The sequence below is a fragment of the Ruditapes philippinarum genome, unplaced genomic scaffold, assembly GCF_026571515.1.
Source record: "Ruditapes philippinarum isolate M1 unplaced genomic scaffold, ASM2657151v2 ctg5175_1_1_1_1, whole genome shotgun sequence".
NCBI classification, from domain to species: Eukaryota; Metazoa; Mollusca; class Bivalvia; order Venerida; family Veneridae; genus Ruditapes; species Ruditapes philippinarum.
Window position 1 is genome coordinate 22,234 of NW_026864264.1, and position 72,089 is coordinate 94,322.

At 31.9% G+C, this 72,089-nt stretch overlaps 1 protein-coding gene across 1 annotated transcript; it reads left to right on the forward strand.

Moving 5' to 3' along the window:
- The first annotated feature begins 14,272 nt into the window (after positions 1–14,272).
- On the forward strand, positions 14,273–49,695 carry LOC132725018 (uncharacterized). The gene is made up of 16 exons (XM_060710009.1): positions 14,273–14,626; positions 15,195–15,246; positions 24,577–24,705; positions 28,514–29,283; positions 29,703–29,859; positions 30,173–30,369; positions 30,574–30,628; positions 32,299–32,557; positions 35,274–35,497; positions 35,878–35,916; positions 36,919–37,032; positions 40,638–41,821; positions 43,347–43,464; positions 44,959–45,009; positions 47,070–47,260; positions 48,694–49,695. Exons 1-16 carry the CDS (start codon positions 14,612–14,614, stop codon positions 48,922–48,924), a joined length of 3,786 nt encoding a protein of 1,261 aa, XP_060565992.1. The 5' UTR covers positions 14,273–14,611; the 3' UTR covers positions 48,925–49,695.
- The last annotated feature ends 22,394 nt before the right edge of the window (positions 49,696–72,089 follow it).

The following is a 72,089-nucleotide window of genomic DNA, read 5'->3' on the forward strand; positions in this document are numbered from 1 at the left end:
ACAAATATTTGTAGAACGCTGGGACTTTAGAATAGCTCATATACTGTTAATATCCTCTCGCATGGCATTCCAAAATTTTATCCGCAAAGGCAAACTTAGAAAGCGGCCAATTGGCCACTAAGATCAAATTATTATTAATCAAAAGGCTGCAAGCTCTGTGGTATTTTCTGATCTTTGCAATCTAAACCGCACTGTATATCTGCAAATGTATTTTCCTGTATAAGTTTATCATTATGCACTATAGTTCATCTTGCAGGGCACCAGTTTGATACATACGGAATTTTACATAACTAGAGTTGCATCAAAAAATCATTTATGTTCATTTTTTATGACAGCCACACTTTATCCTTGCATATCGTTGCTACTTCCTTTACTACCTACTTACCCTTGCACCACGGAGAAGTTTTACTTGCAATGCCTGAATAAAATCATGTAATTCTAAATTAAGACTTTCCATTGCATTTCAGATATGTAATCCTTATTAATTTCGATGTATTTTGTTCACGATAAACATGTTGCTTAAAATTGATGAACGTAATTTAGCGAAAATCTTCTCGCCAAAGCAGTCCGACATGTAGCTTCCAGTAAAAGTCAAAAGAATTTGATATTGTTACCAAAAGTAAAAACGACTACATAAAAGATTTACAGGAAAGAATGAGGAAAACACAAGAAATAATTAAAACTCATGTAGACAGGGCAAAAACAAAACAGAAAGAACAATATGACAAGAAGGTTAAAGCTGTAAAAATATCAGTTGGTGATCGCGAGTTTTGGTCAGGACACTTGTATTTGAGGATAAACATAAAATAGCGGATCAATTTGACAGGGATGTCTCTTAAGTTATAGACCAACCAAGGTTACATATTTGAAAGATTGACCTTGACCTCAGTTTTTCTTCTATCATAATTTAGAACTGCTGGTGAGACATCTATGTATGAAGGAACTTTACTCAAATCAGATGGTTGTAAAATGGCTGTTGTACTCGGGAGTTTCAACTCCTTGTTGGTGTATCCTGTAATTTCTAGTGATTCGTTTGGCTTCAGAATAATCTTATCATGACTGGCACTCCTTACTACAGCGAGTCTGTTTTTATTCCGTGATCAAACAGTTCTTCTTCGATGCCGAATTGGACACACTAAAATTACCCACTCTTATCTCCTCACAAATGACAATGCCCCTTTCTGTGTAGGTTGTAATGAAAATTTTACTGTCAAGCATTTTCTTCTTGAATGTCATGATTTTTCACAGGCCCGTAATAGATTTTATTCTGTAAATTCACTCAAAGAACTTTTTAATACAATTCCATCAAAAAACATAATTGATTATTTAAAAGAGATAAACTTGTATTCTAGGATCTAATTGGCTCATTTCTATTGTCATTTACAATGTTTAACATAATATTTTAAGCCTATTATAGCATTCGGCAGATATGGCCAGTTATGTGTTGACGTGCCGTAAAAAATCCAAACAAACATATATTCCTTTTTAATTCTTTTTCTCGTACAATCATGGTTCTAAAGCTAAGATACCATCCAGTATGCAAATTGGCCTTCTGTAAAAACTGTTCACCAACGTTGTGTTGACATTCTTTTAGAAGTTCTTGTAAAATATTTGTACCTATAATAACTGGAACTTTACCCGAGAACCTTGTATCAGGGGTGACTAAAAATAAACATGTCAATGACTTTGAATTTGGAATACCATTAGGCACCTGAAGATTTACTTCAATATAACCTTTATATGGAAGATCTTTTCCATCAGCGCATTCTATGTTTAAGATTTGACCAACTGGTTGTATTTCAATACCTAATAAATATTTATTGTAAAATGATTCAGACAAGATGCTTACGCAGCTCCCAGTATCAAGTAATGCTGAAGTATCAATGTTATTCAATCTAATTTCAACTTCATTAATTTCTCCTACTAATTCTTTGGGATCTGAAATTCTAGTGCTGCTGTTTGATCCCGTAACAGAAGCACTTAAGCTTTTGGACAATCCTTCATCTTATGACCCTTCTCTTTACATAAATGGCATTCTGTCTGGCTTAATAAAATAGGACAATTTCTTTGCAAGTGGCCTTTCTGGTTACACGAGTAACATGTAGGAACTTGTTGATTCTGAAAATAACAGTCTTTTTGTAAATGTCCTTTCCTTCCACAATAATTACATGTTGGTATAAAATTACCTCGTGCCAATGGTCTCTGTGGTCTGTAAAAACCTCTTCCCTGTCCTCTACCATAACTTCTTTGAAAACCTCTACCTCTTCCTCTATAAGTGGTACTTTCTTGAAATTGTGATTCTTTCTGTTTTTCCAAATTAGTAATTCTGTCATTGATACTCCTTAATAATTCCTTCATTTCTCCTATTTCATTAGATTCCTTCTTTTCTATATTTATGGTTGCTTTACATGTTTGTTTCTCCTTAGAGGTGCTAGACGGTCCCCGCAGATCAACTTCAATTTTCCTAAGTTCACGTTTAAACTCATCATAATTCTTGATCTTGTCATAAAGATAGGCACTCATATGTCTAAGTTCTCTATTGAGGCCATCATACAAAACAGCTTGTAAAATGTCAGTTTCAGTACGCTTAAAAGCATCCAGCTTAACAGCTTGATCAAATAATTCCTCAATTCTTGATGCAAATTTCTCGACTGATTCATCGGGCATCTGTTGTGAAGAGTAAAATTTCTTCATTACACTCTGTTTTGATTCCACTGTACCATAATCACTTTCTAGTTTGCTAAAAATTTCTTCAATCGTCACAGAGGGCCCAAGTCTTCTTATCTTGTCTCCTGCGTTACCCTTCAGAGCTCTTCGAATACCTAGTAAAATTTGTTCCTTGGTGAAGACTTTTTCTGATAAAACAGATTCTACTTCATACTTAAAAGTATCCCAAGTGACTTCTCCCTTGCCTTCTTCACCATAAAACATAGAAAATTTTGGAAAATGAAAATTTCCATACTTAGGCGTTGGATCGGAAGGAATAGCTTCATCCTCATGCTTTATTTTATCAAAGGCTTTTTATAAGTTTCAGAGCTTCATCCGGTGAGCTTATACAGTAAACTTCACTTATAGCGAACACGGTTATAGCGAACTTCCGGTTATAAGGAACAATTTATTTTGGCCCGAATTCTGCCCTTCTTTATTTAATATAAAAATATACGGTTATAGCGAACACGGTTATAAGGAATTATCGCTTATAAGGAACTTATTTCTTAGTCCCGATTTAGTTAAAAGTGCAGAAAATTACACCTTTATAACGAACTCCAAATATCAGCTATTCGTGGATATATCCCGCATTTTCAACATTCGTTTTCATTGGCACGGATTAAAACTCGCGGAATATTGTTGTATATAATTCAATATATCTATGAAAATGAATTTGTATAGAAGTATGTAATAGTTTTCTATTTAGGATATTTTCAGCATGAGTTCTAGTCACAAAGATAAAACTGTTATTCCTTTTATTCTATTATTTCTTTTCTTTAATAGTTTTGCTCGAGTAAAATAATTATGATCATTTGTAATCAGATTTCAACATAATCACGCATGCTTGCAAACAAAATCAATAGAAAACTACATAGTATGCTTGATTGAAATAAAAAGAATTCTATATATTTTATAAGTAAAAGTCAATCTTAAAATATTATCGAAGATATTCAATATAAAAGGAAGAAAAAATGGAAAATCTTATTTATTTTTATTCATGGAAAGAAAACGAAAAGCACTGACTTAAGAAACAGAATATGATATTTTATGTTATGAGAAATTGAGACAGGGAGTAAAACTAAAACTAAAATAGCAAAGGATTTTTAAATTCCAAAATGTACGCTCTCGGGTATTGTGCCAAAAAAAAGAAATAAATGACAAATTATTTTTAATCAAATGCTCTTCAAAATGGCGGACGATGTTTAACAATCAGTTCGTTATATGTAAATCTGTTCGCTATAAAAACTGCTGATACAAGGAACTAATTCGCTATATGCTTACAAGGAACTCCGGATATAAGGAACAGATTTTGAATGTCCCAGTGAGTTCGTTATAAGCGGAGTTTACTGTAACTGGTTTTATTCCTAAGAGATGTAGCGCCCCTAAAAATCATTTTCTCATCCTCTGATATCTCGATATCTTCAACAACATCTTCTTCTTCAATTGGATCTAGGTCTGTCATATTTCAATATTGTGTTTAAAAAAATATAAAAATCACGCGATATTTCAATAAGTAAAACTCACGAGATATTTCAATAACTTGTTTAATAAAACAACAAACACCAAGTATATATACTTTATTAAAGATTTTTTTTTTAAATAAACGCGTTTTAACAAAAATCACGTGTTGCGCAAATGAAACAACAAACACTTTTTATTTTATTTTATTATTACCCTTATTTTTAAATAAACGCGTCCAAAATAAAATCACGCGTTGCACAGTATTAGAAAACAAATGTTCAATTAAATACTCAATTGAACTAAAATTTTCTAATAATTAAATTCAATACAGGTAAAATTCAATCTTTTGAATTAAACTGTATATATTTATTCTAAGTATACTAAGTCATGCTTAACTTTTAAATTTAAAAGTCAAGTTAACTTAAATAACATAGAATTTGTTGCTAGAATGAATTGACAAAATTAATTCAAATTAATTATCAATTCAGTTAAATACATTTAATTTTGCATATAAACAAAACTTTTACATAACAGTTATGTGTATTAATTCGAGTATTTTAATGACTTGGCTTATCCTTAGTCAAGTCAAGTCAAATTTAAATTGTTAAATCCTATGAATAATTTTCTTTTTTAATATTTAAATAAATTAATTTGAAAATAAAGTGCCAAATGTCAGTGTCAAGTGAGTCAAATGTCCAATCCAATCACAAGAGAATAAAATATTCCAATTACTATATCAAAAACCTGCTCTGGAATTTGAGCAAATCAAAATGTGTCGGAAAAATCAGAAATTCACACCAGCATAAACGATAGTTATGCACGAAATTGAATTTTCTATAAAACCAGCAATAGTAAATATCTCACCAAAAAATTTCCTATAAACAATTCCAACTAAAGTCTATAAAGTATTTTACCACACAAAAGACAAAAAGAGCAAGCAATTGACCTAGTGTTGTGAACTGTGCTTATAATATCAATATGTTATCTTTAAAGATTTTGGGTTTGTTTTTTTGTTTTTTTAATTAAAATGACGACATATTCACCAATTAAATTAATTTTTTTTTTTAACAAAGTTATTTGTTAAGCAGAAGGAAATGAAAATGTTTTGTTAATCAAGATATCAAAAAGATTAGAGAAATTTAGGTATGCTGTGATCCCTTTTTCACTTACATGACTGACACCCATTTTTTTAAATACAAAAATTTAAAAATGAAATAAATTAATCTTTAAAATGAAATACACCTAAAATTATAATGATTTGTCCGACAGCACAATTCACAGTCTTAAAACAGTTTTTTTTAAATATTGGAAGTCAATAATCACTCCATTGTTGCTCCTCGGGATAACGTACAAGTCTTGTGAAATACCTTTGAGATCCTCTGGATTCTTGAGTCTAAATAATGTTTATGTCTTACATCTACGTGTACAAGCTTGTTACCATGTCAGCTACCTCTTCAGATGAATTGTGCCCCCCCCCGTTGGGCGCCAATGTAAACTTGGACCTTGTTTTACATGTGACAAAGAAAAAACCAAGGTTGTGTAGGTTCAACTCCATTTAATCAAACTTTAAATAAATCAGTAGTAATGTAATGACAACTAATATATGGTATTGACTGTTTCCCTCACATTACAACAAACCTCCTTTCACACATGTGATATTAGTCTAGATTATATCATAGAGTTCCATGGAGATCCACAATACGAAGAAACAACCAGCTATACCATAACAATGATGCTCAGAACAATCGTGACCAAACTGAGGTATCTCAGAACTCCCGCTCAACAGTAAAAAACAATCATGTACAACAATACACAAAATGTTTTCAACCAATGAAAGCAAAGCTTCTGGGATAAACAACTGAACACAGTGAAACGTAATGAACAAACAAGAAACAATCCAAATAATGATTATTCTCAACTTCCTGTATAGAACTTCCGGTATAGCTAAAATCCGTCTAAAGTCGGTATGGTTACATATACGTGTTTCCTAGACGCCAAGCAAGCGTTCGACAGAACATGGACATCTCTCCTAGGAATCAAATACAATACCGGTTTTGACATTACAATATTCAACGCAATATCATCATTTTACACAGAATGCTTTAGCTGTGTTAAATCACAAGGCTATACATCGGACTTGTTCCCGATTCTACAAGGTACCAGACAAGGACAGTGCCTTAGTCCTTACCTATATATCGTATTCATTAATCAGCTGATGAATGAAATAGAAAATAATGAATATTGCTTCAAACTTCATGATATACGACGTGGTTGTCCAACTTCGGTGGATGATATGGTACTTATATCACATGTTAAACACGGTCTTGACAACCTTCTTGACATATGTTATACAAACGCTCAAAGCGATTGAATTTTGTACAATCCAGATAAGTGTTAAGTCGTTGTTTTCAATGATAAATCTAATGTTCCTCGTAAATGGAAATTTGGAAGCAAAGAAATCGAAGAAACGGACAGTTATTTGCACCTGTGCCTAATAATAAGTCTTTATCCTTATCACAAGATATATAGGAAAGTTGTACTAAACTCTGCAAAATATTTTATAGCTGTGCGGATTGTGGAATACAAAAACATGGGTTTAACTCGCTCAATTCTAAGAAAATATATGAATCATTAGTTTTACCGCGAGCGCTTTATGGGAGTGAACTGTGGAATTAAATTACAGACGCACGATTATTTCCCCTTGAACGAGCTCACCGTCAATGCATAAAACATATACAAAGCGTTCCGACAAATCCAAGAACAGACTTCGTGTTAAGCAGCCTAGGCACATATCCGATAGGCGTCATCATTGACAAAAGGAAACTCCTCTTCTTCGGTTTACTGTGTCGTTTTAATACAAAATTTAAAATTAAACAAGTATTTACAAATAAACTTACGTCGTACATGCTGGAACCGAGAAATTGTCTGAAATTATCCCAGATTTATACAAAATATTAGGTCTATATGGACTAACTTCGTTCTTACGAATTGACATGAACACTGGAACTATACAATCCTCATACGCATGGAGTCAGCCATTCACAAAACTGTTGAATTCGAATGACGCAATAGAATATTATGCGATGCCATGTGTATGTTATGGAGATTCAGTCGCCAGTATAAAACATATCAGATTCAATGTTTCTATGCATTCAGACTTCTTTCTAAATTTTTCTCAAGAAGCTTTGAAGTAACGTGTAATAAATGTGAATTACCCATTTACTATATTGTGTTACACCTTGTTTTCTTCTGTGACAAAATGGAAGTTATCAGATCTACATTATGGTCTAACCTGTCACATATGTTAGGCATACAACAATTCGAAATGTTGTGTACCCTTTCACTAGAATCACAACTTTTAGAAATGTTTAGTGGTTTTGATTCTTTTGACATGAACGATAGCCTGAGAGTATCATGTTTTAAGGTGTTCCTAGCAAGTGTCTATAACATGACTACCTTAACAATGTATAAACTGTGATATTAGCAGATAGCGAATAATTTTATAGCATTAAGTTATATCAAGTAATGAACGTGTACATAAAGATTTAATACTGAATATTATATATTTTCAATTATTTATGTTTGTTTTATGAATTTTCTATTATAAATGTACAATTTTGTGATATCATTACTCTTTGTTCACAACACAACTTATACACCTTAATGTTTCGTTTTCGGTTTAAGGTTAACATACAAGTGTTGTTTTTATTAAGAATTCCTTTTTTACACTTTTGCTTAATTTAAATCATCAACAATGTAGATTATAGATAGTCAATAATTGATAGTTTGCGTAAGTGCCCTTATTCATATATAAAATAACTGGCCTAGCTTAAACACATCTTAATCGCCTTGATAATTTCGTTTCGGTTAAGGCTAATTACTTAATGCGTTTTTGGCAATCATTTATATATCATAAAATCTATTTTAACCAAAATTATTCATCGTCTTTCCTCAAAATTGAAATTATTGTAACTTTAAATTACTTCAATGATTTGTATTTTACCTCTGCCTTCTCTTAAGCGATTTTGTTTCACTAAACAAGCTCATTTCTGATGCTCTTGATGTATACATATGAACCTGATACCTATACAACCAAGTAGCTTATTCCCTTTTTTCCTCTTATTATGCTATTTTCACTCAATTGACATTTGTTGATAGATATCATGGACTAATTGCATTAGTTATTTTTTTGTATGAGAAAATATATAGATGTGTGTACATATTATAAATATGCCTTTTCTTTACTAATTTATATTATACATAAATATCTTGTATTTATATTTACTGTTTATATTATGCTTTGTACACTGTAATATATATTATGTTACTGCTCTTCAATTATGGAGGAAATAAAGATAATAATATATCGTCCGCTTTTTTCCTCTTTGTCTATACCTTCAGCGTTTTCCCTATAATGTTTTAGACTGCGACGTATTAACTGATCAACAATCATTGTTCATTCACAATTCTAATAGTCTGTCTATTGAAATATATAACTTTCCTCTCAAGGACAGTGAAAAATAATGTCACATTTCCAACACATTATCACAAACTAAAATGTTTAGAACATAAATCAAAATTCATACCATATAGACACCTCAATAGCATTGACAGCTGCAGATCAGACTCAAGTCAAGTCAAGTTAATTTTATTTATAAGCCGGACTGGTGTACTGTTGGCGGCTTTAACAAATGCATTACAATATCAATTTTCTTCAAAATCACTTACAGGTGCATCTTCCTCACACTCAGAGTGCAGTAGACATACAAAATTTGTACTGTCAATGTTTTATTTTCCGATGTAGATCTAGATCGCGGAAATTGGTTACTCTCCCAACTTATGTCGATGAAGATGCGCTTTTCCTTGATAAACACAGTTACATTAATGACCATGTTTAGAACAATCAGGTGTATCCTAATTTTGTTCAATGGTTGTAGAGATGTCTGGCCGAATACGCTATTTCTTGTATTTTGTTTACAAAACTGGCGAGGAAATACCTGTCTATTTATAAATGTTGTAGACAGGTGATATGTTTCAACCAATAAAAATGCGTATAAAGATTTTTGGATGAATTGAAATTTGGTAGATTTTCGTTGGTCGTTCAAAGTTCACTGTAAAGGTAAATATCACAAATCGGCGCTGCTTACAGCAGCGGTCTGAAGTAACGTGAGTGTATTCAGTGAGCTGCGAAGGGAGCGTACGCTAAACATAGCATTTTCATTGATTTAAATCATATTCATCCGCGTAATTTGTGATTTTCATTTATTGACAATTCTATAAGCCAACGCTACTTTAAAACTTTGAATGCGTTGTAATTTGTTGGATACTTGTAGCAAAATAAAAATATTTCTTTCTTTTAAATCGCTAGCTTTAAGCTGTTTTGAGAACTACTTGTTGTTAAGTTTGTCGTTAACCCGCTGTGTCAGAATGCCAGCTTTTTATTTCCTGAACTTCGATCAGAAAATACCAAAACCACTGATTCAATCCCGGCAGTAGCTATAAAATACAGAGATTTTACTGTGTTTAAATTTTCTAAATGAATTGATTAAAAAAGTAAGACTGAAAATAAATATTTAATTAAATTTATTTTTGTCATACACACAAAGATATAAAACAGACATATTAAGTCATGACATAATAAAGATTGATATTAGAAGAATGTATAAACTGATGCACATAGATCAGAAGCTTGTTTTACATTCATATATATAACTGTATAAAGCTAGACAGGGCTTTTATTTTAATCAATCATATGTTGTTACAATTGTGTATAATTATCATACAGCAAATAGATATGCAACAGAAGTATATGACATTTCTTGTTTGTATTCTTTATAAGACACTTGGAGCTGGAATATGATATATAAAAGTGATGGTAGTTTGGTAAGGTTGATTTCATTTTCTCTGTGAGCAAACTAAATCAAACTGAATCATACTCGGCTATATCATGAAACATATTTACAGCCCTTCTTTTCATTTAAGAAATGTAGATACAGTAAAACCTCTCTATCGCGGCTGCTGAAGGGAATGATTAAGAGTTTTTAACATTGATTTGGTCTTGATAGTGAATGGACCGCTTTATATTCACTTTTAACGTTGCCTTTGTACATAAAACATAGGAACGCCTTATGTCAAGTATATGATACTAAACATGAAAGACGTTAAAATATTGACAAGGACTCATCTCGAAAATAACGAATTAGGCCATTTAAAGAGAAAGGTATAAAACTTAAATCAAAGCTAGAGATATAGGTGTATGAACACATTTAGTGCCGTTGAAATTCTTAAGTTATCTAAGGGCTAATTCACTATTAAGACCAATTAATCTAAGACTTCTGAATCAGTCCCATCAGTGAACTTAAAGGAATTTACTTTAGTAAATAGGAGGTCATGAATTATTTGCTTGCTTCATGAATACATGCATACAGGATGTGTTTTTAAGTACCTGCGTGTGATTAAAATGACTTAAATTTCAACAAAAGAATCCAAAACGAAGACCACAATAAGAATGTAAAAAGTTGCCCCTTAATTCATTCACTTCAGTATTGTTATATTTTTCTGGACCTTCGGGATCATTGGTTGAAAATTGAGTACCGTTCAAGCCGGTGCTAGAAGACGCAAGGGTTATTGCACGTTTTCATTATCCCTCGTGTACAGACACGAACAAACCGAATCTGCAATGTTCATGTTTTTTTAATGTGATTAATACTTCCGAGGGTTCAATAATTTTCCAGATTTTTAAATAGTAGAGGCATTTTATACTTAAACTCACAACAGTTTTGGCCGAAAGGAGAACATGGCCTTTTTTCCACCAGTTATATTTAAACACGTTTATTTGTATAATAACATACACTACATCTTACCCCTTATTGTGTTACTTCATAACCCATTCAGCAGGTTTTCTCTATCTTATTAGCGGCCACGTAAACGTTCTCCTTCACTACATACAGTAACCAACAATTTACTAAACAATAATACCGGTAAACGTATAGAAAAATAACGTTCTATTGAATGCACTTTCAATCGAAACTCTGAATAATTTAACAATAGAAGCCGTGTTGTTGGTGTTTCACTACTTTTGTTAAAGTGCTTTGCGTGAAAATCGTTTGTTCCGTTAATGATACATAACTCAGTATTTTATATGATCTACTTTTTTAAAACCATTGATTAAATGAAAGGAACTCCAATTAAGCCCTGGAACAATGTACGTTGCGGTCAAAAACACTTAGGGTCCCAATTCGTTACGTATTATGGGATTCAATTTAAACATATGTGACGCACTTTAGTTATATTATGCTATTTTTTTGCTGTCAAGTTGATGTGAATTAGATATATATTTCAAAAGATTTACTGTTTATGTTGACTTTTCAATTATAAAAATTAAAAATCGCGTTTAGGATAAAGGATGAAAAATGCTTAAAATCTAAAACATTGGTCCTGTCTTTTATCAACTGAGTGTTACCGATACGTTCTGAACTGTGCTACGTAGGTTATTATATGTTTATTTAAAAGTAGAAAAAAATGGCAACATTTAAACTTATTTTGACTTTTTCTTATACTCTCATTTTCACTTTGGTGGACATAATGTCGTTTTAAAGTAATATTTTGTTGTTAATAATAGCGATGATAAACGAAAATATAGGAATCAAGAAGACGAAATGTATTATGTCGGATTATGAAAAAAACACGTTTTTCGTTGAAAATTTATTATAAAATTGACACTCGATATTCCCTTTATTTTCGGCATTAATGGCAATTGTAGGAAATTTTCGTAACAGTTTTCTCAGCAGCTACTTATCACAGCCTATTGATATTTGGTATACAGCATTGACACGCGGTCCTTTACTTTAGGATTCGATTTCTAAAATGGTGTCATTAATTAAAAATTAGTAATTGCGGTAATTGCTAACATATTAATGTATATATATTAATGAATAATTTAAATTTGCTAATGGTAGCAGTTACTTCATGACATAACAGTGATTCCTAACAAACGTAAAAATCAATAGGATACCAAAACTGCAGCTCCCTACAAGATGGCAACGAAATATGAGCCGCGTCACGACAAAACCAACATAATGGGTTTGCGACCAGCATGGATCCAGACCAGTCTGCACATCCGCGCAGTCTGATCGGGATCCATGCTGTTCGCTTACCAACCCTTTTACCAGTCGAGAAACTGATAGCGAACAGCATGGATCCTGATCAGCCTGCGCGGAAGCGCAGGCTGGTCTGGATCCATGCTGGTCGCAAACCCATTATGTTGGTTTTGTCATGACGCGGCTCATTTACTGATTGATTGACCTAGGTCGTTCCATGAAGATGTCAATTTTTTTTAAAACTATATTTTCTTCTTTCATTTTCATGAGTTTAAACATAGCATTTGTGTTTTTCCTTAGCGATGTCATGTGGTCCTAATATTTAAGAAAATGTGAAAGTTGCTTTACACGAAGTCTCAAGCAACTTATCTTTTTATTGTAAGATATAGGATTTGAATAAAATCTTAAATCATTGCGATTCTAAGACCGATTTGTGAAACGCTTTTTTTAGCCTTCCTATTTCATATTTCAAAAACATATAAATACAATCATTCACATTTACATACAACATCTGTAACTTAATAAAAAACATATCCATCTCATTTAATAATACATTGATTCATTAACCAAACATTCTTGTCGTTTAACGATCCTATTTTGCTACCGCTTTTCTTTCCTAAACCGATCTAAATATAGCGATGATTGTGTCCGAACATGACTATTTCATTTTATACTAGATGACCATCTACCGGAAACAAGAACATTCCTTTAACATATACGTGGTAATTAATTGAATATATATGTTGTTTGTTTCCAAAAAACATACTTTGCATACTTTGAATTGATATGCCTTTAATAACAGAAAATATAAAATGGTTTAGTATATTTATTATTATTATTATTGTTATTATTATTATTTTTATTATTATTATTATTATTATTATTATTATTATTATTATTATTATTATTATTATTATTATTATTGAAAGACAAGATGCCAATCCATTGATGTTTTATTTATTGACCTACTTAGGGCACTCCTACTCATGCGATAGTGAATTTTAACAGATCAGTCTGAACTGATATCGGAATTGAACATTAGTCCACAATATAAGGTCTGATCTACTTATTGTAGCCTGGTTCCCTGCGTACATTTACTAGTATATTGTTGTACGTAGTGTAAGGGAAACGAACTCAAGACTAAGTATTTTGTAGCTCTGATGTTGTATATTTACCCTTTAAGCCTGGAGGTACCCAGAGTGATGTGATGTATTTTTGTTTTGTTTTTTTTTTTTGTTGTTTTTTTTTTTTTTGTTTTTTTTTGTTGTTTTTTTGTTTTTTTTTAATTCTTTAGACCTGGAATAGACTGTTCAAAAGCCACATCTTGGCAAGTGTAACACATCCTAAAAAAGAATTTGGCAAGATAAGGGTCAATGTTCGATTACAGTTACACACATTTCTGCTTTTGATATGCCTTTTCTTCTTTTGTAGCTTTATCTATGAAAAAGGCAATGTATCTTTCACTGCTTTGTTGATTTATGTTGTGTTCTTCAACTAACGAGAATATTTTACCTTTTTTGTTTTGAAAAAAAAATAAGTTAACATGCTTAGAGATGTAGCAAGTTTTGTGAATTTCATTTAATTTATTTGAGCTAATTTGCTAATAATATACAGTCTTTCAACAAAATATATCTGAAATTAACACTTTATTAATTTACGAGAATGGCAATAATATTTCTTTCCATCTAAGCCCTGGTTTTAAATTTTGAATTGCTATATTGTGGAAAAATATCATCAGCATTTCTTGTTTAATAATTGATCGCTCATCATTATTTGTCTGTATTGTAAATTCCTATTATTCTACAAATGGAGACTACATGACAAGTAAATAAACCTCTGTAAAACTTTACTATCGATTTCTATTGAATACAATAACAAGCTGTTAAGGTGAAACTCTGAACACATGAAATATTCATAATTCAAAATTATGGAGGATAGCTGCGAAACTTAAACGTTCAATAAAAAAACAATAGAAAGTATTGAAAGTATTGACATTATTTGTTCATTTGAGCACGACTGTAGTAATTTTAATGGTCTCCTAAGATACAAGACCGATTATCAATTATAGTTGTGCGACTATTGTTAGAATATATGATTTTATGAAACATTGGATAAACAAGGCATAACGCACATCATAAATGTTTTAATATGCAAGCGTTCCATGCCTATTTGAACAAGGCTTGCCGATTTTATATATGAACGCGCTATACAAATGATTTATTTATTCCAGGTTTTTAAAACAGAGTCAGACAAAAAGTGCGTAATGGCAGCGAACTGACATTTAAATTTAAGTTTTAGTAAACATGAGTTGATTTAATTCAAAATATCACGGAAAAAAAACAATGTGGAATTTATTGGTAGGTTTATTTCAAATTTTATATATAACGTACAATTCCATTATATGTTTTTTATTCTTTTACAAAATGTTAATTCGGTCCGAATGGTTGTATTTTATTTAAACTTAGTGTTTGGCATTATATTTTGTCCACTAAAATTGCAGTGTTTGCCACCATTGACCAATTCAATTGTGTAAATGCTTACAAATGAACACTAAACTATACTAAATACTCATGTACGGTAATTAAATTGTACAATGATATGTTATTTAAAATTAATAGACTGTCACTTCCTTTCTTTTTTCTTCTTTTTTAAGATACTACGAACGTCCAAAGAAAAAATACTGCAAAATAATTGTTATTATTCTGCAAAATATTATTATTATAAGTAAATATTACTATGATTTATTTGATCCTGATCCTATTTTGTTCTTTGTAAATGCTATCACTTTCCAACTTTTTGTTCAAATCAATTGCGTTTTATGAAATGATAAGCAAACTTTATAATGTTTGTATAAAGGAAAATGTTAAAATGTTATGATTTTATATCAATAGATGGTGGTTAAAATTGTTTTATTATTTTTTGCAGCATTCAAGTTGTTTGCTGCTGATGAGCCTATTTTTCATCACGGGATCTGCGGGTATGTTGGGCTTTATTTTCTAACACAAATGAGCCGCGTCACGACAAAACAGACATAGTGGGTTTGCGACCAGCATGGAACCAGACCAGCCTGCACATCCGCCAGGCTGAACAGGATCCATGCTGTTCGCTTACAAACCCTATTACAAGTACAGAAACTGATAGCGAAAAGCATGGATCCTGATGTACAGGCTGGTCTGGATCCATGCTGGTCGCAAACCCACTATGTTGGTTTTGTCGTGACGCGGCTCAAATTTAATGTGAACAGTTAAACATGCAACAGCTTTTCAGACTCATAAAGGCGACCAGTAGCTCTTCAAAATTTAGAAAACATAGAAAAGGGGAAACATTGATAACAGATCATATTGAATTAGGAATAATAATGAAACATTTTATGTTTGAATATGAATATTGATGCTGTAACAACAGAACTAGATCAATTTAAAGCAAATAAGTTTTAAATTCCACTAATCGAATATAGTTGATTTCAGCAGTTTCAAGTATTTACTTTCATCCAGCCAGATCACCGAATTCCAAAAGTAAAGATAAAATATAAAAAAACAACTTCATATATGATTAGTTTTAGTGAAATCTGATATCAGCCGATGTGGACAGTGTAAGGTTATGAGTTGAATCGACAATAAATTGGTTATGGTATCTTGATCTTGTTTCGAAACTTAAAAACTTGGCGATAATATTTATTATCGATAAAAGCTGCTCGTATCAAGTTAATAACTTCGAGTTAAAGCGGATCACAAAGCGGATCACAAAGCGGGTCACATAAATCTGGAGATCTGCTGAATTCTCCTCCTCGGGAAATGGCCAATTCTACCTGAAAAACTTTCCACGCAAAACTGAGTGCTGTCACCGATATTCGCCGAACGTAGAGACATAACAAAAAAGTAACTTTGTTTCTCATTTGATATCAACATCAATTTGACATTACTTCTGATATAACAGCGTATTTGGGATATGATTTTGAATTACCAATAAATATATATTCAGATTTATGCAAATACCAGGGATAGATAATAACTGCAGTGATCATTAAAGGTTTGATTTAATTTAATTTAACCAAACACTGTATTATCGCCCTGCATAAAATATTATATCGATCTTTTAAAACAAACTGTCAGGCCGATTAAAACGCTCGTTTTATTTGCGCGTGTGTTTGCGCGCAAGTGCATGCGTGCGTGTCCGTGTAAGTGCACGCGCGCGTGGGTGCGTGAGCGCCTGTGTGTGTGTATGACTGATTGGTTAAGGGACAATATGCGAAATGAATAAATAATCTTGCATTGTCGTATGTTCATAAAAGGGCAAATAACGATTGTCTTGAACACAGGACGCCTGTATAGTATTGGGGCAACAATGCATATTCAATGAAAAAAATGCGACTAATGTAACAGTCTGTACACCAAACTATATCGGTAGGATCATTAAAGTTAACTCAATAAATGCACTAACCAGAGTAATTAGAATCCTTTTTTGTATAGAAACATGTGTAAATCTTTTCATAAGAAAATAAGCTTTCACGACGGGAACATCGGCTGATTAAACAGTAACTCTGTATTAATATGCATCATAGGACATGCTTTAATCCTCGGTTCATTCATATTCTATACCCGTAAATAATCCGGCAGCTCTTGATCTGGAATAAAATTGATATTGCCCGGAATGGAACGGCATTACATTAGAAACATGTATCCAAAACACTAGAAATTCAAGTCTGAGAGGTAAACGGATATTGGTTTACGTCAGCTGATTTTAAAAATGATTAGATATTTGTACATGTATTGCCAAATGATTAAACACCATAATGCCACTTTCTAATAAATCTCAGTTATAATGCGACACGCATTCATTTAAGTCCAACAAAAAAAGCACTTAAGAGTTGGCTTATATTGCAGTAAAGCAAATTTGAATTTCTTCCAAAATAGATTTTGTATTAATATAATTGAAATAATTATAATAATTCATAAGATTTTTATAATGATTTCAACTAGGTACAAGCACAAACAATTTCAAATAAGCCGTAACTTAAACTGACTTGACCATGATCAGACATCATTGTACTAGTCACGTGGTTAGAATCAGTTGCCGGTTGTACTAACTAAAGGAAAGTTAATGGTATACAACACTTTGTTTAGATTTGAAACATCAATTTGAACCAGATCCACTTGCCCAAACCTTATAATACTCATCACAAAAGCGTGCGAATTGTCGCAAATTTGAATATGTTGGAGTGTTTCCTTTTCCTTTTTTTTATTTTTTTTTTTTTTTTTTTTTTGCTTATTGTCGTTATTTTCTTTCAGTGAATGTTCCCTTTTGAAATAACAGTGCTCGGCGAAGTCCAAAAATTTCAAATTTCAATTTAAGCAAAAAATGCTGGTCAATATACTATTGAAATGAAATATTAACACGTTTGAAAAAAAAACTATCAGTCAAATTTGAACTCACTCAGGCTCGGAATTTGTTTGCATTTTTTATGAAGTTCTCAAAAGTAGATAATTATCTTTTATCTAAAACCGCACAATTTGCTGGCATAGGTTTAGAAGAAGGAAAAAATCAATAAAATTAGCATCGAATAATTTTCTAGATGTTTTTAACAGAACAGAACAGACATTTGATTAGACTTATACATAAGTATATCATCTTACTACATAAACATCAATGTTTAACTAAACTACTTGATATCCCAAAAGTAAATATTTCTTTTTAGCGAATGTTCCCTTTGAAATTACAGTACTCGGCGAAATCCATTAATTTCAATTTCAATTTAAGTAAAATAAGCTTGTCAATACACTATTGAAATGTAATATTAACACGTTTGAAAAAAAAAACTTCCAGTCAAATTTGAAATCACTCAGGCTCGGAACATGTTCAGGCTCAGGCATATTTTATGACGTTCTCAAATTGTGGCTACGTGGATAGTTATCTTTTGTCTGAAAACGCACAATTTGCTTGCATGGGTTTAGAATAGGGGGAAATCAATAACATTGGCATTGAATAATTTTCTAGTAGTTTTTAACTAAACTAATTGGTATTTCAAATGTAAATAATTGCCCATACATAAACTCTCCTGAAATGGAAACAATTAAACAAAAAAAAAGAAATAAAACGAAATATGAAAAGAAATTTAAATATTTATTTTTTACTTATAAATGAAATATTGAGAAATGTCGATGTAATAAATTGCATATTTTCATTTTCCGTTTTTCATCTGTAAAAATCTATTTTTCAATGCTGTGAAACATACTTTTCTTACTTTCACTGCTGTCGTGCCAGATTTCCTTCTTCTAATTTCAGCCAGTATGCAAAATTACAAGGGAATTCTTTCAAATAATAAGGTAAAAAAAGAGAAAATGTATATGAAACAGAAAATTCAAATAAATAACGAAACTAATGTTTTCATTAAGCACTTTTTAGCTCGACTTTTCTATGAAAAGGGGAGCTATCCTACTCGCCCCGGCGTCGGCGTCGGCGTCGGCGTTGGCGTCACACCTTGGTTAAGTTTTTCGTACCACCCCACTTTATTTCAGAAGTATTACAAGTATGGCTTTGAAACTTACCATACTTGTTCACCATCATAACCTCCATCTACAGACAAGAGTACATAACTCTGTCAAGGTTTTTGACAGAGAATTATGGCCCTTTTTTGACTTAGAAAGTGTATTGAGCTTGGTTAAGTTTTTTGTACCACCTCACTTTATTTCAAAACCATTGGAGGTATTGCTTTGAAACTGACCATACTTGTTTACCATCACGACCTTCATCAACAGACAAGAGGACATAACTCTGTCAAGGTTTTTGACAGAATTATGCCCCTTTTTGACTTAGAAAATACATTGAATATGGGTAAAATCCACTTATTGCCTTAACCCTTTGAGATATTGCTTTGAAACTTTTAATGCTATTTCACATCATTACCCCCATCTGTACGCAGGAGAAGGTAACTCTGTCAAGGATTTGTTTTAAAAATTAAGGCCTTTTATCGACTTAGAATCTTGGTTAAGTTTTTAGTACCAGTCCACTTTTTGACTGAACTGTTTGAGATATTAATTTGAAAGTTGGAATACTTGTTTACAATCATGATTCCCAAACATGTCCAGGAGAAGGTAATTCTGTCAAAGATTTTTATTTGAATTATGGCCCTTAACTGTCAATGTTTTGTATTATAGGCAAGCACTAAAAAACTTTAAAAAATCTAAAAAAAATTCATTCCTATCCACTGAACCTGCAGTGTTCAAGGTATCACAACAATTCAGTAAAATAATTCTTCACTAAATATCTTAATGCTCATGGCCATTGTTCACTTTAAAAATACAGAGATTCTTGTATTGCCTTTTACTGCAAAAACTTTTTTTATTGGCAAGCAATAAAAAAGTCGAGCGCGCTGTCTTACGGACAGCTCTTGTTTCTTATGTGCTACCATCAGACAAAAAGTGCGAAATGAGAATATCAGTTTTCGTTATTTCTGTTCTGAAAATAATGCAAGAAAAAAGTCAAACACCGGCTGTCGGTACAGACGGGAATATCTAGCTCGAGGGTAATTGTTTATTTTTAGCGAAAACTCGACCGAGCCTCGTTACCGCCGTAAACAGTTACCCTCGAGCCAGATATTCCGGTCTGTACCGACAGCCAGTGTAAGATTATTATATTCCAGCACCAGTGTAGACAGTAGATAATCCTGTCTGATATGCAAGAAATTAACGTATATACCTCTTCCGTCAACATAAACTAACTTACCTGCTTATTCGTCCGTTTCTAATTGTCCGTTATATATAGTTCTATGGTTCTTAAACTGCAATAATAAAGTATGAGTTAACCAAAGATGCAGGGAAAATGCAATTAAAATGGTATCAAGTATCTAACGTTTAAAAAAATGTGGAAAACGTAATATTTACTTTGAAATGTGCTTGTCATCAACACGAGCACATTCTTCTCGTAACATAGAAGCTTTTCCTAACAAAAACATGTATTACCTAACTTAAAAGTCGTATGTAGATAGTAACTGCGGATCAAACGAGTTTGACAATGCAGTTTGTCGGCCCGTATTGTTACACAATTAACAATACCCTATTAACAAAAGAAATTAGATTTCACAGATTGCCTTGAATTATGCAGCTACTTCACATCATTTAATTTATTATGTTCTAAAGATTCAATAATAACGTGTAATTGTATCATAATTGTATAAAAAGTTCTCTGACGTTTTGTAAGACACATTAATTAACACCCTACTATAGGTTTAACAATTTTCATTTCCGGTCTCATAACATACTAATTGAATTCCGGGAAAAGATACAATCAGCTTAAAAAGTGAAAAATGAAAAAAAAAGTTTCGTATAATTTCTAAATGTTCACATTTCAAAATTATTGCCTTTACATTGCTATCATAAGAAACCGATCCTTACCTTGACAAATATAATAATATAATAATTTGTTTTGTCAATATAATATTACACTATGTGTAACTATGTGTGATGACAGAAAATCATAGTCTTTATGTATGTACAACCTTTTTTACACGTTCATTTAAAAACTATACTTTGGGCCGTTTTATCAACGCTCTACGACACGTCGGTAGGCTAGGTAATTTTTGTATCGCAGAACACCTTTGTCGCAGAACGTTTTTAAGGGGACTCCCGGCCGTTTTATTTTACGTTTGTCGTAGCCTTCGATTCAACCCCGTCAAGAAAATGGTCGCAGAACTCTACGAACAGGGGTTGGGGGCTGTTGTACGACGTTTCTGTTGACGTCAAGACTGGCGATCACTGTTTCGCATGTTGTATATGCTAAGCCACATTATTTTTTATGAAATAACTTTTTCAGAATTAAAAAAAAACATATTTCCCAATTGTTTTGTTATTTCTTTTAATGTCAAACGGCTTATATAGGGGCTTCATATACATGCGCCTCGTAAGTATAGTAAAGGAAACAGAACATTACAAATCATACCCTATAAAAATGTCTACAAAATAATCGTTTCATTTTGGAGCAAATATGCCCTTACGTCATACTCTAAATTCTATTAATAATGAGTTTCGAAAGATTTTCTTCGCAAAATAGAATAAAAAATAAAAATTACTCACATCTTTTTTATTTCAACATTTTGAAAAATTATAATTTTTTACTAGGATTTTACATAAATTTAGATATTTCTAATTTTTCTATGAAGAAAACCCATATGGTATTAAAAAATAAAGGACACCGGGAAAGTTACCGTGGTCATGACTCCGAAAAAAAAAACAATTTTGAAAAAAAAAAAAAATAGTCAATAGCATAGTTTCAAAAAGTTCAAAAAGACAAGGCGACATTAACTAAAAGTTACCGTGGATGAAAAGCATTAATGTTTAAGTTATCAAATTTAATGGTAAACTGCAATATACAGTATAGATATGATAATTCAGTCTGCACAATTTGTATGGTCTATTAATTATGCATTTTAATTCTTGAAAAGCAATTCTAGAATCTGAACTGTAACTACGTAATTTGCAATCCCTGGGTGAGGAGTTATTTAGTATATATTTCATTTAAATTACAAGTTGGAACAAAACAAAAACAGTGTGTTACGTTTCAATTTAAAAGCAGTGCCGAAAATATGTCAGAACAGCAATTCATTATTTCGATACTTAAGCAATAGTAAATCTATAAGATAAATTATATATATTTATTTCAAACAACGGGAAGGAAAATAACTAGTTAGAAATCTTGTGTGTACTGAATTCCTCGGAAAATGGGTAAAAAATGTGCGCCACACGTTATACTAGAAACATTGGGTGCAATTTATGTATTTTCATATGTACAAATCATTGGTTTTATCATGATAGCTAGTACTCTAAACATTATTTTGGCGTTTCTTAAAAAAGCAGCTACAATTTTTTCTTACGCGCAAAAATCCTTTCATAAAGGTTCATAAAGCCCTAGAAACGCTTTTATCTTTTAAAACTTTTTAGTTATATATACTTTTTTTATTATTTTTATTTCCATTATCATTAACCTGAACTATTGCTTCTGTTAATTTATGCCAATCAAGTACGGTGTTAATGCTTTAGTAATTTTTATGAAAGTCAAAATTTTGCTACAATAACAATTTTAATACTTTCCCATTCACCACTACTTTTTTTAGAAATACAGGCAAAACAAAAATGTAAGTCTGCACAAACTGCATGATATATTAATTATGTATTTCAATTCTTTTTAAGACTTGAAAAAATATAGTATCCGAACTGTATTCACAATGCCGGGAGTAGCGGATTATTTAGAATACTATATGAAATATAATATATATAAATACCTATAAACAATTAATATCATTCCGAAAAAAACACTAACAAACAAATATACGTGACACTTTAAAGTGAAATATTTCATTAAGATAACAAATTGGAACAGAATACAAAACAGCATGTTACGTTTCAATTAAAAAGGTAAAAAAACAAAAAAATCAAAACAAAAATTTATTAATTCGATGCCTTGGCAATGGTATATCTATAATATAAATGTATATTATATTTTGTTTTGTTTCAAACAACGAGAAAGACAAGGGACTAGTTAGTCGCTTGTTCTTATTTTCGAGTGTGTACCGTATTTCTCGGAAAATACTATGAAAATGGCTATATTCGAATGCTTTCGACAATAATAATTCAGGTGAAATTTTATATATATATATATATATATAAAAATTCACCTGAATTATTATTGCTGTTACTCAATTGATTTTAGCGACATAAGGTGCAGAGTACCCGTGACTATAAAAGCTACCCACAGTATATATATATATATATATATATATATATATATATATATATATATATATATATATATATATATATATATATATATATTATATATATATATATATATATATATATTTATATATATATATATTATATATATATATTGAAAGTTTGAAAAAAATGTGCGTGTTTCCTTACGTGGTGTAACTACTTTCAATCCGTATTAACTCCGAGATTATAATAGATAATAGCCGTGACGTTCCTATTTATCGCCACACAATATACTTGAAAAGCCCGGTGCTGTTTAAAAATTAGTTAGCTTTTAATTTACTATTAAAGTACTATAAACATACTTTTTGGCGTTCCTAAAAATGCTTTTGATTTTATAGTTTTCTGTTTTAATTTCCAAAAGTGGCTGATCAGGCGTTTCCTTCTTTCGCGCCTGTTAAGTTTTGGAAATTTAGTTGTGAAAGTTATTTAGTATTTTGTTTAATAGTCAAATACAACTTTGTTGACATTTTTGGTTAATAATTTTACATTCACCGCTTCAAGTCATAAGCGGCTGCATGCTTTAAAATATTTTTTTTAGTTATTTTGACTAAGTATACATTTTAAAGGACATTAAAAAAAAAAATCAAAAATTTATTTCAGGAATTTTTAATAAGCCGCTTTAAAGCAGAAAATTGCGGCTAAACCGAACGTCAAATTTTACACAAAATTGACAATTTTCTTTCCATTTCTCAAACAATTTTTGGCGTAAAACAATAAATTTTATATCTGCTTAAAGGAAAAAATAATTTCCGTCGATTGCTGTAGGATTTAAGATAGTTTGTCCGCCAATGGCGTTGAAATACCCGTAACAGTTGGCAAGGATACACAACGACGTCATGTTCAAAAACGGGCTTTGATGGTCAACTTTGACGTCATGTTTACAACTTTGACAAATTGGCTGAAACTATTGAAATAAAATAAACGAAATCCAATCAGAAATATGGTCAACTATTTGCATGCCAACTTTCAAGGCGCTTCTCGAAAGTTCACAAAGTGTCGCGTTCTACCTTAAGAAAAAGTGATCGTACATTTTTGCCGAAAATCCAATAGAAGTTTATCATGAAACTGTCTAAAGTTCAGACTTTTCATTCAATATACAAGAAACTTATGTGCCACTTTCAAACAAATAAGTCGCTAGGTAAAATATAATTCAACTTATTTGAATCTTTAGTCAATGATATCCATTTTGTGAATTACAAATGGTAATACGCCTTGCGTGACTATCTTTCTATACGGCAATTTGCGTTGTCTTATTTTATAAAAAAAAATATTTTTGAACTGTTATCTTAAATGCATTTCTTACTTTTCTTCAACATGATTTTAGTCATATATTTCGGTCGAAAGAGACTTTATATTAGCTATTTTGGTATACATGCCTGCGTTAACTAACAATTTTGTACTGAGCTGCATGCCATATAACCACGTTGTTACTGCCGGTGTTAAGTTAATCATATTAGATATTCTGTTTTTAACACTGAGTCAAATAGTATAAATATATAACATTATTATACTTTATTACCCATTCATTTTACTGCTTACAGGTCAAAATTCGACGTATGTAGTAGTTTTGCCGGGGCAAGATATACTGAATGGAACAGAAAACTCACAAATCAAGTATGAACTAGTTATGACCACAACTTCCTCTACCCCTGTGGATGTGATTATAACCGGTATGATATTTTCCACTTTATCATCAACATTGCGTATATAAGTATATTATTTGGCAATATGACTGAAGTTATCTACTTATGTTATTTCTTGCATGTAATGCAACGTAAATTAGGAGCTAATTTCAATCGAATTGGAGCAGTTGAAGAGACAAAAAAGAAAAAAAGAACATATGGGAAGAAATAGTTCATGATCACAGTAGATTACACCTGTTGTTAATAGAAGTTTATTGATTCTATCATTTTGAAATATTGTAAAAAGCTTTAACAAAACAACAATAATAATGACCAAAGTGTGTCATTCTGAAAGTTGTATTCTTCGATTCGAGTTTGTCGGTATCTATTACATGAAAACACTGCTTAATTAGCATACATTTCATACTTAAATCGATCGCAAATTATTCACTCTGGCACTTTTTTTACCATAGTTTGGAGCATGTTTAGCTTAATACATGAAATATAAATAATTACAACAGACTCTAAGCGAATTTCATTAACAAAGTCATTGTTTCATATTAACCTGCATTGTAACACCGCACTTTGGGGTCAAACGCACTTTGGGGTCCGACCCCAGAGTGCGTAACGCACTTCGGGGTCCAATTTTGACCCCAAAGTGCGTTAAACAGGTACATATGCATTTTTTAACATCAGGCAAACGACCGCACTTTGGGGTCATAGAAAATTAATGTTCATTATGTTTTAAATAATATATTGTAGTCAAAGCCAATGGTAAACAAAAAATCAAGGTATAAAATAGACAGAAACATGTGCCCTTAATTATAGTAGAATCAATAGGGATTTAAATGGTATTGATTAGTGAGTGAAGAACTTTCACCAAATAAATCACCAAATAAAGAAATTGTATCAATTATTAAGCTTATTTTTTTTTCTCAAATTTTCCTTTTATTTAAAATAATGCACACCTTTCATTTACTCCATTGTTTTTAGCTAAATGCAATATTTTCCCGTTTTATATTTACACATTTTTAAGAAATATGATAGTCTTAGCATAGACAAAGGTATAAATTCTGGGAAATATTTGTATGACATTTCAGTAAAAAATGTGCCTAATAATATGTTGAAAGAGCCATTTATTTAGCTAAATGTGACGTATAAGAAACTTGACTAGGTGTAGATGCGGCTTTAAGTAGTAGTCTGTACAGGCAGTACTTAAAATATCAACTGCTAAAGTAGTCGCACATTAAGAGCGAACTTCAGAATAATGTAAAATTCTCACTTGGGGTTTAAAGGGGATTGTGGGGTATCGATCCCCCGAGGGTTAAAAATAACGTTTTAAAGGCCCATTATGCTTTTATTTGTTTTTCTTAAAAACTTTTTTATTTTGATGTTCTTCTATATTATCCAAAAAATACACATTGGCCAATTACCTGAACCATCTTTTTCATCTGTTGCTTTTTGGCAATGATGAGTACAGTTATAGTGAATTAGTATTTTATATGGAAGTCAAATACTACATAGTTTACATTTTGCTACTTTTATGACAATTTATTTCACATTTATCGCTACTTTATTCACAAGCATCTTACATTTCTCTGATACCATTATTTAAACATTAAATTCATGTTTGTCCTTTCTTAAGAAGTATGTAAGCTTTCCCTTTAAAAAGCCTCTAGAAAACAGTTGTTACGAAGCTTACAAAAAAACTAAATTTTGTTGATATGCTTAATAATGTTTTTGTAAAATCACTTTTTATAGTCCTATCGACAAACTTGATTTTTCACCAGAACATTGCAATAGAGTATTTTTATAGTTCTTTGGAAAGATAATTTTAACTGCATTTTATTTCATTCCAAACATATTTAATATGGGGCTCAATATGGCACCAAAAGTTATCAAGTAAATGACCGACTGAACGGGATATTTTTTGCAGCATCTTTTAATTATAATAATACACAATTTCTGTACTAGAGTATTTTGAACGGTGGCATAAAAGTGACATTTGTATTTTTATTTATACTTTTTTGTTTGTTTTTCGTACATATTTTTTGTTTGTTTGTCGTACATACTTTTTTTTAGTTTTGCATACATATTCTTTTTTAGTTTGCATACATATTTTAATTTAGTTTTTTTGTACATATTTTATTTATGTTTTTTCGTACATATTTTTACATGACGCCATTTGCAAAGTAGAGGTTTGGATAATTACACCATTTGTTAAACACCATTTTCAAACACTTCGCCATCTGTAAATTACAGTACCCCATTTGCAAATACTATTTGCAAATACCAACATTTTTATTTTTGGAGGTATAAAAAAATAACAACACTTTTTAGTATCCGCGGTAACCCAAAGAAAGGTTCTGCATATGGTCTCGATGTGGCTAACATTTGTCACAAGGTGCCTTAAAATCCTTCATGGGGTTTCGGAGATAAGGACCTGTAGGTGTGAACCCGACCTTGAGCCGGCACACCTGGCATATAAGTTCTGCACATTATCTGGATGTCCTGAGGAATTGACCTAAGTTTCATTATTCTCAATTCTCAGGTGGCGGGGTTGAGTGGTGCATATTCATGGAATAATAACTGATCACCAATCAACAGCCCGTTTCAAATAGACACTAATATAACAGTATATAATAATAAAAAACAATAATAATATAAAATACATATAATATAAAAAATGGGCCGAAAAGGGTCGGCCGAAACCAGATTTGCCCGGCCGAAAACGACTGGGCCGATTCCAAAAATGGGCCTAAATGTGACCAAACCACTGTGCTAGTTTTATACTCAACTATTGGCTGTTATAAGATTTGAAGGCTGTTTTGATTGGCTAAAATATGTATGAAAAGCAAAAATAAAATATGTACGAAAAACAAAAATAAAATATGAATGCAAAACTGAAAAAAATATGTATGCAAAACTAAAACAAATTATGTAATACTATACAAAACTAAAAAAAATGCAAATGTCATCTCTTTTATACCACCGTAATTTTGTTATATGAACACAATATTTAGATATTTCAAGTGGTAAAATTAATGAAACTTTTATCACTTAAGCATCATAAAGTATTGACCGCCATCTTCAACTCCACCTCAAATATTCCAATGTCGCAGATAGAAAATAAGGCAGTACTCAGTATTTAAGCAGAACTCAGATGACATTTTTAGACCTCTTGAACCCAAAGTGCGTTGATATGTAGCATATTAACGCACTTTGGGGTCAATTTCTCGATTTTGACCCCAAAGTGCGTTGGACCCCAAAGTGCGGTGCGAAGTTTAACGTACTTTGGGGTCGGACCCCAAAGTGCGTTTGACCCCAAAGTGCGGTGTTACACTGCATCATTCTTTATACTCTTTTCATCATTTTATATATTGTTCAATTCTATTCATTCGCATACAGTTTTTATGATGTGCACTTCAGTCTATGTAAAGGTACATATTTTAGATATACCATGTATCGGTTCTATCAAAGACTTAGATAATAGGAATTCAAAGTAAAGGTTGCCCCTGAAATCACTGTGTTTTTTTGGGGTTTTTTTGTTGTTGTTTTTTTTCTTCTTTTAAAAGATGGATTCCAATATTTAGTAGTGAGAAGTAAGATAACCGCTTAAGTTGGTGATTTGTAGTAACGCTCAAGTTTCAGCCGTTGACCGGTATTAGGAAATTAAAATATTAACACACTTTAGACTTAAACTGCCAGAATTGAAAGCGATCAGCCACTTGTCACCAGTATATAGCCTGGCCATTTTGTTTTATATCTGCGGGTTTTATATTTTGTTTTACGTTAATTTACAGTAATTTTCAAGATCTGATATGTTTTATTATGAAATAAAATAATAATTGAATAGGTGTTGGTGGTCAGATCGGATCGACATTGTCTGTCGCAGATAAAGAGGTTTACATTTTCTCCCACACACATGGTATGAACGGATCACAGTATGCGAACAAGTCAATTATAGTTAGTTCGTCCAACGGTCGTTTTACTCTACAAGTGTTTGTAATAAGAGAAGACTTCAACCATATTGAAGGGTACCTTGGAATTCCAATCGAGTCTTTGACAGGCCCGCATCAACCGCCAGGTCAAACTGTGTACAGTTATGTTGTAGCGACGTTCTGTGACGTTGGTGGCTATTGTCAACTCTCGGTCGCTGCTTTAAACGACAAAACACCAATCTCGATAGTGTTGCCTAGCAACGTTGAAGAAATAGTTTTGTGCAGGTCAAAAAGCTACATTCGCACCAAGAGAGACACGACACTTACTTTAAATAGATTTGACGCTCTCCAGCTTGAGAGTACGTATGACTTAACCGGAACTGTTATTTACAGTTTCATGCCGATTGTTGTGTTTGCTGGCTCCCGGAATGTTACTAATGGAGGCATCGTTGCCCATACAGTGGAGCAACTGGTCCCTACTTCGCATTGGGGATCTGAATATATTGTTACAAATTTAGGCACGAACGGTTATGGTGATATTCTTAAAATAGTAAGCCACTGGAATGACACTAAAGTGAAAATGTCGGGTTACCCATCGTTTGTTATGAAAGATCAGTTTCATACCACTGTGAGACGCCTTGATAAAGGACTTAACAGTCATATTATTGCTTCCCATCCAATCCAAGTAGGTATTGCAAAGTTACAATAAGATGTAATACATAAGTCACAAATATTCATTTAAATGTTCCAAGTTATTTAATTTGTTACAGCATCTGTGTAGAGCTCTTACAAATTGGTGATAGTTTTCTTTAAATTTTTACACGGGATGTTATTTTATATATGTTTGAAATTTCTAATTGTTGTTTTATGGTAAATATTATAGTATTATAAATACCTTTCAGCAACTTGAACACGTTTCAATTTCCACTATTATAAAGCAACTGTTTTATGTGATTTTTCGAAAAGTCTACAGTCTATTATTCATCACACTTTCAATGGCAGTGTAGAAAATTTTTGTCTCAGCTTTGTAAGGGTCATTGGTTTGTAATGGTATTATTTAATAGTCTTCAATAGTATGTAGCACAATGTCTATCACTTTCATAGGTAGTACAGATCACTGGCTTGACATATGCTACTTCAAATGAAACATCATCCCTTAGCATGACAGTTGTACCCTCAGTACGTAATGCTTTTACAGGACAGATCAAGGTCGCATGTCAAAGTGAAAGCACCGTCAAAGGAGCATTCTTCATCACATCAGGTATAAACATTTTAATGCCAAATTATGCTAGTTATCACTTGGGTATTTTTCATTTACTACAGGTGGTAGTAATGCAACGGTAAACAACTCGGAACATTTTATATATCATCAGATATATAATGACTATCTATAAACCTTAATAAAAATATTTATTTATATCCGCTGATCTTTGAAGTATCTTTAATGCTTTATGTGTTATTTCTTCCACATCCACTGATCTTTGAGGACCCCCTATAAGTTTTGCGTGTTTGTTTCCCGACATACACTGCTCTTTGAAACCCCTTTTAAGTTTTATTAATCATTTTATTTTCAGGGAAGCTTTCCAGTGAGACAAGAATCGATAACCAGAATGTAGTAGATAAAACCAAAATCAAATACAGTGACTTCTTGATAAGTACTAAAGAAGCGAATAGTCATCTGTCATTTAAAATAGAGAATACAGACGGTGCCAGTGGCATAATGAAATGTGACGATCAAGCAACCATGCCAACCTCTGTTATCTTCAACGAGGTAAGATAAGCCATTGTACACCAGATATAAACATTTTCTACATATATCACTGAGAGAAAAACTAATTGTATGACCTTTTGGCCTATGATGAATCAAGTTACGGTGTTTCGTTCTGTTTCACTCATAGCTTTAATATTATTAGGTTTAATTTTTACATTTATACTAGTACATTCACGTTTATGTTTTATGCTTTCTTTTTTTCAGAATGTCGACAATACTCAAGTATTTTCTCCAAATTATACTGGAGGCACTTGTTATGGTGAGAACACGTTTTATTATATACTTATAAATGAAATATTGAGAAATATTGACGAAATAAAATGTGTATTTTCAGTGTCCGTATTATCACTGAAAATTTTTATTTTTCACTGCAGTGAAACATATTTTCCGTATTTTCACTGGTGTCTTGCCGGACTACTTTCTTTTAAATTCTGCCAGTACACTAAATCTAAGGGAAAGTCTTTCAAATTTTAATGTCAAAAATGAGAAAAATGTATATAATAAACAGAAAATTCAAGTTTTTTCCATAAATACATGATGTATTTTCATCTTGTGGCATGAAAATTACCATATTTCACTCGTGGCTACCGCCACTCATGAAATATTTATTTTCATACCACTCGATGAAAATAATTCATGTATTTATAGAAAAATCTTGAATATCCTCTTATACTAGTAGAATAAGCACATGTTTCATATGTATCTCATGTCAAAAGTGTGTGAAATCTAGGTCTGTATTAAGTTCTTACTAGTGCATAGAAAAACCCAACACTTCACAAGGGTAATTTACTTTTTTCGCAAGTAATGTAAAATATCCTGAATATAATGAAAGGCAAGCATTCATCAGAAACCATTTAACATTTCCTATGATTTGTCTTTTGCACGGTTGCACGTTTAAATAAATGTAAGTACACATGAAGGAAAACACATTATGCCTCAGAAATGAAAACATTTTTCCATCATTTTAAAGCCAATAGGGCAAACCTGAGTTTTAAAATGTTAAAATAATGGTTTTAGAGTATGTTAGATACTTCGATGTTAGATCACTAAACGAGAGAAACTTGGCCAATGAGTATAACATTTTGGAAACTATTACTGGACACCAAAAATAAAATCTAGGAAATAAAATTAAAAAACATTCGTAGAATATAATGCATAGATTCCTGACCTGTCTAATTCGTTTTATCATAAGATTAGTAGATACAATACGAATTTCACCACAACATATTTATTAACGAAAGAGCATATGTTGATGTTTGTGGTTAAATCTATTGTTATTCCAATGAAAACGCAGAGTAGGGATCTATCAATGGGCCTTTAACTTGACTATATTGTTTGCAAAATGGTGAAACTATTTTTCATATACATGTCATCAAAATGCTCATGGACAAAGGATATTTTAAAACCAGAAAGGCAAGAAAATTTAGTTGCCTCCTTCACAGCAATCTAATCTAGCTCGATTCAAAAACTCACTGTTTCAAATTCCTAACCAAAGATTTCTTAACCCTATTTCTTGCAGAAATTTTGTTAAATACGGTCTACTTTTATAAAGACAGTTCCCGTTGTCGTTCTCTATGTCCAGCTGAAAGTTGTAAAATGCACATACATGTAGTTCTTTTGTTTTAATTCTCTTATAATTTTAAATTATAGAAAAAATATGCTGCAACGGAACACAAAGATTTTTCTCTTAATTGCATTGATGCTTTCACAGTTACAGCCTAATAGTTTATGAAAAATGACAAAATAATGATTCAAATGATGAAAAGATGAATCTGATTCCATAATCTAGGCCACTTTACATGACAAATTTCATCATTTCGTGGCACCATATGTCGCCTTTTTGTCAAAACAATCAATGTTAACATCCAACTTATTGAATTTTGACGCATTGAGGCCATTGTGATTGTACATGTATTCTATATGATGCAGAGGGCGGGAAAGCGAGTACAGTATTCGACTCCTCAATGAGCAGCTCAGCACCCTACACGCTTAGTCTTCTAGATCATCCAGGACATGTTTTACAGATGAGAGTTAAAGTATGTGGCGAGGCTGCATTACAATTCTTCATGAATGACGATGACCTCACGAATTCTGTGTTCCTTACAGTAACACATACTCAGGTGACAATCACCAAATGTTTAGAGAATTGTGGAACAGGTCAGGCGGCAATTATAAGCGATAATAAAGAGTAAGTGTAATGACAAAGTTAGTGATAAGTGTCTATATATTAACAGTAGTAGGAGTCAGACAAAGCTACATCAGGTTAGACTGTCTTGTTTTGCCTGATAGAATATTTCAATTTTATAGCATAATATCTCGTAAAGAAGGCCAAATTCAAAGCAGAATATCCGGTATATTCACTATGCAAACGATGAATGTTAGTATTCATGATAATAATCAGTTCAATGAAAACAAACGCTTTTTCTTTAGCTTTCGGAGTTAAGTCTTCCTCAGTAAAACATGACGTTTATAAAACAACAAATGATAAGTAACACAAACTCAAATGACAATCGCCAAATGTTTAACGGATTCTTTTTTGTTAGTAAAGATGTATGTAATACCAGGGATAGATAAATATATGGTCCCTAATAATACTATATATGCTTAAACACGGTATCTAACACCTCGTAGACTATACTGTAGCATAGATACGATCGTTGTACATAAGCAAATAATCTAAATTTAGTGGAACATAAAGAAGCAAGACTCTATGATAGCTGATATGTGTTTTGCTCTGCGATCCCGTCAAGTGAAAAGTCGAGAATTAACAAGTTAAGATGGCAGGGGCAATGGACGAAACACGTTCATTAGCGGTGACGCGGGGCGAAGTTTAATTGAAAAAAAACTTCGTTCCGCCGGGGCGCGGAACGATTAAAGGAATAAATAGTTGAGGACGCGAAGCTAAAACACGCTTATTAGCATCCTCGCTAATAAGCATGTTTTCGCTCCGCGGCCCTGCCATTTTAACTTGCTATTTCTCGACTTTTTGCTTGGAATTGTAGCAGGGCAAAACACGCTTATTTAAGGGGACATGGGGTGTGGTAAATTTATCGGACCTCGCCCCGCGCCTTCTCTAATTAGTGTGATTTCGCCCCGGGAATCGTGGTTTGATTTCCTTAATCTCGTATTGCGCCCGGCGGGGCAACGTTTTATTTATCAAACTTACAAACTTAATGACCTTGTTTTCGCTCCGTAACCCCGCAATTTTAAATTGTTAATTCTCGACTTTTCATTTGGAGGGTCGCGGGGCAAAAACATACTAATTAGAGGAGCGCGGGGCGAAGTATTATTATTTAGCTTCGCCCCGAGACCCGCTTATAATCGTGATTTCGCTCTACGCTCCGCCATTTTATTTTTTAAAATTCTTGTGAACGCTTCGCGGGGCGACGTTTAACTTATTTAAGGTAGTACACCCTTTATGCACTATCTTCACTTTGAAGTGAATCAAATAGGCTAGAATCACTGAAAAGTGTATTGAAACTGAGGGGCGTGGGTTCAAACCCTAGAAAGGCATTTTTTTCTTTCCTTTTTTTTAAACATTTTTATAAATCTCTCAGATCCCTAATTGAAGAAAAAAAGTGTTTCATTTCAGTTATACCATTATTGTAGGTATCTATTTACTAAATAATGCCAAATTTAATAGCAAATATGATACCAGATATTTTCAAAGTAGAATAAAATAAAAGCTAAAAGGTAAAAGTATTTTATTTTTTGCAAGACATTTAAGACAATTTAAGCAAACTTAGAAAACAGCCCCTCATTTGGAAAATTTTAGGGATATTTTTAATCAGGCTTTTTAAATAGGGAAATGGTCAAATAGGTGTTAAAAGTTGGTGGGGTAGGGTTATATTTTTATATATATTAAAAAACATTTCGTTATAAACAATAATTTTGCTTGTTTAATGTGTTACCTTAATGTCATTAAATGTTTCTTAACAATGAGCAATAGGATAACACTCTTCATAATGATGATATCATAGATTATTTAGAGTTCCTCAAGCCCTTCTAATGGCAAGGTTTTAAATCAGAAAAATGTCCATAACTCCTAAACAACATGGTAAATTTTGTTAAAAGTTTGCAAACATGTGACATTTAAGGCATATTACTGTCCTATGTTGTCAATTTTACAGTTCCTTATAGTGCCCATTAGGGGTGTTCTACCTTAACTTCACACCACGCCCTCGCTGATTGGCGTGCTTTCGCTCCGCGCCCCGTCATTCTCAACTTTTTTGCTTAGCGGGGTCGCGGGGCCAAAACACGAATGACGCAAATCAGTCACCGTAACACTCCTAGTTTTATTACTTTTTGAACAATCCTCGTATATGTACTATAGATTTTCAAAAATAGATCAAACTTTGTTTAAAGGTAAAATAATAATGAGTTGAACTTATTCAGAACAAGTGACCATGTATTTATAATATAAGAGTTTAATACATTATGAGACATAGCCTTAATTTAAAGGACTACGTTGGCACTTCTTAGTTCTTTCACTGAAAACAAAAAAAAAACATCAAGTTCAAATAAACCTATATGTATGTGTGCAATTATTACATACATTATACAAATTCATATAAATTGTCCTGTTGTATTTTACTATTGATGACCTCTCAAGCATCGTTCGATTTCATATTCTCCTCGTTTGATTGTTGCCTTTTGTTAAAACTGCACACATATGTGTGTGGATATTTATTATTCATTCTTAGGGAGGTGTAAATATATTTAACATATTTTGTTTCTTACGATGAATTCTACGGATGTTGGTCGCTTTTATCGTTTTAATTAATTCATGTCGGCAATGTTCGTCTTTTTTCCGTGTCACATACATACAATCAATGCGTCGGGTTGACATGTTTATTTAAAGATCTGTATTTCTACAAACGTACTTATGTTTTTTTTACAAACAGATTCAATTCTGTAGACAGTGCAAATTGGGATTGTAAAACGGACATGGCTTTTTTCTGGTTTACCCAAAAGACTGAGGCTTCGAAAAACTATTTTTGCTTCGGGATTGGCAAATACGACGACACCAAATGCACGGGAATTGAAACAGATAGCTTTTTCGAAGTATCTAGTCCGTTCAAAATGGTTAAATTGATGGGTGTTGCATCCGACGCAGCCTTTAATTGGGGTATGAGGTTAATCTTTTTTCTTTTCCATATTCCAAAATAAATGGATATAAAAATCTTTAGAATCGCCTAATATAAGAATATAAATATTGATTTCTGCTAACTTTAAATATATATGTAATTAAAAAGAGCATCGAAACACGAGGCTATGTGATTTGTACGAGGTGGCCTAGCCCCCAGGTATTAATCAGATTGCCGAGTGTAGTCATTCTATTAAAAAATGTGAATTTCCTAACACAGTTTTAGAAAATTATAAACCTAAATGCATCTTATTTGATACAATTAATTTAAATTATATTATCAAATTCAATTTTATTTATTTATTTTGCGTGTATGATTACATGCTTTATATAAACTTGTCTTTTTTCATTTAAAATTACAGATTTTATTGATAAAGCAGGATGTGATGTTTACGAATCAGGTGAGTGTATTGTCAATGTCAATAAAATGACATTAAAAAAGAACATATCCTCCAAATAAGGGACACAAATGACTGGAAATCATCTGTCAGAAATGTGGATTTTTTGTTAGTTGACTGTATTTTTTTCTTATCAACAGAATACTGTTAGAATTTGTCGTACTTTAGATTGTCAATAATCTAGTCCTCTTATATTGATGTTGCGGAAGTACAATACGACACAAGTTCGTTTGATTGTGGATATAAAAAGCACCTGCTTAATTGAATCTAAAATCTCTAGGTCATTTCTATGAAAGTTTGGCTACCGCATGTTTACGTAAAGGGCAAATTTAACTTTCTGTTGTTGCTCTTTTATTTCCAACATATTTGTCTTGGATTGCCGGATAATGTATCTGCATAAAGAATCAATTTAATATTTAAACACATTAAGAGTACGGCGACAATATTAAAAGGGTATTAATGTTGTCCACGATGTAACAAAGCTTAATATACTATATATCAACCAACGTAAAAAGTGATGGAACATGCCAAAATAAAGCTAGATTGAACAAGACGATTTTTATGACGTACAGTGGTCATATGGTTTGTAAACATTTTTTCTATTCATTTCATATCGTGTAATATTAAACCTTAGATAAATGTCTGTCTTCTTAATTTCTATAAGTGTCAGAGCGTCTTTAATTAAAATAATATTAACAATGAAGTCAGAGGTCCGACAAAAAATATAAGGACCGCTTGAACGAGCATTATTACCATTTTACGGACTGCTATTTAGCAGCGTTCAACCGCGAATCGCAAAATATTAACGTTTACTGCCAACAACAGTTACCAAATTTTATAAGAAATTTTGTTATTTAAACAATATGATTTCCTTCTTCGTTGAGCTTTTACAATCATGTTTGTAGTTGAGTGCATTATGATATAAGAATAAGCACACCGACCTTTAAAACTGCATTGTAGTGTTTAAACTATAATTTAATCTGGATATATATTTTTTGCTATCAGACTGGCGGTGTATGGATAGATGGACAAATTGTTCTGCATATGGTTCTAGCATGTGCTCCGATAGTACACTCACAGATTTCGTTATGTACAATTGTGCAAAGTTTTGTGGAAAATGTAAGTAAAATACCTAAAAATGTTTACTTAAATTCATTAATTTTTAGTATTTTATTTAACTTGTACTTTTTTCAGTATTGTCATGTAGCTCTATTATCATTATTAGTTTGGCTCATCACATTAACCACGGCACTAGAATATGATAAAAACATGTAATGAAAACGATATTACACTAATATTTTTACTATTAGATTTGCAAAAGAGTAGGCTTATAATTATATTTACTGATTCATACGCACCGAAAACATAATAGACAAACATGATCGGCCGTCGGCAATAGTACTGATTACTTTCATACAATGATTAACATTTTATCTCATACTCAGTATCTGCAGGGGTTTTTTTTAAAGGTGAACTTAACAAAACACACACACACACACACACACACACACACACACCAATACACGCACACACACACGCACACACACACACACACACACACACACACACGCACACACACACACAGACACACACACATACATATATACATTGTATTTCTGTTCTTTATTTGGTTCATCACAACCTCTTATGTCTGGTAAACATAACTTTTCTATTATATAGAAAATCAATTAATCAGAAAAAAATGCGCCGTACGTTATCATTGATACTTTGTGTGCCATACTTTATCATTTTCGGAAATTGCCCCGATATTAATATTTTCAGTAGTAATTCTGGACAGAATGGGCATGAATGCTTAGATGACTATTTTATAGTCAGTGGTTTCAGTTAATGTACATATATGTAAACCAAACAGTGAATTTTAAAGAAGAAGCCGTACGTTACCACGATCAAACCGGTGGAAAATTCTCTCGCTTCGAATCTGGTGACGCGCATTTCAGAAGAAGTATCATGAAATAAAATCCTGTGTGCCAGGAAAATTGTGGAGAAGGTTATTATATGTACCTTTACATTAGAACATCACGAATTTCAGAGAAAAAAGGGAAAATACTACTTTTTGGCTGCATCCGCCATCTTGTTTGTTTGGGTAACGAACGACGTGATTCTCCCCCGTGTATAAGAAACACAAACTATGACATCACAAATTTACGAAGTGATTTTAGTTTATGATTATTAACACGGACCAATACATAAATATATATGGAAGTTTAAAGCGTCGAATATATCAATTCAATAAAGAAGCCAATTAAATAAACGAATTGAAACTAAAACTTTTTTATTTGCTTATATTTGCTAAATATGAATGAATATTAAAAGGTTTCAAAATGAGCTGTTTGATAGAATAAATATAATATTATACGATATATAATATTGAAAAATTCGTCCAGGTGACTGCATAATAACTTTTCTAGAGCCACACACTAAGTCACACTTTAAGCAATTCGCTGACATTATTTTTTATTTTTTTAATACGGACGTTACATTCTTAATTGATATCTAAAATGAATGTCATCATTCATAGGCAAACATAAATTCACTTAGAATTAAATTTCGGTAAAAGGATACTACTTAACAAGAATTCCAAGTCGTAAAATGGGACACCTGCCGGAAGTTGATATTGACTTTATTTTATCAATTTATCAAATTGAGTTATGTAAAATATTATTACTTTTATCAAATTGTACTAAGTGTATTTGAAACAATTAATATTTCGTTAATATGATCGTATCTGTCCAACAAGTGTGTATCTGCTAAGAAACTTCGTATGAGAATTGATTAGCATGTTGTCCCGAATGTTCATTTATCATGATTTGATATATAAGAGGAAACCAGCACGAACTGATTCCTGATGAACTTCTTAAATAATTGGAATTGGAACCGTTTACCTGCAAAATGAAGAGCAGACATTCCAATTACGCATTTTTTTTAGTTCTTTCGGCCAGAGTTTTCAAGCAAAACCAGCACTTTTAAAAATACAAGTTTGTGTTATCATATCGCTCTCTGTGCGGGCAGTCTCTTGGCCCTTCGAATTTGCCACTAATATTGCATTTTAAAAAGCTTGTTTGGTTTATGTGAGAAAATAGAACCTTAAACATTTTGTAACAATTTTTGTGGATTTATATCATAAATATGATGCTCAAATTAAGATTTATCAATTTTGTAAGTTCCAAAAGCATTATTTATAAAGATATTACCGAATTTAACATTTCATGTAAATAAATAAAGGTAATAAAAATTAATTTTCTATAAAGTTTTAGTCAAATGTTTTAATAAGAAATGAATGCATATATTTTAAGGATTACGTATAATATGTACAAATATTTGCAGCACATATTTAACATAGTTTTTGATGTTCGAAAATTGTTTTATAAGCATAATTATATCTATATATAATTTCACTCAAGTGTGGTATACAACCTCAATTACAACATACAGAATTTTTAACTAATTGTTAAATTGTTATCATTACCATTCTAATTTTTACGTCATCAGCAGCAGTAGAAGTTGAAGAAGTTACAGTAGCAGTTGTATATCAGTTGTAGTAGCAGTTATAGCAGCATTAGCATCAGCAATTGTAATACCATTAGCGCTAATAAAGATAGATAGAGGTAGTTTTATGTGACCACGATTAATGACGGGAAACGGTTTTTAATTGCCAATTTACCCATGGCTTGATACTATCCGACAATAATTATGTATTAACAACTCTATAATAGAAGCACCGACATGAAATATGTAACATACTTAACTAAAGCCGCATTCCTCCTGATAATGTTTATGTTTTATGAAAATTTTAAAATTTTCTTTAAAGACTAAAATTTTCTGAATTTAGCAAAAAAAGTAATTTACACATTGCAAATGTCACTAACAATCCACGTAGAGTACCAAAACCAAGTCAAAATATGCTAAAAAATGTCCTTACAGCGTTAGTCATGCAGTAGAAATATGGTGATAAATACTGCAAAATCTGACAGCAGCCTCAAATAATATACAAATTATTACTTGAATCTTCAACCTTTTTTTTTTTCATAAAAAATCTTAGTTTATATTTCTCAAATAGTATTTTCCTTGTAAAATAATTGGTGTCATCGCAGCTTTAAACTGGAGAGAAAGAGAGAATATTATACAAATATGAACGGTTTAGCTGGTGAATATGATGTGGTATGTACTGAAAGAAATTTATATTGGCCGAGTTGATTTTATTTTCCAGTACATATCACATCATATTCACCAGCTAAAATGTACATATCGGATTCCGTTTTATTAAATAACTTATAAATCACTTTTATATAGGATGTTCACCATTCAATACGACAGAAATCGAAATGTTTCAGCTTGTCTACTTTTTCGGTTATTTTTGCTCCGACACTTTTCTTTGCACATTGACACGTTTAACTTGAAGTATTCTTTAACATGTAAACACGGTAAAAAATGATGTATATGTAGATGTAAAATACACTAATTTGATTTTTATTTGCGAGCTACCCAACGTTTTCTCAGAAAAATTACAAAAAATTTGGCGTGACGTCACGTCATAGCACGCGTCTTTTTTGTTTAAATTGGTGTTTTCCAGAAAATCGATTTATTCTTAGGGGAAAAGGAAATAGGAAATATACTCAGAAAATATGGTTATTATATGTCTTGAAGAAAAAACAGTGAATATATACTCTGATGTTAACTAGTTATATTTTTACGAAAAATTACAGGTTTCGCCGATAGCTATGGACATAAATTTCTATTCAAAATTCCTACAGTTGGACGGGAAGTTAAAGCTTGTTCAATAATTGTGTCACCACTTAATCAACAAACAAACGTCGCTTTCACTGAACTTGACGAAATTCCTACAGTGCGATCCCAACCAGAATATGTTCGTCTCGGGACGCGAAATGATAACGGAGAAATATATTATGACTGTACAGACCAAAAGCGATTGAAGTATGTTTATGAAATAACGTCTGATGACGATGTTTCCGTTGTCGTTGTAATAAAGGTTGCCGAAGAATTTGTAAGTGCTCGAATATATCCTGTGGACACGTTTGACACTCACTTTATGCCAGTTGAAAATAACAAGGAAAAAAAGAAGTGTTATTTTGTGTCCGAACATGACATCGTAAACCTTAAGGTATATTATTCCATCAACTTAGCTTCTACATCAAATGAATCTCATATTGATGATGCAAAAATTGAGAACAAAAATCCAAAAAGAACTCTTACATCGGAAAGTAAAAACGACCTTACCGGAATTTCAATACTTTTTGATAAGCCATCTGCTGTATTTTGTGCAGATTTGTTTTCAACTAAAACATTAGGTAACCATTTCACTCAGCTAATGCCAACAAACACTTGGTCAACTGAATATACTATTCCTGCATTTGAGGTCGATGTCATCAACCGACCATTTGACGGAAGACTCATAATTGTATCTAATGCCGACAACACAATAGTAAATATATCTGGTGGATTTGATGCTGTTCATGCCATATATAGCAGAGGGGATAAGATTGAGCAGGAAATAGACGTTTCAGTTTCTTATCGAATCAAGGCATCCGAAAATATAGCTGTGGCGTTGTATCTATACGACCCTACAGACGAGAGTAAATCATCATACACCTTGTTACCTCCGACACAAAATTTTCATGACACGATGATTACGTCAGTTCCAAACAAAATTATGAGCAGCCTACATAGCTTTGATGTGACAGAGATTAAAACATTTTATGTTGACGGGAATCTCAATTCCGCCATAACATCAAAGTTTGCAGACGACAATCAACCTTTTTATAGGCAACAGATGCTTGGAAGCGATAGATTTGAGATGACGATTGTAAAATCTGGTACAGAAAAGTGGTTTTCGGTTCCAGGCAACAGTAAAGCTGCATTTTTACAAATGGTAAGTGAATTGTAAACAAAAGAAATACATCCTTTTATTGCTTATGATGTATCCGGGATAAATTTGTTCAACGATATATTAAAAAAACTGCCCTGGTGATAAAACTGGATTTTACCATAAGCTGTTAGAAATATAGCATTACTTTCACCTTCGTCAGTTAACACTTATCAGAAGTTTTCATAATTATGGAAGGGAAATCGGCCAATTCGTTTTTTATACTGTTTGATATTCTAACATGCTTATTCGTGTTCTATTATGATAGTTTGTATGTCAACATGCTTATTACTATGACACCTGCTTCTTGAAGAAGAATATGATGACACATTAATTGGAGCAATATCTTTTATTATTTTTTTATGAGATGCTTTGTAAATGTGCAGTTTATTTCTCGTAACGAAAGTACACAAGAAAATGTATTCATTCAAAGTTGTGTTTATTGCTGATATCAAAATAAACTCTTAAATGATTTATATAAATATAAAGGAAACATTATAATTTTATGGTTACATTTTGCTGGTCCGGTGTTTGTACACTTATCAGCGGCAATATAACTTGCTGCCTTTGTATACCATCTCATCGTGCCTTGCTAGTACTAGGATGCGACAGGGTCTTTCAAATAGAATCTCTGTTCTAGAGACACTGGATGCGACGACATCTTTATTGAAAGCATTTTTGTTCTTAAAATTGCCCATATTCCTGAGTTAGTCACGACAGGTCGTCAAACTGGTACTTAGGACAACATGACCTCACCTGCCGTGTGCATGTTTCGCGAAGAGCCTGTGTCGTGTGTGTTGGGGTTAGGATGGGAAATTAAAGAAGTAATGACGCATATCTACAAGAACTTAAACTTCATGCCATACTGCAGAATAGTTCGCATAAAGATCTGATTTTAAACAAGTCAAAACTGCAAATTATCAAAATGTACCCATGTTCCGAGTTATATAATAAGTGGTATCGTAGAATGTTAGAATTTATTATATTTCATCATCTTCATACGTACAAGCTGCTTTCCCTATGAAATTATATTATAATAACTGCTCTTGGATATGCATCACATTGATAAATTTTGATAATGAATAATATACTAAAAATGAATAATGTCTTAATACAAAATATAATGTATGTTATTACATTAAAATATTCATACCAAAGCTGATAATACTAAGTAAGAAAAAAAAAGTGATTCCAATAAAAATGTCATTTTATTCTTCATTCTTTTAAAAAAGTGTCATTATAAGTGGCTAGTGTCGGCCATTTTGTTGCTTAGAAAACATGCTGCTCATTTGCCTACGCACTGTAAGATTAAATCTTATAATTTGAATAAGAATAATATGAAAATGGTATCAACAAATGAAAGTTTGAGATTCTTATCTTATGCCACATTATTATGCCTTCTTATTTTAAAATAGCACGGGTTAAGCATATATATATGAAATGGGTATTTTTTTTGGGCGGTTTTAGACAATTTCTTGGTTAAGTTTTACTGAATAGTATACCGAAATAGTATGATGTTTTGTTTGTCTAGGATCGAGACGTTTGCAGCATATCAATACAAGAATCTGTAGGTGACGGTATAGACAATGATTGCGATGGACTGAAAGATGAAGACACATGTTTTGGTCCTTATGGCGTCTATAGAGAAGGTAAGTTATCTGGGTAGGGAAAGCGACATAATAAATCAAGACATATGTAGGAAAATATAGTTACGTAGCAGTCTTTTATAAAATAAATACTGAAATAAATAAATAAATAACGTATGCAGAAAAAGCCCGGTCGGTTTGTTATTACTCTAATGAATTGTTTACATACTATTACCTACTAGTGTTTCTTGAAAGTTGTTTTGTTGTATACCGACACTTTTTTCGGTTTGATTCCTTAGTAGTCAACAAGACACAATAATTGAGAAGTTACTATTATAGCAAATTCTGTTTGTCTGAGTTTTTGAGAGTGGTTCAAAAGTATGTACCCTCTTCAGTTTAAGAATATCACTCTTAAGTCTTATAAAAATGAGTAATACTTGTGGCAAGAAACGCCCGGAAAAAAAGCGCAACACTAGGGCATGATTTTTTACATCACAATAACCGGCCATTCGACACTTGCTGTTGTGACACAGGCTATCGAAACATGTTGAGTAAGAGGTAAATACTTGGTTGCTGATCGACATTATGCGATAATGAATCTGTTGTCAAGTCACACATCTATCTCCCATGCAAGACTCTGATTGTTGATGGTTCAAGTATTTGCTTTTTTATCTGATAGTTTTTATAACTCTATCTGGAGATGCAGCCCTAGATGATGACAAATTGTGTAGTTTTCATTGTTTTTTAAATGTCTGCTGTCTTCATATCGGTACTGTAAACCTACTTTTTTGCATATGACATTAATTATTCAGCAGTCATCTTGAACGTAACTGTTAGTTGTCTAAGTAATTTCCACGTGCGTCATTCACTGGCCCATTTAGGAAAAATAATGCCGAGCAGCAAGGCGGCAAAAAAAGAAGCAATTAACACATTATCAATGGCACTTCAAAACAATGTTAATAACCACAAAGTAGTCAAAATATGCATGGATAGCCTTTACTGCGTTAGTAACGCAGTAGAAATATAGTATTAAATACTGAAAATCAGTCAATAATCGCACATAATATGAAATATTACTTGAATCTTGAAAATTGCATCTTAGTACATTTTTCTCAAGTTTGATTTAATTGAAAAAGAATATTAAATATTTTGACTCATCTGGAGGAATGTAGCTTTAATGATCCCGAAGTATTTAGAGAAGAATTTTTATAAGACTTTGTCTTCCATACTAGTCTTACTGTTTTGTAAGACATGTGTTGTAACTGTAACATGTAAATATTATAAAAAGTCATTAATTGTATATAACTGTAAACTAATGGAAAAATATATCTATACTTGAAGGAGATGCTCTTATCTTTAAGTCATGTAATTATAAGTTTAACCATTTTATCATTCCTGTGACGAAACGTAAGTGTTTCGACTCCTTTTTGTTAAATCTATGAAGTTGATAATGCATGATTAAATTGTGCAATTTGTACATACCACATGAAATTATTCTTGTTCGTGATTTATAATATATACAGATGCTTTAATTGGACAAAAATATTTCTTTCACAGATTACGATCTCGATGGAGGATTTGGCGATGACTGTGTTGAAGAATTAAATGGTAAAGGTTTTTAAACTTACTAACAGTAAACGCTGAGAGAAAGCTATTTGTTTGTGAGAACAATGCTCTTTTGCTCTTTCTGAAACTAACTGCCAATGTAAACTTCAAATTTGAGGTGTAGCGTCTGTATCAATGGAAAATTTACTGCAATTAATAGCGATATATTATATCAAATGGTCCCTTTCGAGATCACTAGAGCTTTGAATAGAAACAACCTGATTTATAAATGGATGGTGTGTCAATAACTTTGTCTGCTGCATATTCAGATGCACATCTACAAAGTTTGCTGCACTGATGTCCGGGACTTTTATGAGTCTCACGAGCTTTGAATAGAAGAATTAAATGTTTCAACATATTTTCCCGTTATCATTCTTGTCCCCCGCCTTTTAGAAGAAAAAAAGATATAGAAATAGGTTCCGTCCGTCTGTCCGAATGTCTGCATTACCGAATGGGATAGGTGGCCATCTAACTGTAAACAAACCAGAAGAGAACAATAGAGTTCATTCCGTAACAATAGAATAAGGGGCCTTTAGCCCTCTATTAAACAATAGAAAATAACAAAAGAAATTGCCCTTTATTCCATTCCGGCCGGCCGGACGTCCGAACGTCCGTCCATCACACTTTCGTGTCCGGTCCATAACTTTGTCAGTTATCAAATGATTTTGAAATAACTTGGCACAAATGTTTGTTATGATAAGGCAATGTGTCATGCGCAACAACCAGACCCCTACCTCTAGGTTCAAGGTCGCACTTGCTCATTCAGGGTCAAAATTGCCTATTTGAGGGTATATGTCGTGTCGGTATATAATTTTCTTATCTTTGAAAGGATTTTGTAAATATTTGCCACAATTGTTCACAACGAGACGATGTCATGCGCAACAATCGGTCACCTACCTCCAAGGTCAAGGTCACACTTGGAGGTCAAAGATTAACAAGTCTGTATAGGGTATATTTTGTGTCCGGTTCATAATTTTTTCATCTATCAATGGATTTTGAAAATACTTGGCACAAATAGTCACTATAGTAAGACAATGTGTCATGAGCAACACCTGCATCCCTACCTCCAAGGTCAAGGTCTCACTTAGAGGTCAAAAATTATCATTGTCTGTTGTAGGGTATATATTGTGTCGATCTACAGCTTCTTCATAGTTCAAGGGATTTTAAAATAATTTGGCACAAATAGTCACAATAATAAGGCAATATGTCAAGTACAACACCTGCATCCCTAACTCCAAGGTCAAGGTCACGCTTAGAGGTCAAAGATTTACATAGTCTGTAATAGGGTATATTTTGTGTCCAGTCAATAACTGTTTCATAGATCAAGGGATTTAAAAATACAATGCACAAAAATTCACAATAATAAGACGATATTTCAGGCGCGAAACATGGGTCCCTATCTCCAAGGTCACATTTAAAGGTCAAAGATTAACATAGTCGGTTAACGGGTATGTTTTGTGTCCGAACATCATCTATTACTTCTTTATAGTTTAATGGATTTTGAAAATACAAATTGTTACAATTATAAGACAATATGTCATGCACAACACCTGCACCCTTACTTCCATGGTCAAGGTCACACTTAGAGATCAAATGTTAACATTATAGATTTTTAAATTATGTGTTTCATTTTATTTCTTTAATAAATTTATTGTTGCATTTGCAGATCTAGCATTGATCATAATTTTGGACTAAAAGTTCTGAGATCCATACCAAAATCTTTTGAAATAGCACAATTTTATGCTTCATATAAAACTTCCCCGAGGCGGGGGACGTTGGTAACTCTGTTACAAATTCTTATCTAATTTTATTATTGTTTAGTTAAGTTGTCAAGACGTTCGTGTTAGGATTAAGCAATGTTTAAGCTATTTCTTGTGTTCCTTTAAACGCAATGAACATAATTTCATATTCTTTCTTTCCGAATATAAAGTTGAAGAATGTGTCTGTTTGCTGTTGAATGAACAAAACGTATTCTAATATTTGTGAATACTTAAAACAGTTATTCTATTTTGTATTTTATAGCGAGTTGATCAATTGTCTTTTATTTTCATATGTGCTGAAAGAACCTGTAATAGTTACTGCACCAACAGAACCATTGTGTCTGGAAATCAAAAAACCTAAGGATCAGTGCTGGACCGTATGCACTTGCAGCTGTGCCTGGGTAGAGAAGTACGAGTCTCAGAAAAACCTGACACACGATGAACTTGTTGAAGCCCAGCAGGAAGATATTCAGCAAATACAAAGTGAACTAAAGGTACGTCACTGTTTCTGCCTCATCCGGAACTGCTCACTTTTCATTCATTTTTTTCAGTTTATCTTAGTAACCATCTCAGATACAGAAATGACTGTAGCATATAGACGATTTAGCATTTAAGCAACCGTGTATTGCATTGTTGATTTTGTTGTAATTACATTTAAATTATTTCTATTATGAAAATGTCTTATGAGCAGTGTTGATGAAGGTGTTGATGAGGGATAATAGAGTTATAGAGACAGCATATTCAAATATTTAATACACTTGATACTATATATAGTAACAAAATTGCCTAAAATTTCAACTGATTATGAGTGTCACGTGACCTATTATGAGTTTGCGGCCCGGGGCCGAGAACTAGTTATCAGCCCGCAGAACATGCAGACGTCATATTTTACGTCATCAAACAGTTAACTGTGAAAGTGAAAGTAGGTTGTCAGCACGAATCGCTTTATTTTTATTGTGAGAGCTTAAGCGTATTTAGTACAAACACATATTTGTTACTAATGAAATTTGAAGAAATAATACGACTAATTCATTCCGAAAAAAAAATGAAAAAAAACTTGCTTCTAGATTCTACTGCTTTGAACACACAAACAGTAAACATCTCTGTACAGAACAGTAGAAGAGTACAGTAGACAAGAATTTCAACGAAAAAACTTCAAAGTAGATCCTATTTGTTGTTGTTGTTGTTTTTTGGGGTTTTTTGTGTTTTTTTAAATGCTACCAGATCTATTAGATTTACCAAGTGTATTAAAGACATTAATACACGTCAGAGTAGGGCCAGAAGGTGATAATCGGCCCTGAATGAATAATGGCCCTCGGGCTAAAGCCCTCGGGTCCATTATTCATGTTGCGGGCCGATTATCACCTTCCGGCCCTCTCCTGCCGTGTATTAATCTCTTAATAACCATTTGTCATGTAAAAGACGTGGTTAAGATCGAGACTAATATTTTCGGATTATATAAAATCATTTTTTGTTGATTGCAAATGCAACTTTAAATAAATAGTATTGCTTTTGTAACGGTGCCTTCACCCGTTTGGAATAGTTGAATTTTCAATATATTGCTTTATGAAAAGTAAAGTAGGAGTTTGTTATGCCGACCTGTTTGTGTCACATTATTTCTTCATTTTGGCAGTTTGAGAGATCAATATGACTAACAAACATAGCATTTTTGGTGTTTCCAACTTTAAAATTTGCTTTTCTCCCCGCCACTTAAAACATTTTCGTTCGTTTTCCACACAATCCATACCATCATTTGTATGTAACTGTACAATGATTAACTTGTTGAACGTTATAGATATCTTGGAAACATTAATAAAGAATAAATTCGCTCAAAGTAGATTTAAGATTAAGGAAGACAATTTCACCACAGTTTTTAATACTTTAATACTTGATTTCATGTCCTTTGCTTAACCTACTGACTTTTCAGGTCGACCCAAACGCTTTGCAGACAGCATCGGCGCAGAAAGAGAGCGCTAGCGATGAACGTCAGAGTGCTGCAAACATTGGTTATGTTGGAATTGGTTTGTTTGCTCTAGTCTTTGGTACGATCTTCATCATGGACATATCTTCTCTTGTCAGGGACGCATGCATCCTTTTCTCCAACCTACGTGAAGGATTTCAACGGCTTTCTGATTGCATCAAAGGGAAACTGTGTTAAATTGTCATCCGTTTGGTTTTCACTTTTTTATTTATTTTCTTTTTTCGTATGAATATTCATTCATAAAATAAAAAGGGGAAGCCAAACGAAATAAATTTAAAATGGGCCTTGTCAAACTGCGTATTAGTAATAAAGTTTACATACCACGTTTTTATACGCAAATAGGTAACAAACGATTTTTATCAAATTGTTGGCAAAAAGTAAAAATATGAAAGAATGTAACGCCGAATTCATGGGCTTTAATCCGTTTTTTTATATATTTTTCAAAACATCTTATAGTCTAATCATCAAAAAATCTAGATATATATTCATTGCGGTTTTTGTAGAAAAAAAGTCTATGAAATATATTTCTACAACTTCATGTAAAATTTGATAAAAACGTGCCATATTCATCAGATACATTTATCCATTTCCTGATTGCTTATTTGAAGCAATTTACATATAAAAAACTACTATTTTATATATTACATTTCTTCAATTTGGTCATGGCTTTCACAGGTTTAACATGTATATGATAATGTAAATATTTAAGTAATTTTTCATCAAGAAATAGTCTGACGACAGCATAAAATCCTTATTGGCATCGCTTGGAAAGAGTTTTTGACCAGGTCTGCCGGTCAATTAGCTGATTTAATACACACATGATGTCTAACAATTTTTTTATTCAAATTGGTAGATCCACAAGGAAATTTGTCTTTGTTAGTGATATTGTTGTTGTTATTGTTTGTGTTTGATGTTTTTTACGGCTATGTATCTGTGATAGTAAATGTTAATTTTGTCACTGTAATTTTAACAAAATAAGCATGTATGAAATCCGTTTTATTTAAAATCATTACTAGATAACAGGTAAATAAAATAATGGACCATGTGTCAAATTTCACATATAAAATCATATCACAGACTTTGCTTTGTTTTTTTTTAGAATGATGGTATTTCGAATTAGACTAGATCCTTCTTTCAAGTTAACTTTTTTCTTGTAAATTGGCTTTGTATGCTTGTATATTGATCTTAAAGTAGTCTTAAATATATATTGACCTAACATAATTGCATGTAACACTAAATACGTGCTACTGCGTTGAATAAAAATGGTCTTATTTTATAACAAAGTGGCTTATTTGTAGAAGACCAAAGTTTGACAAAAGTGTGTGTTTAAACATTGATAAAGGCTGAAATATACAATTCATGTAAAATAAAACAAGTAATGAAATTCTGGAGACCTTTATTTGCTTGAAGTTTTTTGCAGATTTAAATTAGACACCATTTGTTTAAAAAAATATTTTACATATTTTATTTCAGTGGAAATGCTATAATTCAATAAACATGGACGAGAATATTAAGTTTATAATTCTATATGTATTGATGGTCAATTGTGAAATGTTTAACAGTTTTATACAAGCAAAACTTGAATAAAATTATAAGCTTTTTACGTCAACTTTCAACTTCTTTGCCTTGCTATAGAAAAATATAATTGTTCTTATTTTCACTGATTAAATATGTAAAATGACATTACAAATGATCTGATGAATTTTTACGTTTGTTAACTATCTGCATATACTGTATATATATGACTTGACACCCGGTTTTTACTTTGATCTTTTATTGCTTTGTTATTAACATAACGAACTTTGTTTAGCTTGCTAGTTTGCAACGATTTCATTGAAGATTATTTTGATGTAAATTTCAATCAAAATTCGTCTATGGTCTGTAATCATCCCTTCTGTGTAATTATTGAATAATTATCATTAAGACAAAACGCCATCTCAGCAAATAAATTTATACTTTGTTAGAAACGATATTCTAGATTATACCTAAAGCAATATTTGAAACAATCAACGTATACATGTAGTAAGTCAAATACCAATACTTCCCCCTGAATCACTTTGTTACGTCTGTCCGTTACGCATTCCCTCGGTTAGTGTCTCCACCATGTCTGCTCTTTTTTAGGACTTTTTTCATAGATGACTCAGATATTCCACAAAAGAAGGAAATATGCAGAAATCATGTCACCCGTGTGCCGTCTCAAGTGAAGTTAAATCTATTGTCAAAGTTTTATGTTTCTGCTCAATAAAACTGAATACACTCATTAGATTTTCTTCATTGCTTGCGCAAGTATTTACTTATTTACTAATGCCTTGAGCAAAATTCATGCTATCATTGTGGCCAATTCAAGGTCAACTTTTTAATGGTAAAATTTCAGACTTTTGTCCATTAAGGGTTTTCTTCAATCATGATTCTACTGTTCAAATAAGTAAGATGGTATGCAGAACCAACACTGCCTCTGTGCCATTTCAAGGGCAATATCACACTTGAAGGTTAAATATTAGACAAATTTCGTATTCGCAATATATGCAATGCCTTTTGAAGGATTTTCTTTAAATTACAAATCCTTAAATTAGCCAGGTGATGACAAGGATCCATGCAGCATCTGTGCAAGGTTGAAGGTCAAAAGTCAGGCCATTCTATGACAGCTCTAAAGATCCTTTATCCATTGGTTTTCTTCCTATCTTGACTCAAATGTTCATCACAACAAGGAGATGTGCAGAACACATGGTGCCTTTTGTGCTACCTCAATATCACTGTCACACATGTATAAATGTCAGATCATTTCGTGTCCGCATAATAAACCCTTTACCACTGAAAAATCTTCTTAAAACTCTGCTTAAATGTTTAACTCGACAAAGTTATGTACGGAATACATGCCCTATTGGGCCATCTTCAGGTCAAAGTAATCTTTGAAGGTCAAATGTCAATTTTGTGTCCGAAGAATCGGTTCAATACTTATTAAGTGATTTTTATTAAACTAATATAAAGTGCTCGGATAAATAGACATACATAAAATATGTGATACGAAGATGGAGGGAATATTTTCCACTCCTGTGAAGCTCTAGATTTTCAATATTTTCATATCGTCATTAAGACATTCAAAACGTTTATCTGCACAATAGTATTTAGATGATATTATTGAAACACGATTCATTATGTGTTTGTGTACATATCATTCTTTGTGATTATTTCTGATTAATGTGTGCTTATTTCTGGTTGCACTGTCATTAAATAAAAAAAATAAAGCATGCTTCTTATTTTTTGTACCCATTCTTGTTGAAAAAGAAATTTTATATAAGGCCATTAATGTCATTGTTCAGGTTGTTAAGATTTTATCCTTAAATCGTTATATACATTAGATCACATAAAGTTAACCAAAAAAGACTTTTAAAAATGTTTCTTTGTTGTTGGTATAATTTAGGCAAGGAAATAAGTTTTCCATATATAATACATGTAAATAACATATAATTTTTCTGCGACTCATAGAAAAGTTAGATAATATAGAAATAGGAATTAACATAGAAACAATTAAGGAGATATAGAAATGGTGTTGACCGACTCACTGATCGTCCCTCTGTCAGACCGTCAGTCAAAACCAAATTGTTTTTGTTGAGCTTAATCTCTTCTAATATCATAATTTAAAAATATCCCACAAATATAAGCGCTTATGTCCATCCGTTTGAGCCATATCTTCGAAAATATTAGTCTAATAATCAATAAAATTAAATGCCATTAAAATCTGTTTAGAGGATTTTGAATTATGGCCCTCAAGTACCTAAAAAAGAATATTGTAAGGAAAATTGCCATAGTGAGCCTTATTTTACAAATTACTTTGTAATGAATCTCCGAAGGAATGTTTATACATATTAAGAAATCACGTTCGTTAAATATTATCACAACCTTGTCACTCCTTAGCTATTGCTATCTTTGTTTCTCCAAAAGGGCACTTTAAAACTATTTTGAGCCAAGTATAACCAGTTGTTTATTAGATAGTAATGAATATAAAAGTTCGGAAATGTTGCCTTTTATTTAATTTTATTTATTTATTTATTTAGTTTAATTTAATTTATATGATTTAATTATTTTAGTCTCAAAATTATTATTATTTATTATAAGAGCTTTTTTATTGAGATATTTCAATATTTTGTAGAGATATTATTACAAATTCACTATCGCTCTTATAATGTGACCAAGATTGCTAAAAAAAACTTTAGTCAATTGATATGCATCTAATAGCAAAGCATATTAATCATTACGTTTGGTTGTTGTATTAAAAACTTTTTTTTCTAAATGGGTGGTTCCAATATTCTTAATCGAATATTGTTGAATCACCTCTAGGATATGCGACCTGCTTTTAAAATTTGTCTGTTGACGTGTTATCTGTGATATGAAAGCTTTCAAAATTCCATTATATTTAGTTCCGCCAATTGCCGTTTTTCATGAAATGGCACTGAAGTGGAGGTTACTTGCATGTTCCAGTACCGCTCATGAACAGGCTCAGTCAAACCGAGTCAGCAACATTTTCAATTTTGTTGTTTTAGACGTGTATTGGAAATTCTGCTGTTTTCTCTTTTATTGCCTCATCAGTGTTATTTGTGTTGTTTGGAGGCCGTAAATGTCGCCACGTACATATAATCAAAGATGTTATATTTTTTATTCTTTAAGATCGTTCAGCACGATATAATTGTTGTGTATGTGTGCGAACGTGCGTGTACGTGTGTGTGCGCGCTGTGTGTGAGTGTATGGTTATGTTTAGTAATTAAAAGAATTGTCATTGAATTAATAACAGTGATGATTAAAAGATTAAAGGTTATGTGTGAAATCGTTTTCAAATTTTTAGCAGGAAGGGTTTCAATATTCAAGGTAAACTTTAAACATTATTTACGTTACTGTTATAGCATGTTCTCCCTTTAAAATGCTTTTAAGAACATTATTTACATTATCTTCTCTTTTACTGGCATCTCTGAAATTTAAGAAATAGAGAAATACAAAATCCCTAAAGAAAGCCCATCACGGCAAACTTAAATTGTAAAATGTTGCAGGCTCGGTTTGATTGAGCCTGTTCATGGACGGTACTGGAAAGTGCAAGTCACCGTCCACGCCCCCTAGCGCCGGCTTAAGCAGAATTCAACATTTAAACACAAAAATGGTGAATTTTGAATTAAGAAACATCCGCAGATGTGTTCATATGGCGGTCATCATGGACCATTCAATGTGACACAGTAGTGTTATTCCATGAAAAGCGGCGTATTGTCCCAAAGTAAAAGAATGCTTGTGCCCTAAACAGAAAACAATGGACGGAAACTAAATAAAATGGAATTTTGAAAGGACATCTGAGGTTATGATGCCTGCATAACACAGACAAGACGACGTCAAAAGACAAATTTAAAAAAACAGGCAACATATCCTATAGTAGATTATACAGTATTCAAGTAGGAATACTGGATCCACCCAAATTGAAAAAAAGGCCAAATACAAGAAACTAAAAATACCATCTTATATATATACCCAACAATAATGTCATGCTGAACGATCTTCAAGGATCGAAAATATAACAACATAGGATAAATGTACGGGGAGACTTTTAGCAGCCACCACATGGCACAAATAACACGGAAGTGACAAGGAAATAGTGAAAACTAGATTCCCTAAAGAAAGCCCAAAACGGCAAAATTGTAAAATGTTGCAGGCGCGGTTTGATTGAACCTGTTCAAGGACGGTACTGGAAGTTGGTGAGTTTAAATAAGTTTCAGCATAAACAATACATGTACTTCGACTTTCAATTTGCGGAAAACCTCTCAATGGGTGCCATTCTAGGTTATAGCTTAGCTCACATGGTGCTTGACAGCCGTTTCTTCTTCCGAACGTTATATTGTTTCTGACCTCCGCTACAAATAGTCCATCAATTGTCGTCAAAAGAACATTGAAATGAACTTGCAAAAAGCATCCAAAACCGTCATGTTTATTCGACAAGTATATATGTACATAGTTTTCTCCAGTTTCCTGAAGACATTAATTTATCCAATAGCAACTGGAAGGCATGTTTTCTTTTCTATCATTTGAATACTGTCTTCTAATACTGTATGGAAAGTTGTATGTATCAAGATTGCAAGGGTAAATAATTGTTGATTCATTTTGTTTTATGACGATATCAGGCACTTCTATTTCCGTGAAACTTCTTTCTCCACTGGTATCCCAATGCTTCATCATTTGAAAACATTCTCCGTACTTGATTCACAATAATTCAAGTAAATCATACATTTCTTTAATCATACATTTCTTTGGATTTTAAATGTGTGTCTAGCGTGTCCGTCATGGCGAGCTTCAAAGTATCAATTTCTATTCTTCTTTCACGCTTTTTCTTACATGGAAGCGCAGGACGAACCAAAACCTTGCAGATGATATTTTGACTGTTTTTGATATGGATTAACCGTCACCTTCTTTTAGAGTATGTACATTAAGTATACATTAGAAACTCAAGAGAAACAACGATGCTATAACAAGGGATACCAAAGACATTTCGTCCTATAACTAATCCAATATCTACATACGTTGCACCGGGAATTATTTACGCTCCTGAAACAATGTGTTCATATAAAAAGGTAGTTGTTTCTAGATCAAATACAGCTTGGTATTCAGGCATGGGTGTATCAAATCCAATTGCCGTATATAAAGATGTATTGTATCTGCAGAATATGATGCTTGTGTTCTTGCATGAGTACCCTGACTTTGGTACAAGTTCCTGTGATTATGCGTCGGTATATCTGTTACTTCTTTTTTGCATTGGTGTATTTTGGTCCAATCCAAGTTTACATTATTTTCAAACAATTAACACATAGTACTAGCTAACGTAGTAATTTCCTGATTTCTCTTCATTGAATAAAAAACATGAATGAATGTGTTTTTCGGTTAATTTGTTGCCTATTTGTTATCTTAAAACAGGTGATGGTCCGATTTCTACAAATATATTTTGAGAGAACATAGATCCTGCTTTTTTAATGGCTTTCGAAAATAAGCACTGGCTGACTTATATTTTGTTTACAGTATTCACCTGTCCCAATAACTTCAGTACCTACTACATCCTCAGTAACAGTTGAAATAACTGGTGAATTCCCGTTAACAACATCTATATCTGTAGTTTCTTGGCAAATTGTTCACGTAAGTGCTATGATATGCACACCCTACTTAAAGTCAATTATTTCAGGATTCAAACTGTCAGTCTTCTTTATTTCTTCTACAAACAATCCGATATATTCAGCTTTTCCAGATATCTAGCAATATAATGAACTGTTGTTAACGGCTATTAAGACTCCTTTACGACTTTTGCAAAGCTTTTCGATAATAGCGATATCTATATTACAAACAATAGCCATTGTACCTTCCTTTACTTTCGACAGCTACTTTGATCTGTAATAAATGATGCGTACAGCAGTTTTAAGATCAAAATATCCAGCGACATGCGTTGCTGCTACTTCTCCAACAAACTGACCTAGTACAACATCTGGTTCTCCAAAATGTTTCCACATAGCAGCTAATTCAATCTGACCGGCAAATATTGCAATATGGTTAACCATGGCGTCTATGGTAAAATCACTTGATTCTCTAAATGTGTCTGATATCGACCAGTTGATCCTTTATGTAGATATCTATCAACTTCTTTAATAGCTGTCCTAAAGACATCGATTTTCATAAGACTGTTACACATGCCTTTCCATGAAGTCCCCACACCACAGAAAATCAAAGCTATTTATTTTTCACCTATAGGTGAAGAAACATTTGTTGTACTGTTGAGGTATAAATTGCATGCGGATATCAATTCGTCTTGAGATTTACCAAATATAGCTTTGCGTATTGGTCTGTAATCTTGTTTACATGTTGATGTAAAAAATACCGCTGAGGTATCGTACTTCTGAACATTCAAATGTTCAAAAACATTTTTACACTATTTATAAGACTTGTTCTGTCATAAGCAGACATAGGAACAATGTAAGGCAATACTTTTGCATCATTCTCTGCATCAGTTTCTTCACCACACAGTACAAGTTCTCCACTATCACTGCATGGGCGTTTGTTCCGCCAAATCCGAAGCTGTTTACACAGACTGTTAGCGTTTCTGAACCAAATGATTTCCATGTAATACATTCTGTAGGAACTTCAAAACCATTGTCATTCAGATTAAGTTTTGGATTTTCATCGTTTTTTGTATACCAAAGGGATGTTACAATCAATCTATGTTTCATCATTAGTAGCACTTAAATAATACCTGCTATTGCTGATGCAGCTTCTACAAGCACCAAAATTAGTTTTCACAGATCCGATGTATGCTTCCGTTGATGCAGTTTTGCCAAAGTGCCTTGCCAATGCGTCTACTTCAATTGAATCTCCAACAGGAGTTCCTGTACCTGTAACGTGTTAGAAAATGTTCGATAAATAGTTAACATTATAGGTAATGTACAAAAAAATGTATAAAATATCCTTTATAACATTGACAAGTAAAATGTAACTGAGTGCCAATGGATTACGACTCACTTAGAGACAGGACGGACACGAAGCTGATGTTTTTAGTTTCTCGTGTTTGAGAAACTTTATCCGACGCTTTAATTTTGCTGTAACACGGAAAATCTATCTTGGGAATTGCTTTTATAATTTTAACAGCCAAATTTTTGTGCATTTTGTCATCTCACTTTTAAGTTTAAGATATAAGTATTCATCTAAACCATATTTATACTTTCGCTTCTGTTTATACCATGATATTTTCGTAAAGAGTGTGCATGCATAATAATGTTAGCCCTCGTGAGGTGTATTAATTTGTCAGACGAAGTTTTTTTTTTTTTTTTTTTTTTTGGGGGGGGGGGGGGCACTTAAAACGTATTTATATCATTAAACAGTCATCAAATATTGTTTAAGAAGAGCACATATTTTAATTTAAAGTTTGATCAAACTTTCTATTATTATTCCTTCACTCACATATTTTTGTTGTGAAAGTTATATTACCATGTGCTTCAATCACTTGTACCCTAGATTTATCCACTTGATATTGCTCATAGAGTTTATCAATCAACAATGATTGCTGTAAGCCAGATGATGCTGTTATAGGCACAGTCATGTGACCATCTTGATTCGTACCAGTCTTTATCGTACCCCAAATTCTGTTAACGTCTTGTCTCGCCTATTTACAAAGAAATAATTTAATAAGAAAAAGTGTCTATGAAATGTTTTAAGTACAATGTTTAACAAGGAATATTATTTAATAACAAATTATCTTAAATTGTTTCTATGAAAACTCTAAACCACACGAAGTATCTTTTTATTTAAACAATATGTAATCTCTAAAAAAACCGGCAAGCAACAAGAACATCAACTACAGTAACTTATAAACATGCAATACATTTTTCTGATTTTATAATATAATTTTTATTATCAATATTTTAAATTAAATTATTCAATGTCTTTATGATGACAATTCAACACCCTTCCCCTCTTGCATAACCGTCAGCTTCTGCAGTAAAAGCTTTACATTGACCACTCGGAGACAGCATTCTAGCTTTGGATAGGATGATGAACATATGAGGATCTAGTAGAACATTGACACCTCCACATATGGCTGCACTGCACTACCTTAAGTGTTACAAATATTTGTATCAACGTATTAGTATTACAGAATTATTTCGTATGTATAGCTTAAACGAACTAACCATTATTTACACAAAAAAATTTACAACAGAGAATATCATCATTTAGCTTCTTTTGTAATTCTTTTTAGTTCAAATGCACAAGAAAAAAAGAAAAACATATCAGTTTATTGATGTTTACAAATTATGGCCAAAGCATTTTCGCTGATGGTATATATACCTGTGATTAAGTGATAGAAAGAGCATCAAAACACGAGGCTATCTGATTTGTACTAGGGGGCGTAGCCCCCGAGTATTAATCAGATTGCCGAGTGTTTTGATGTTATTTCTCTTTTGTATCATAGTCAAACATAAAAACAACATGAAACCCTAGAAAAAAGTAACCAATGAACGAGCATCTGAATTTGATATTTCAACGCCTTTCCTTTCTCTGCAGTCCCAATAAGTTAACCCCAGTAAAAATTAGCCAATCAATGGGCATGCACTGGAGTGCGGGTAACGTATACCTGCACTAAAGTTAACGCACTGACCATATGTATGTATACGATTTTAACTCTGACACATTTTCAACAGAAAGGCCCCAAACTATGATACAAGAATATTTACAGTACCTGTTTGTAAAGCTTGCGAAGCAATGTCTACAGCAACAAGAGAATACGAGTATGCTGTATCAAGAGTAACGGCAGGACCTGTGAGGTTGTATGCATACGATACTATAGCACTAATAATGCTGTTGTGTGTACCTGTAACAGTGTAGGTGTTACTAATTGCATTGTATTCTGCTGCTTGAAATTTATAATCGTCCGTCATGCAGCCTGAAAATATATAATGTACTATTTTGGCACAGACAAAAATGAAGATACGTGTGTGATAATTCACTGACAATTCTTACCATACATGAATGGACATCTTTTACTGACCTCGTTTTTTCTTTTAAATAATTATGATGATGATAATCAATGGAAATTTAATAGATTGATGATTTTCATGATTTGCCGTTGATAAATGTACTTTTGGTTATTGGTGTCGTTTTTGTTTTGTAAAATGTGTAGCTTCTATACAGTGAATTTAATTTTTATTGATTCTAAAATCAAACATGGGAATTTCTATGATCTATCGCTGATAAGTGCACATTTGGTAATTGATATAGTTTTTTGTAAATTGTTTAGTTATCATACGGTAACTTTAATAAACTTCTTTAAATATCCATCTAATTGCTATTTGGCCTTTCTTATATAAGTATCTGAAAGTCACAACTATGATTAAAAGATTAAAATTTTTATAATCAAAAGTAATTTTTACAAACCTATGTAAACTCCAATGATTTCGCCATCAATGTCCTTTTTTAGGAAACCACCATCTTCTAACGCCATATGCACACAGTCTAAAACCAGTCTCTGTTGGGGAGTCAACAACTTCAGCCTCTATGTCATTAATTCCATAAAATTTGCTATCCCATTTGTTTATACTGAAAATAAACAAGAGAGCAATGTTTGCCCTTATTAGCTTACCTTAGTCTAATCGCTTAGAACGACAATATGCACATCTAATTTAGAAAGTGACTAAACAGTTGTCATTCAAATTTTACATTTCGCCAAAATTAATATTACCAATTTTACTACCTGTAATCCGATTTGTATACAGTGACTGCAATAATTGGGAAGAAGGTAAACTAGTGTTGTTTAATCTCACGGATGTTTACTTTGTGCTAAATTAAATGTACATCCAACATTATATAAAAGTGTATACGACCAAACATTCTATAAAATTTGTGATGACACTCTTATATTTTACTATTACCATTGAAAATATGCTCCTTCAAGAAAATGGATTCAAGCTCACCTCGAACTAAGATTTTTACATAATTTTATATAGCATTTTGTATGAGACATATACAAACGTTATGTGAAGAATGATATCCCTAAGTCAATTTAAAGTCCTAAATCGGGGATTTAGGATTTCCATTTCCTTTCCTCTGTGTGAAATAAACCACATGTACCTGGGCTCTTTGCATTACCCAGTAGACCTCTATAAAAGTTTTATGAATAAATGTCGAGTGTGTTAAAATAGCCCTTCCTAGAACTAGAGTCAATTCTTTACAATCACTTGTACAGGAAACAACCTCCTTCTTTTAAACAAGAGAACCTAGCCGAGAGTTTAAATATTGTACATGAAGCATCACATCGGATCCTCTACAAAATTTGTTTATTGTCACAGAGTTAAATTTTCCAGTGAAAAACTACATATCAAAGAACTATGATTTTAATGCGAATCACATTGCCACGTATACTAGAACAGTAAACATGTTTCATATCCCTGGGTCCAAAAAAACGGTTCTCCTCGTTACAATAAGTTGTACAGTAAGCGAAATAAAAGATGTGCTCAGTAAAACAGTGCTGCAAACGTTTGGCATGCAGCATCATGATGATCAATGCGTTTATGAAGTTTCAAAAAGATGAAAAGATTTCCGACAGAAATGCCATTATCCTAATCTATAATGAGCGTTAAATTTACTTTAACCTAATCTTTTATTTTGATAACGTGAACAATTATAGCTCATACGGACTAAGGTGTGGCGAATGATTAGGCTTGGAAGCTTCCCTTCCGAGGATAATACCCTGGACGATCTCTTATTTGTTTTCAATTCAATTTATTTACAAAATGCACAAGTCCAACAATAGCGGGAAACATTAGCAGTATAAATACATAAACATATACAAATACATAATGGAAAACGGCTATATAACATTTTTAGGATAATAGTAATATATAGTTACAATTTGGTGAGAAAAAATATATATTATAGTAAAATATTTAGTATGACTAATGGATCAAATAGAATGTTTACACCTTTCATAATAACCTGAACAAAACGAAACGAAAGCCTATCGAAAAAAACAAACACGAAAGATATCCAGGTTATAAATAGGTTCTAACAATTTAACATTCATTTCAGTATCAATTGTTTGTAATGAAACAGAAAGTTTCATATTTGAATCTTAGATTTGCTTGAGAGAAAACTAAATTGTGCGAAACGTACTTATAGCATAAAGATTGTAATTTAATACTTAATGTAAAAGTGTGAAATTATATATATTATACATATAGCCGAGATGACATAGTATTTCAAATATCTTAAGATATCATACTTTTCAAATTTCAACAAAGGTGATTGATTACATGTTGCATAATTTCAACCTTTTTATGAAAGATAGAGAGAGAATTATATTAAGTACGTATAACAAAGAAACACATTTTCTTTTAAATAATTCAAATGCCAAATAAATAAATATATTTATATGCTTTAGTCAATATATAATTCTTAATTTTGTATATTTAACAATATAAACTTAACTCTTTCATGATACACAAGAAAATGAAAATAATGCAATATATTTGCAGCATAAAGAGCATTTTTGTCAGTAATGTCATTTCAGAAGAATAGTAAATATTCTAAATTTTCTAAAAAATGTAGTATTTAAATGTTTCACAATGTGACATATAAGTTTTAGTGAACCTTTCATAAACATCCTATGTGAACTATGTGATTAAAAATTACATAATATACTGTTTTTAAACAGAAATCATTAATATCTAATACATAAACATGGTATATTAGTATGTTGACATATTTCATCTACCAATACCTTAATCTACAGTGTACATAACATAGACAATATATGTAACATAGAGAATAATCAAGAAAAAACAAAATATTGCATAATTTTATTACAACAGATACTTAAATTTTCTAATTTCTTCATATTTCTACAGTTTAATAGTTCTATGAATTTATACATACTTGGTCTTTGTCGGTAAAAATTATCTATATATTTTCTTCTTTCGTTTTCAAGTATTGGACATTTAAAAATGTAATGAAATTCATCTCCTATATCTCTACAAAGAGTGCATTTACGATCGTTTATGGGTATGTTTTGCCAACGTCCCGTTTCAATTGGAAGTCGATGGTTCCTTGTTAAAAACATAAAAAATTTCTTAGCAAAATACAGAGGTAATGTGTCTATGTAAGCGCTTCTACAAAAGTTTTCTTTTATATATTTATACAAATTTGAGTCTGACGTATTGTTAATTTCAGCTCTCCAGCTTTGAATATAGATATCTTTTAACTTTCGAAAGTTTGCTTTAATAAGCCATTTACTACTGCTAAAACATTGAGCATACCATATTCCAGAAAAACCTGTCTCACATAAATATTGTTTAACATTTTCTATCCAGTGTGACTTAACTAAATAATTATTTTGTAGTTCCCTTAAAACAATATACAACTTTGATGATAGTTTCGCTGTTTCATTACTATTTATATTATCAATAAGTCTTGTCCAGTATGATACAACCCTATTTTTAATATGAATTTTTAAAGGAAAAATGCCTGTCTCTCCGTACACCATATAAGACGGTGTAGACTTTTTTAAATTAAAAATATATTTGTAAAACTTCAGTTGAACTTTTTCCAAAACAGAAACATCGCCAAATCCCCAAATTTCACTTCCATATAATAAAATTGGTTTGATTGTCTTTTCAAATAGTTCAATTTGTAAATCAAACGGTAAAGCTAACAATTTAATTTTCCTTAACAATGCAAACATAGCTTTATTTGCTTGTTCTGCAATTGCAATTTTAGATTTATAAAAAGAGCCACTTTTATTAAAGTATATACCTAAATATTTATATTCATTTACAACTTCAAGAACGTTTTCTCCTATTGTAAACACTTTACAACTTTTAGGACGGCCTTTACTGAAAATCATAATTTTTGTTTTGTTTACATTAATGTTTAATTTCAATTGATCGCTGTATTCTTTGAATTTATTTAAAGCAATTTGAAGATCTTCTTCATTATCACTGAATATGACGGTGTCGTCAGCGTAAAGTAAAATAAAAAGTTTCAAATAAACCCGCACCCCTTCAACAGAAGCTTCTCTAGAAACTCCATTTACACCACTACTATTAAGATAGCTTTCAAGGTCATTCAAGAAAACTGAGAATAAAAAAGGAGACATGTTTCCCCTTGACGTACCCCAACAAGACAGTCGAAAAAAGTGGTACATCCTTCAGAAGTTACCACTCGCGATTTAATGTTATTATAAAGACTTTTAATGACATTAAAACATTTTCCATTTATATTATTTTGTCTCAATTTTTGCCATAATCCAACCCTCCACACGGAATCAAAGGCCTGTTTAAAATCAACGAAACAACAATAAAGTTTTTTCCTATTGGATTGTACAATATCGATTAGACATTTTAGAATAAAAATATTATCAACAGTAGAAAAGTTTTTTCTAAACCCTGCTTGTGCTTCATGTATAAGATTCGTGCTATCAGCAAATTTATTCAACCTTTGATTTATTATACATGTGAAGAGTTTTCCAAAGCAACTTAAAAGTGATATTGGACGATAATTTTCAGGTAATTTAACATTCCCTTTATTTTTATATATAGGTTTAATATGTCCTATAGTCCAGCTCTCAGGAATAACACCTTTATCAAAAATAATATCAAATAGTTTTTTATAAATTTTTAACATCAAGCCGATAGAATTTTTCATATGCTCGTTAAGAATTTGATCCACCTGTGGTGACTTATTTGTTTTGAGACTTTTAACAGCATCTAAAATTTCTTTTTCTGTTATAGGGCCATTTATTTCCTCGTTCATTGTAGCATCATCGCCTGTATAATTTTCATTTCTATAATCATTATCATCAGCAGCTGTATTATCATTTAGACGTTTGAAATACTCAAAAAAGTCATCAAGGGAAGCAATATTTTCTTGTTTAACATTTAACATAATATTGCTTAGGGTCAGTATGCTTTAATTTACGTAGCTTGATGATTGTATTATTATTAAAACTATTCTTCGCCTTTCGTAAAGTACCTTTATACTGTTTACTTACAGATTTTAATAGTTCTTTGAAATATGGAGTTTTAAATTTATTGTAAGCTTTTCTAGTTTTATGATAGGTATCTCTCATCATATTACATGACCTATCAAACCATGGAAATGTATTCTTTTCACTTGATTTGTGTGGTTTTTGTGTACAAAACCCAAAAGAAATTTCTGAACTTTCTTGAATCAAATTTGAAATATTAAATACAATATCATCCAGTTCATTTTGTAAAACAATATCATTCTCGTTTAATTGGTCAAGTTTCATTTCAATTTCAGAAATCTTAAAAATATCAAGATTTTCAGCAAACAATTCAGTCTTTTTGCAATCCCATAATATTGGTTTTGGGGTAAATCGTTTACATTGTACCGTTGTATTAGCAATGTCACATGATTTAACTTTAATTACAGCCTCTAGAGCACAATGCACATCAGAAAGTAGGCTGCAAAAGTCATGAATTTTAAAGTCTACGACATTTTCAAAAACATAAGATGATGACAAAAAATAATCTATATTACTTGTGTTCTTACATGTTAATTTAGCAACACAATAATCTTCTCCAATTCTTCCGTTCCAAAGGAAAATATTGTTATTTTTACATAGGTCAATCAATTGGTTACCATAATGATTTACAACAGTATCCGAATTCTTTCTATTTACATTAATGTTATACAAGCTGAAATTGTTCATAACTTCACAATCTTCGTTTTGTATACTTTGTAAATCATACATATATGATATAAATGGATCAATATTCAAATAATCAGGTTACCACAACGTGCATTACAATCTCCAAATAACATGCAATGTTTGTTATTTGAAAAATATCTGAATATTTCATTTTGGATCTCAAAGAATGGGTCATTATGAGCAAATTTTGAGCCAAGTGGGGGTACATAAATAACACCACATTTCAAATCTTCGTCATATATGCTATCATTTGATCCGTATAAGTCTTTTGATATTGTAAAAAATTTAACAAGATTACTATCAGTTTTAGAGTCAACTTTTACATATGGGGCTATTTTATCTTTGACCAGCAATGCAATGCCACCTGATCGATAATTTGTTAATTTCTTTCTATTGTACATGTACAAAACAAAACCCGGTATACAAATTTCATCGGTATCATCTGTTTTTGTCTCTTGTAATCCTACAATATCATAATTATTAATAAAAGAAACAAATTCGGGACATCTCAGCTTTGTTATTATTCCACAAACATTCAACGATAAAATTTTTAAATCACTTTCAACAAAGTTTCTGACATTATTTCGATAGTCGTTACTGTCCGCATTACAATAGCCGTCTCCGAATAACAAAGGGTTTGAAGTCGTGTCGCTGGTCTACGCTTTTAACTTATATTTGAACTGTAGATCCATCAATATATATTAAAAATCATTTATACTTATAATATTCAACTGTCTACAAGTAGCAAGTCTTTCACCTCTACTTATCAAAAAATACACTTAGATTTTCTTCAACACCCACATAACCTCTGGTTACAGCAAATAATTGCAAACCTTGACGGGTGTAATATCTAAACTCTACAATATCACTCGTGATAGCAGCAGCTCTCAGATTAAGATTAATTTTGCATCAATAAACCTTGATCCTTTGAAAATAATACAGAATTGTTCTGACATAATAAATCATATATATGTGAAGCTGAAATCTTCAAAGTTAACCGAAATTTGACTTAAAACATATTTCTTTTTTTACAAGGTGAAAGTTGATATATATGATTGCCAATGATTTATTTTGAAAATATAACTTTTGAATTTTAGAAAGACATTATGAAAGTTAGAAGATTTTACGCCATTGTTCATGAAAATTTCCCTTTTAACGGCCACAATTTTCAGACGACTTCTATAGCAACATGATTTGGAAGTGCACCGTTAACATAATTTCATGAACGTCCCTCCTATTAATTATGTCTGAGAGTAAAAACCTTGTACATATTTTGATGCCGTGACCAGGTCTATTAAATGCCTTTTTATGGTCTTAATCTCTTTAAGAATGAGTTTACGTTCTCCTTTTTGTAATTTTAGAGTTTCAATCCTAGTATTGATGAGCAGAGTAGAACCATGGTCCAGAAAGTTAAAAAAAAATTATCGGCTACAAGTTTATTTCTATCTCTCTATTTTCCTTTAAAATATTCTTAATTTCTTGACTTATCAAACCTCAAATTTTGTTTGTAAGATTTATTTTCTCATAATTAGATAATTTTTAACTGCTATGACCAATATTATTATCTAAGAAGATATTTTTAATGTTAATTTGATATTGTTCATATTGTTTCCAATTCCGATGACAGGTAAACATGATGTGTTGTTTGAAGAATGATTACAGTGCTGCTTCATAAAACACTTTCAATATTTTGCAGCTTAATACAATTAATATTTGATTGACAATGTTTATGATAATAAATTCAAGTTATTTAACAGTTTGTGCTTATATTTGCCAAGTAACTGTTACAATAATATTTAATTCAATATTTAATTTGTTCTTTTTTCAGAAATCGGAAACGCCATTCTAGAATATCAGAAATTCGGCAAATCCATTCGGATGAAACATGAACATGTACCAGCCGGAACAATGAGAAGCATCCAATAAATAATTAATGATGACATATGTTTGTCGGCCAGTACTGTTGCAGCAGTGTCCAAACAACTTGCCGACTACCTTCGACTATTACATGAGTCTTTTATTGCAATAGATCAGATATGTGAGACTAATATCTACATTGAAGTAAATAAGACAAAGGTACGTTCCAATATAACACGTTATGAGATTTTAACTGAATAATAGGGGTATATATATGTATCTTTTATATCTATTGACATTTTTGTTAATTAATACGGATGAAAGCCGTAGAAATGTTATACAGTGAACCCATCTGAATACATAATATTCCTGCTGAAAAATAATTATCCAGTTTTAGAAATTTGAAAAAAGGTAAAATACACATCCACCTTATGTGCATCTTAAATGTAAAATTGACCCATGGAAACATGCCCATTTCATAAAAATATATATTTACAACATTAACATTCTATTAATACTTGAAGATCATTTGCACCATTGATAATTCAGTTTCCTGGACATTCCATTTACTGCTCAAATTTAACAAAACCTTAGTAAGACTCGAACCCATGATCTCTAGCTTATAATATAAACACCTTTATCACTCGTACCTTGTGTCAAATTTTAGTCTGATCTTTTATACAAAAAGTAGAACTGTTTTTGTGGCTAATTTGGCATTAAAGGAGTAAAAACTTAATGAAAAGAAATATATTTGTTTTTGTGTGTTTTCTAGTAAATTGAACAAACACAGTCTAAACTTAATCGGAAAAATGTTGATCTGTCAATACCACGCAACTTACAGCTGCTGCATTGGAAATAAAGATTAATCATACACAAAATGTAGCCATGATTCAAGTTGCAAAGGAAACTTATATGTTTCTTTTTTCTTTAACTAAGGCTTGTCTATGTTAAGAAAGGGTTACCTTGCCTTAAAAAATTGCCAAAATATGAAGGCATGGTGTCATTATTCAAAGGGGGTCACCATTTTCCGAATTAACAATTTTCGTGTAGGGTCGTCGTTAAACAATGGCCGTCGCTATTAATTTCATGGCCAGGGAGTCATTTCTTTTAAAGATTAACACTTGATGTCTCATTTCTATTGAGTTCACTTTACTTCGTGTGATATGTATATAATTATGTGTGTGTGTGTTTTTTTCAGACTAGGTATTAAGTTAAATGTATCATTTTATTATTCATAGGTTAACAAACCAATTGTTATTATTGATGCAAAACCATCGATAGTTGCCGACGAAGGAGCTTTACAGGAAAATATCCGCCAATTTGGAATCCCTCTGCAAAAACTTGTTTCAAAACGTGTAAATTGTAATATGCAAAAAGATAGCAAATAAATAAAAATGCGTTTTGAGTATGTGACAGTTAGACATTAAGTAATATATAACAGAAATACTATATATTAAGTTAAATACAAGTTAAAAAAAGTCTGTAACAGAAAAACTGTAATTTAGCTGTTTCATATATTTGTTGTGTAATCAAATATGATTTAAAATATTTGAATATCTCTCAAAACTTTTGGGAGACATATTGTTTTGTCTTTCGATGTCTGACCGTCCGCAATAAGAGTGTCCGTTATTCACAGGTCAAACTGCTGGAGGGATTTCAACCAAACTTTAAAGGTTTGATCAGAACCATTACTAGGTGTGCACATTGCCAGCATGTTCTGCTTCGCTGCACAAAATGCCAGTCAGAGCTATTAATATAAAAAAAAACTTGTCAAGCTTTCACAGGTCAAACTGCTGGCGTGATCAGTACCATACTTAGTTGTGCAAATTGCCTGCACGTTCTAATTTGCTACACAAAATTGCCGCCAGAGTTATAAATAGAAAGTTCTTCACCGGCTCTCACATGTCAAACTGCTAGTGCGATTGAAATGAAACTTCAAAGGAGTGATCAGTACCATACCTTCTTGTTCATTTCGCCAACAGGTTCTGCTTCGCTGGCTGCACAAAATGGCCACCAGAGCTATAAATAGAAAAATCTTGTCCAGCTTACACAGGTCAAATTTTTGGCAGGATTTTAATTAAACATCAAAGGAGTGATCAGTACCATCCCGAGTTGTGCACATTGCCGGCATGTTCTGCTTTGTTGCACAAAATGGCCGCCAAGAGCTATAAATAGAAAAATCCTGTTTAACTTCTAGCTATATTTCATCAAGACTTCGTGATGAGTATCATACTTAGTTTTGGGAGACATATGCTTTTGTGACTAAAAACCTTCTTGTTTAAATTGTCTTTATTGTTATCCATATTAAACACCATTTCTTTTGTTTTCATGTTCAAGATATTTTCATAATATCATTAATGTTTTATATAGCTTCATTCTTTTTATTATTATTATAATTATTATTATTATTATTATTATTATTATTATTAATATTATAATTATTATTATTATTATTATTATTATTGATCAACTTGTAAAATCAATTGATATTTAAACTAATTTATAATACTTCATATCATTCAAAAGAATGATAACTAGTTACGGCTACACAGGTGGCATGTGGCATATTTATAAAATATTTCATGTTGTTTTATATTTATACCTGATGTTACATATAAAGTCTATAATGATACTTATGATACTTTAATCATATTTGTATTAGTCGTATTGTAGACAGTAATGTTCTTATAAATTCATCGATTTTGTTATTTAAAAATGTTTTTTTAAAGATTTAAATGTTATTGGTGTTTGAGAAACATAATATTTATGAAACGTAAATGTAATAGAAACAATGTCGAGGTGATATAAAAGACAGTGAACAGTAGGCTGTTAAAAGAGAAAAGTCCGAGAAAATAATTAGTATGAGGGCTTTTTCATATGTTCATGCAACAATATGCATTCGGGCTATTCTTGCACTATAAAATATGCCTCTGAATCGTTACTTCCGGCCTGTACATGTATATCAACGATGCGTGCCCGTGTGCTTTCATCCATTGATACATCTTTTCTTCCCCGTCAGTGTATTCCTTCGTACTCAGATTTTATTGAAAAATGTGTTATGTAAACAGTTCATCTTTTTTTGTATTTTATATATTTATTTATTGTCATGTTTGAATATTTAAGATTTTTTATTCTAAGAATTCTTAGATTAGAAATAATGTTGTGCTTTTTCATAGAATATTGTGCAATGTTTACATGTATGTTATTTTGTAATTAAAAAAAATCGCTATGTAATTTTAGAAAAAAGATTTAGTAGTAAGATAAAAATTGTGTTACTGTTTTACAGCTTTTAGAAATGTTCTTTTATGGACCGCTTAAATACTTTGAAAGTACTGTTATATTGCATTGTAACTATATCTATAGTGATAACGTTTATTAGATTAGTTTAATGTTTTAGATGACTAGCAATGTCAATGATACACCTACTATATGTAATAGTTTAAGTATAGTTCTGTGAGTGGATTCCAATTCATATTTATGTTTTCGTATTTTTATTCTTATTATTATTAGCTTTTTTTATCATTTTCTGTTGTATTAAATAAAACGGAATTATTGTCAAGCAACAAATAAAACAATAATCCACTGGCGTGCGTTATTTCGTATACCTTATCATGATAAATGGATACTGAGCATAATTAAACATAAAATGTATGTCACAAATCCAAGGTTCGAAAATTTGACAATTCGTAACTTCTGTTTAAGACGTGCAAAGACATTGACAATGCACGTTTAAATGTATTGAAATAATGTTTTACATGAAGTTTTAAACATGTTGTTACAATCATTGGCGAGGTTGAAATAATTAGAGCCATGCAAGGAATAATCTGAATATTAAGGAGAAATTTTAAAAAAGAACTTTGGAATGGAATTAGTGTTAATCATTAATACTTTGTTTATACATTAAGATGTTTTTTCTTTACCTTTAGGTTAAAACGTTTTGACAAAACTGCAGTTTATCATATATTAGGTGATTGAAGCATAAGAAGAAGATAATGTCAATAAGTGGCCTCTACTATTTTCTAAGAACTCATTCACGATAATCCTCGCCTTTCCGATGTAAAAAAAGTAAAGATGTGCACCGTCCGTCCGTCGGACTGTGCATTTGTCTATCGTTTTGTTTGTCTGTCCGTCATATTTCGTATCCAGTCCATAACTTAACCACTAATCAAGGGATTTGAAATAACTGGGTGCAAGGGTTAACCATATTATAACAAGTGTCGTACATAACACCAGGTCCTCTACCATAGTCAAGGTCAGACTCAGATGTCAACCCTTTACATGGTTTATGTTTTCCATTTCGTAACTTTCCCTATTTTGCAAAAATATTCATCATGTTAAGGCAATTTACCATTCCTTACATCCATATCCCTACAACCAACGTTTATATCAACCTTAGTCAAAACGTAACATTGTCTGTTTTTTCCTTGTCCAGAAAATAATGCCGAAAGTATTTGAGAGATTCAAATAAAACGAGAAATATAAATAGATAAAGTGAGTGAAAAGAAATATAACTTCATGTTATTTTCTTTTTAATTGTCTGTACTTACAACTGTAAATGGTCTGATCACAAAGCATCCGGTATATCTTAAAAACGTATTTTTATTCTGGTAAAGACAATAACCCAACATATAACGATGCTAGTTGATCACATCCCCATTAAAAGTAAGGTTTGCTTATCCATTGTCACAGAAAAGTTTTCGAATTGCTTTTGAATTTTGAAATTAAATCAAATTACGATTTTAAAATGTAGTAAAATATTTTCGTAATTAATGATATCGGTCACCTTGTTTGAGAAACTTGATATTTATGAAAATATTCCGTTCGTTTATATTGTCTTTGTGGTTACAAGCGGTAGAAGATCTTATTTGAGATACATACACCCGTAAATGTTGTATTGGGTACGTTTCCATCGAAATGTTGATAATTTATTGTCAACTCACTTATCATAGAATTTCTTGTGAAAAGTATTGTTATGGACTGTAATATGAAGATCCAAATATGATATTCTAAAATTCCCAAACATTTTAAAATAAATCACGAGGAAAGGTGATCGCTACCATTTTAGTAGTCCTTTTCAGAATATCATGAAAGGGATAATTTGTTACAGTGTGCAAGTACAGAAAAATCTGAATCTTTGGACTACGTCATTAGAGAGGACTACAGATTGCGTCGCGCTTTGAATGCGAGACCCAATATTTGGCTCGGTTTTGACTGTAGCCATGCTGGTTCTCGCGTTCTAAACTCGACGCATTTG

What these genes read in the sequence shown, in the direction of transcription:
- LOC132725018 (XM_060710009.1), top strand. An exon ending in TGTGGATGTGATTATAACCG is followed by an intron (nt 24,706 to 28,513) that starts GTATGATATTTT and finishes ATAATTGAATAG; the next exon opens with GTGTTGGTGGTCAGATCGGA. An exon ending in CGACGCAGCCTTTAATTGGG is followed by an intron (nt 35,498 to 35,877) that starts GTATGAGGTTAA and finishes TTAAAATTACAG; the next exon opens with ATTTTATTGATAAAGCAGGA.